Below are 72,089 nucleotides of genomic sequence, written 5' to 3' on the forward strand. Positions count from 1 at the left end.
ACAATATTGTTTTTCCTTTTGCCATATTATACTATATACAATTATGTTCAATGTCAGCTCCTAAAATTGTTTTACGCCCATTCCTTATTTGGTACGTTGTTATGACAAAACAGAAAAAGGGTAGTCCGAGATATACTATAGATTTGCGCAGTTTTCTTATAACCCATTGTTTGGGTTTTCACGGCTTCAATAGCATTTTTCAGATTGGCATTGTCCCATGCTTCTCGGTTTTGTAACTGGTGGGGCAATGTTGATTACAAATATAATATCTGCAAAAGAGAGAAATAGTAATCAATCACCAATATAAAAACATGCTTATGATATAATATCAATATAATATTATATATATATATTACCATATTACTTTGTTTCCATATTACGAACAATATGATGGCAGGAGGAAAATGAATGTAACTTTTTTTATTATTAAATATTCGTGAAATAACAATACCAATTAAATACTACATACCTTGCTTATATACTCAACAACTGATTCTGCGATATTCATTAAAGAATAATACGAGAAAAATTATCGTACAACTTATCTAAATATCCAATCGAATTTGCGTCAACAGTGTAGCGTACTCTCATTCGCAACTAGTTCGCTGAACGCCGCATGCCGTCAAACGAGGATACCAGGAGGGGTAACAAGACACTCATATGGTCTATTGGCTACCCCCCTGTGCTATCCCAACCCTGCGGAACCCCATGGTTATGGAGATATTCATGGTTAAAGTTTTAAGGTTAGAATAGCGCTATTTGGTTAATAGAGTGATTTTAATCTGATATTTTCTTTCCTTACTATTACCTATAATCTTCAACCTCATCTAGATTCTGTTATCTGAAGTATTACAATAAATACTGGTTATAGCTCGGCCTGCGGCTGGGCTCATATGTATTTATGTTCTAACTTAACCTAACCTACCTTTAGTTTCTGGCAAAAGATTTTATATGCTCAACTTTAATTATACAGGGATCGGGCTTCCAGACATCGCCTCCCTTAACCATATTTTAGGGAAGGGGCCGTCCCATATCGCCGCCACAAGCAGTGACATTTAAGCGAGCATGACGAAACCTGTTACGAGAACTAAAGCAAACAACAATAAAAGAATCCTAATCCTCACTATTACATAAATTATATATATATCCGATCTCTTCGATAAACTACGTAGCGATCATCAAATAACTCAGAGTAACCGTCTTAGATGTAACCATCTCCTACCATCTGTAGACACATCACAAAGCGGTCAGATTCCCCTGAACCCTCTTTATCGGACCCTAGACTCATAAGATTTAACTTAGATGGAGAACATGGTCAGAAAGGAGAACACAGGAATCCTAAAAGAACGGACTGGTTGAAATATAAGGATAACCTAGCCACAAACTTAAATAGTATCTTTACTGCAACAGGTAGCCCTAAAACCCTGAACTTGCGATAAAGAACCTAAATTGGGCTGTAATAACGTTAACGATGAAGACAGTTGTCTCAGCAAAACCCACCATGGTGCGAAAGCCGTACCCTGGTAGAATAAAGAGCTGACCCGACTAAGAAAGGAAGTACGTACCCAATTTAACCAACCGTCCAAAGCGTACAGGGCAATGGAGGGGTCTATAAGCAGGCTCAATACTCATACAATAAATAAATATGCAGGGATGCAGGGGCATAAGAAAGCAAATTACAATTAGTTCTGTCTAAAGATCCGTTCGGCCCCGGGGGTGACAAAACTCTGCAGAACATGAAAATGCCTTACGGGACTTATACTTGAAGCGAATCTCAGCGTCTTATTCTACTGCTTGAAACCCACTTTCCCGATTCGTTCCCGTAAGACACAGATGCAGAAAACAAGTGCAGAGATGGCAGTTAATTACAGGAGGCCGCTGCGTGAGGACTGGAAGGTTGGCGCGATGGTCTGCTCCTCGCTCGACTAAGCAATTATCTGTTTTGAACCTTTCAAATCTCAGGTCTGGATGGAATTTTAACAGCCCTCGTGTTAAAAGGCAAAGAGATCCTTCTACCCCACATAATTAGCATATGTAGAGCAAGTTTGTCATACGGATACATTCCTGAGCCATGGAGAAGATCTAAAGACATCGTTATCTCCAAAGCCGGAGAGAAGGACACTTCGTCTCCTAAATAATATAGACCCATCTGTCTTACCTCATTTGTACTTAAAACATTGGAGAAGGCAATGGACAACTATATACGGAATGGTTGAAAGCTGGTGCTTCCCGTTTGGTCCCATTGTAATTTGTCCAGATCTGACAATGGCATCCATGGGAAAACCAATAAAGTCTTAAATTTGCTATACATACGTATAGCAAATTTGCAAAGTGAAAAAGTGGATGATAAGTTTACGAATAACTCAATATCGCGCCAACCGATTTCGATGATTCTTTTTTTATTGGAAAGGATATACTTCAAAGATAGTTTGGTGAGAGTTTGGTTATGTTCTGATTACGGAATCCATGACAAAGTAACGGAACTCTTCAATTCTTAGGAGCAAATTAACGTTACTCGGCCGAATCTTTTTTATGCTATCCGGATATTTAAGTCATATCTACCATAACATAGTTATGGTTAAGTAATTGTCGTAGTCGAATATGGTAATCAATGGGACTCCTTAACGACTTACAGTAAGGGTGCGATCTGCGGCAGAATTTCTAACTGTCTGTAATCAAATTGCAAAGCGCTTACGTTCATTGCTGCATTGAAAATTTTTGTATATCTACACATATTAATACAAATTGTTAGTTAGAGTACTTCAAATAATTTACAAATGACTTAACACTATTTATATAAAAAATAATAAAATAAAATTTAAATAATCTTATAAAATTAATTTATTAGAAATAGTAAATATCATAAAGAACGCTGTCGGCAGGTTCAGGCTGCCCATGAAGCTGGTAACGTTACCTCTTTGTATGGCCAAACTTATCCCTTGACAGAGGTACGTACCAGATCTAGGATCACCTATTAAGTCGGATAGACGACTGGATAACTCTTTTATGAATTTTTGTGCCGATGAACCCCAAGGACACATCGTCTCCACCCCAAAGGGAAGAATAATATGTATCCATCACCGAATGATGCATATTTCCTCCGCTTTAGGTTTTCGACAGTTTCCGCCGCTGCACCTCCCGCTCTAGATGTATGTTCAATATGAGAGGAGGCTAGCGTATCCACACAAGTCGCATCCCACACCAGTGGCGTTCCACGACTCCAAGGAATCAACGTCATGCCATCAGGCCTCTTACCTTCATCACATGAAATTCCATTCGGCTCTAGGATTGCCGGCACGTTGACGGTAGGAAAGGCCCGACGCAAGACGTCGTTTAAGGCAACATGGCGGGAGAGACGGCCCGCACTGCGGCGGCATGGTAAACCATGGTGACCAAGGCTGTTTACATTGCTTCCACAGCGGTACATATGGGGAACTGTTCTAGGGATACCCAGGCGTAAACCAACTGCGATTGAGAAGCTGGAATTATCGATAAGTGTCCCTGTGTTAGTCGAAGGAGTGGCCTGAAGCCAGTACCCTGAATCTCGTTGGCTAGCAGCAATTAAACGGCCTGATCCGAAATATTGTGTCTTGATAATAATATCCTTTTCTGATTTTATTTGCACTGTTGCTCATCCCAAAGCTTTTGTGATCGCATGTTTAAATTTTCACTTGGACAGGCAACTTTCCAAGCATTCTTAGCAGTTTCCGCATACACCAGTGGCAAGGACCCTAATGACGGGAAGATTATTTTATCATATAAAGTGCTGACACTGTGAACAGAAGATAAGAATGCTGGTAAGAATATACTAGATATTTTTCTGATGCCAATTCCATGAACAATTTAAATTTTTGATAGTAAATTTCGTAGAGAATCGTGAAAACTTGAAAAAAGTATCTCATGATTCCAAAGAGGACATCGGAGAACATAGGTTAGCAAGCTAACCTATGTTATAACCAAGGGGACAAAAAGACAAAACCGAATTATATGATAGGCCATGTATGCATAGCGGTCTGAATATTGTTCAAATTTTGAATTTTGTTCATTTATAATCTGAGAAAGACTCTTCCAAAATTGGTGCACCTAAAAGGCGAAGAGATTGCTTTTCTATCATTTTTAAATATGGAACAATAATGTTGAATTGTTTAATTATCGCATCTCTTCTATCAAAAGGTACCAAATCTGAGATAAAGAGTTCACACTTAAACTCTAGGTAAACCAATTTCATAAAACTTTTAAATCAAAAAACCGAGATCTTTAAGAACTGTATTTGTTTCACCTCCTAAAGTGCCGTCATCTAAGTACCACATATTTAATTTAGAGTTTAGTGAATTAATTATTGGGTGTATAGCGAGACTGAATATTGCCGGTCCGAGTGGATCACCCTGTTGACAACCAGTAGAAGACTGTATAGCCTATAAAATAATTCTGACTCCGAACCATAATATTGCCAAAGATAGCTACACATTTCTGGAATAGAATTTTGAATTTCTGTTAAAATGCTTGATCTACTTACGGAATTGAAGGCATTTTTTACATCCACTTTCAAGACCACCTCACCTCCATCATTTTTCAAAAAGGAACGCAGCGCCTTTCGAACCAAATCCTAGCTGCAGTGGCGGAAACTTTTCAGCAAGTTTAGTCATAATAGATTTACAACAAACTTTGGAAGCTATTCGTCTATAGGTGCAACCTACAGCAATCGTCCTAATGCCGCCTTCTTTCTTTTTAAAAGCACATAGGTTGGCACCATACAGAACAAAAGCAAAATTTTGGGGTACTTTGCCTGCCATCATGACATTTATTAAAGCGGTGATATCTGACAGGAGGGTTCGCCCGATGTCGCCAGTGGATCCGAAGACTAGATCTTTAATGTGTTGCGGTGTAAGGCCTCCAGCCGAACCAGTCTTGAAAGACATCACCGCTGTCTTAACGTCTTTAACTGTGACCTGCAAAGGCAACTGTGATGAAGCAGGCTGGAAGAGAGGAGGTGCTGCTGAGAAAGGATATTTCTCTTTTAGGGCGTTTAGAGTTTCTTGCGAATCAGGCGCAATGACGTCATTTGAAAATAATAATTTTACTTACGACTTTCAGGAATTCAGCTTTAAATTCACTAAAAATCAACAAATAAAATAAAAATAAACAAAAAAACAACCGACTTCAAAAACACTATTGAAAAACGATACTTAGATATAATATGCACTAAAAAGTATATAAATAATTGCGTATTCGTAGTCGGTGTCATCCAAGATACGTTTGTAACTACATAAATAGTTATAGGTGAGATGTGCTTGAGTCGTGAGGAGGCGAGAGCGGGTCGCGGCGGAAGGACACCGATTCCCAAAATAACAATAATCGTAACTAGAATGAGATTAATTAATTAGATTGTATAAAAATACGCAATTATTTTTATACTTTTTAGTGCATATTATATCAATTGTTTTGGAATAGTGATTTTGAAGTCGGTGTTTTTTTTTAATTTTTCTTATTAATCTACCAGATCGAGTGTGTAGCAGTTTGATTGTTAGTTATTTTAATTGTTTTTTTTTTACCTTTATGATTTTGTTATGCTTGGAGATAATACGTGGAACTGTTAAATAAGAGTCCTAATCATTCATATCAGTTAAGCTGCCTAGCTTTAGCTAGCTAGCACGGATGCCTATCCGTGGGATTGTTTGGAGCCGTTTTCTGGCTCCATACCTATTCAATAGAAGATCATAATAATGGTGTTCACATTAATTAGAGAAAAGAATACATTATTAGCAAAAGACAGCTCTTCGTACTATATATCAGCTTGGTTATAGACAGTCTCTTAAAGAAAAATTTAAAGAAATACATATTAAGACTGTTCATTGTCAGTACATTAATGAAAATTTAATATAGGTACTTACATTCACAAAAATCCCCACCTTTTTGCTCTTAATAGTGATATTCATTATTATAACACTAGAAATAAGGGACTGCTTGTAACTAATTCTAGTAGGCTTCATAAGATACATAATAGCTTTAAGGGTTAATGTATACACTTTTATAATAAAGTCCCAGGCACTGTTCAGGCTTCAAAAATGGCTCTGTCGTAAGTCCTATTACTCCACAGCCTGGGACTAGATTATGATTATTTTATAGCGATAGAAACGACTGTACAAAATTGTATATTTTTATTGAAAAGAGCGCAAAAAAAGAATGCTGGGAGAGTTTCTTATGCCGCTTCTTCTCTCTCAGAGCGCCATTTGTTTCCGAAGCGGAAGTATTTTTTTATTTATTCAATGAACAAAATTATCTAATAAAGATATATTCGCAAAAACCTCTAAGGTTTTTGTGCGAGCGGTAAGTTCACATTACAATAATTATTTTAATTAAGACTTAATATAACAGTACCTGGACGACCGAGCTTTGCTCGGCTTTTTAAGAAAGTACAAAATTTTAACAAAAAACAAACTAATAGAATATCTTGATTCTCGAACCGGGGTCTTCTACTTTCCGGTTCGCCCAGCTATTATAGTCTGGTATATAGTGGCGAAATTTACCATTGTATTCTAATATTATTGTAGCAGTTTCTCATTAAAACACGGATAAAACATTATTTTTTAATTGAAACCTTGCTAGATCGATTTCTCGCCCCCGAAACTTCCGGTATACTAAATTTCATTAAAATTGGAGCCGTTTCCGAGATTCAAATTATATATATATATATACAAGAATTGCTCGTTTAAAGATATAAGATATAGTAGTAATATTAAAATATAGTAATATAATATATTAAAATATAACTTTATTAGCTTCTAGATAGTATTTTTTTAGCTTTACTTTGAAATTTTTCTTTTGTAGATATATATCTATAAGATCATCAGGTAATGTATTTAATATCCTAGGTAATACATAGTATTAGTAGTAGTATCTAGTATATTTATTAACGATATCAGCTCATGCTTTTCGAATTCAGAGTTTTTATTATTTGCTGACGACATGAAAATTTTCAAGACTGTTAACAATCTTAGTGATGCTTTACTTCTCCAAGATGACTTAAACAGGCTGGACTAACTATTGCACCCTCAACAAGTTAGATTTGAATGTCTCTAAATGCTTTTTTATAAAGTTTTCACGTAAACGAAACGTTTTTGAATATAACTATAAGATTAAAAATCATAATTTAGCTGTTATAAAAAATATTAAAGATCTAGGTGTAATTCATGACAATAAATTAATGTACGATGACCATGTTAATGCTGTAGTAAATAGAGCCTATCAGGCTCTTGGATTTATTATTCGTGCTTCACAGAATTTTAAAAGAATGAAAACTATAAAAATTATCTATTGCGCCTACGTACGTAGTCATCTAGAGTACGGGTCTCAAATTTGGAATCCCTGTTATAAAATATACTCAGACAACATCGAGAGAATCCAAAGGAAATTCACACGTTACCTGTCATATAAATTTAATATACCAATGTCTGAATATCCACAGCGAAGCCTGATGTTCCATCTACTTCCATTATAGCAGAGGCGAAACATGTCTGACATCACGTTTTTACTGAAATTAGCCTAAAATAACATAGATAGTCCGGAGCTTCTTAGCAAAATTAATCTTAATGTTCCTACTTGTAGTCTTAGGAAACCGGCTTTGTTTAGCATCGATTCCAGCCACACTAACTACCGGAAAAATAGCTTTTTTCCTTGTTGCATGCGGCAGTTCAACAAGCTTAACCATGATGACCGTTTTGACCTTTTTACTTGTAGTCCTCGTGTGGCTAAGAATGTGCTTACCAAAGACAGTGTCAATGTAAGTCTAACATAAAAAAAAGCACTTAATCTCCTAAATTAGAACCTATTTTGTGTTACAGTATTGTTTGTGTTATATATTAATCTGAGCTTAAGCAATTTAAAAACATATGTGGAAGCTTGTAATTAGCATTTGTTAATCTATTTGTTGTGTAAAATTTGTAAACATGGCTGTAAGTTTCCCAAATAAAATAAAATAAAATAAATAAAATATTGGAAATGACATCAAAAAGAATTCTTAAGGAAACAATTTTGAGAAAATAATTGCCTTTTATGCCTTTATTGGAGGAAGGTACAAACAATGTGGCAGCCTTAATCTTTTTTTTTAAAACACTGTCAAAAGGAATCAAAATATCTGTCTGTCTTCAAATTTTAATATTGACACTAGCAACAAAATATGAATCGTGTTCCAAGTTAAAAGCGATTTAAATATCGAATACTTCATCAAAAATAATAAAGAATAAACTGTATAAATATAAGATCTCATATATTGGACCCATCAACCTTTAAAACTTGAATTCATTGTTTGTGTAAGAATGCTTCGTGAACATGATGGTTGTGATTAGTGTCATAATTAGTTATCAAATATTGTTCATAACCTTATTGTAGATTTACAATAGGCTACAAGAAAAAATGTACAGTAATTATTATGAGTCTCAAAGTCACACAGTCTACAAACCAGTGACAAATGATAATACACAATAATGAATATGTCACAGTTAATCAATTGAAAGAAGAGTGCTTGAGTAAAATGGTACAAATAAATAGTGCTCTGATAATATAATATTTATTTTTTTACAATATATAAACAGACAAAGATTTCTTCATTATAATACAATGTTTTCTCCATACAATATGATGAACATCCATGATCCAATAGTTAATTGGTGCGCATTGGTCTTATACATAAACTGGTCCCATTTATTATAAGAAACACAAAAGAAAAAATATGTTTAAAGTATATAGAAATAATAACTTATGTTGTATTTATATATTAATACTTGTGCCTGACAAAATACTTTTCAGTTCAGATTTTAGTGATGAATGTTTGTTTGAAATTATTGACTAACAGAATAGTATTTTGTTGTGGCTTCCAACATGGATGGTATATACTATAACCATTGTTATATCAATGGTTAACACACAAAGCAATAATATTTTCATCTTTACACCTAAATGACAAAATACTAAAGGTAAAAGAAAATGAAACAATTAATCTCTTACATAAAACATAATAGCATTGTTGATAAGTTATTACAAAACAATTTAATTTATAACAGAAGACAACTTGTAATCCATCAAACATCACAACTATGATGTAACATCCATTTGCCTTAAAACTATAACAAGTAGACTACAGCAATATCAAAATACTTAAATATTGCATACTATAACATTCCATAATATATTTTGTTTTAATATAACAATTTAACACTGGTTGCCTTTTAAGACATGTATATTATATATCAAAATATTTAAAACTTTAGAAATGTATGCTAGTACATTATTTGTGCAGGTTTTGTAGAGTAAGAACCACAAAGAGTAAATTATTATAAAATAGTTGTTTTCTGTCAGTCAAGATATTTTAGAAACATCAGTTAAATTAAATAACTTTAAAGCAAGGTACAAGTGTTGGCCCATTCTTCATCCAGATGCATCAGGTGCTGGTGTGACAGCAGGAGCACTGTTACTGGAGTTTCCACTGCCTCCAGTAGCCCACACTATTATGATTATAAGCAAAATAGCTCCAACCGCGCCTATGATTATCATCATCTTTAAGTTTTGCCACCAGTATTTTCGTTTAAGTTTACCAGCCTGTTGCTCAAATTGAGCTGCCCCGTGTTGTAGAGCGTCAGCACGATTGTCTAATTCCGACAGTTTCTGATCTCTCTCTAATACTTTCTCAACATTCACTCGCATTATACCAACCACTTCATCAACTTTAGCTTGGGTTTGAGCAAGCTTCTTGTCGCTTACCCTAGGTCCAGATGTGCCACCCTGATTTTCCATTGTTGATAATAATTGTTATTTCTACGATGTCTTGTTAATGGACGAGTAGCTCAAATTTAAACACAATTATTTGTTGAAAATTGTAGGATTTGAACTCTAGTGTCTTCCTAAAGCAATATTTAAAACGTAGGCAAAAATGGCGTTTTAACTTCTTCAAAATAGAAATTTAGAATCTTAAAAACTTTATAGACGATTAGAAATATGACGTAAACCCACACTCACAGAACCCAAGAGAATTTAAGCACTACGTTCAAGAGACGGGAGTGCCATACAAAATAATGAGAAATGTCGTTTGTATTGTATTGTACGAAATATTGATACCAACATAATCAACTAATGCCGTAATATTAGAGCTGCCAATATAATAAATATATAGGGTTGGAATCAATCCAAAATTTAATTGATAATTAACTAATAATATATATATATATATATATATAATAATGTCTAAATTAATATAATAATGTCTAATTTTAAGGTTCTCTTTTATAAATTTTAATATGGACCTAAGCAAAGTCTTACTAGTTTAAACTAAGGGATACGTTTTAGTTATTCAAGATACTAAAATGTAGAAAAAAAACAATTAATATTTTATTAATGGTTTTGTTTTGCGATGTAGTTTCTATTTAGACAGTCTTTCTTCAGATGTTGCAGTAAAGTCGTAGGCGTGGGTCCTGAATCTGAAATTATAACAGAATACATATTAACAGAAGTTAGTTGACCCTAATTTTTAGGCTTTAAATATTTTTTTCACATTATAATGGATACTGCTATGGACAGATTCATAATAGAATTGAATGCTGAGTCTGATACAGAATCTGAAAACAGTTACGATGATTCATCTGATTGTGATTATTCATCATCGGCAATCCGCATGGATCATGCTAATTCAAAATAAATATTTTAATTATTATTGAAAAAATATTTATATTTCATAATAAATATATCAAACTGATGTAATTATAATTGAAAATTAACACTTATATATCAAATATTATGTATTATAATTATTAACAAAAGATCTTATTACAAACTATACGTTCATACCATATCATTCATTCTAAATCATTATTTTTTATAAAAAAATATTATCAGCATTACCGTAAAATTTAACAAGTTGTATAAGAGACATAGAAGCTAAATATGGCAACATCACGCTCAGGTTAGCTACCCTAACAGCTAGAGGAAAAATAACTGTGAACGCACTGTAACTCATGATGATGCGTAAGCATCATATTAGGCTGTGTCTGTCTTGAAATGCAAAACAATAAAAGTAACAGTAACATCAGTCTGGTGACCTTTACGTATGTGATTTAAAGTACTGTTGCAGCAATAAAAGTGTCTTTTTGTTTGTATTGTTCGTTTCAAAAAAGGCATTTAATCGAAAATACATGGCTTGCGTCGCTGGCTGTAAAAGTCGTAGCAGTGAGAAATCCGATGAAGACGGGAATTTGTCACTTCACAGGTTATTGTTTTGAACAGTTTTTTTATTAATGTGTTATAAAATACTGTTTTTTTATATACTTTATGAAACGCTCATGGTTATGCTTTCCATATTTGAAAAAGTAGTCATAGAGTATGGAAACAGCTTATATGCAATAAATGAAAATACAAGTCATACTGGTCCACAGAAGTATAGTAAAATTAATAATTAAATCAAAATCCCTAAATTATAAAAAAGAAATTTTCAAAGAAACTAATTATCAAAATTGAATTAGAAAAAAGAAAAGTCTGTTTAGACTACGTACTTTACCCGTACGTACCCCGAGGAGCGACAACATAGCTCACGGCGGCGAATTGGCTGCTACTTCTCTTCTCGTAAACAAGCTCTTAACAATAACATAATTATTAGCGAAGAAATGAAAATTGATTGCAAAAATTTCACTTGAACTTTAAGAAAGTTAAATTAATAAATACAACTTTAACTTTTTCAACAAGAACTTGAAACAATCGCGGGCTGCGTAAAGCACTCGCTTGGACACTCCTGACATCGGACACACATTCCACTCGCGTTAAACTGAATAACAAATTAAAAAACACTTGAATAATGTGGTGAAAATAATAAAGGCGAAAATACCTCATGGTATACCTCACAATTCTAGTTTATCGATACTTTATTTACAATTAGTAACCAAAATCTAAACAAGGCATTAAAAACTAGTAGTTTTGTGTTATTCGAATGTTTTAATATTTTTAACAATTTCTAAATTAATTAATGGATAAGCTTTGTATAAAAATAGTTTATTCTTATACGTTCAATACTTACGAAACCACTGTTTTCTAAGTGATTTCCTGAGCAGCGAACAAGTGGGAGGCTCCTTTGCACAGGATGCCGGCTAGATTATGGATACCACAACGGTGCCTATTTCTGCCGTGAAGCAGTAATGTGTTAGCATTACTGTGTTTCGATCTGAAGGGCACTGTAGCTTGTGAAATTACTGGGCAAATGAGACCTAACATCTTATGTCTCAAGGTGACGAGCGCAGTTGTAGTGCCGCTCAGAATCTTTGGGGTTTTTCAATCGCGTATCGTAATCGGGGCGTATCCATTACCATCAGCTGTGCGTCCTGCTCGTTTCGTACCTTATTTTAAAAGCATATAATACCAAATAAGCAACATATAAATAACTCTTGTAACCGTGTTGAAAATAAGCGCCACCTATCATTACTGTCTATTTCTAATTTTTTGTATTTTTGCGTTATTACAGTTTAGTTATTTTTTCACCGGTCTCATCAAAATTGGCTCATTGTTCCTCAGATTACCCAGAATAAATGAACAGATATTTATATTTTATTTGTAATCTTCTGGTTCAACTGTCATAAATAAAAATCTTTAGTATTACATAAATTTATACACTCAAAATATTATCGTACATATTATCTGTTGTTTAATTGCAGGAATCTTCAACCTTAGCTAGAAATAAAATAATAGACTCACAAAGAAAGCTGCAGATCAACCATCAGCGTCAAAAGATTTGTGTGCTCCGCCTGCTAATGACTCAAATCACTACTCGAAAAAAAATATTTATTTTAATAATAATAAACGTTTTATGAATACGAAAGCAATTTTTTTTGTCATATATCTTCAGTATTATCCGGCGGCGAGTAGTCAAAATCTTCTCTTTAGCAATATTCCTTCTTGGATATGTTTAGTTTAAAGTAATTGTTAAGCAGTTTTTTAGATTATAGTTTAAATGTAAAATGTGTAATATTATGTACTGGGCTCAATAATACATATACCCAATACCCAAGTCTTTAATATTAAATCTTATATACATACATTCAATCTTAAATATCAAGATCAAGAGCTACGTTAATTTTACCCAACAGCATGTTTCTTCACTCTTTCTTATAATATTAACACTTTTTATGTATCGATATTATAGTGGCAAGCACTACCTTACTGGAATAAAAAACGGCTATATAATATGGATTTGAATTTAAGTTGATTGCCGCATGTCATCTCTTTCTTTCGCACTCCTATGTGTATTTGATCAAAGACAACTTCATATGAAATGTTCAATTAAATGCGCGCTTTTAATTTTATTGCTGCGGCTTTATATTGTTGCTCTAAGACACAGAGCGACACGTTTGGAATCTGGCGGTACGCGAACACATACAGTCTGTGGAGGGCCAACTTTTTACAAGATTTTGAACGAGATGTGAGAATAGACAATATTATTGAAAATGAATTAATAATATCTCTGAGTGCTGACAGCAGTGATGAAGATATCGATACTAATAACAGTTATGAAAGTTCATCTGAATAAATGCATTTTTTTTAAATTATGTACTTGTCTTATTTTGCTGCTTAAATTTAAAAAAGAAATAATAATAATGGCACAGGGATTCGCCTGATGATTTTTTAAATGCACATATGTTTCAAGTCCGTATCGATTCATGTACTTTAATCGATGTTGAGCAGATAGTGAGGACTATGAAGATAAAACTGACAGACGTCAAATGTTACCTATTAAAATGACTCCACTGTAGGCCAAATCTTTTTCTGCTATCCGGATATTTAGATCACCTATAAGTAGTGTTTAAATTCTCTTTGATCGTAACGTCGTTATGGTCAAGTAATTGTCGTAGTCAAATATGATACTTACGTTCATTGTTGCACTGCAAATGATTGGTTAGTGTAGTTCAAATTCACAAAAAATCTAAATAAAAAACAACCGACTTCAAAAATACTATTCCAAAACAATAGATATAATATGCACTAAAACATATGAAAATAATTGCTATATTTTTATACATTCTAATTAATTAATCTAATTCTAGTAACGATTATTGTTATTTTTGGAATCATCGCGGTAATGACAATAACGAATTTCAAAAAAAAAATATCGCTACTTCGTAAATGGTTGAGTTAATAAGAATAAGAGATGTTTTTTAGACGCTTATCTCAACAGAAATCTACCTCGAGGACAATTTGTTTGTGGACTTGGTCAAAGTGCTTACGTTCGGTGCTGCATTGCAACATGACGCAAGTGTTCTATTTATTTTTCCGCTCTTCGCAAGTCTCTTTTGAAATTGTAGAAATAACAATAATAGGGTATATGCATAATTCTTAAAACAACTTTAATTACATTATTTACTAAAAGTTATCATACAAACTAATTATTGATAAAAACATAATTATTCAATTAAAAAATAAATATTATGTTCGTGCAATATATTTCGGCTATTCAAACGCGCCATTTTGCGCGGGGTTTCTGTGACGTCAGAGCATATATCAACAATCTATGTTGTACTCATAAATGTATGGCTAACCATTACCTACAAAATGTATGGAAAACTACTGAACCGATTGGAATAATACTTGTACCTTATGATGCAGCATGTTTCGGAGAAGGTTTAAGAATATGTAATTATGTTGATAATTACTTATTCGCAACCTATATTCTTTTGACTTACAAATACCTATAAACTCGCAAAACAATTAATTCAGTCAATGATATTTCATTACAATATGATAATTCATATAATGAGCGGGATATTTTCCGGGTCAGCAGTTGTCTTGTGTAGAGAAATTTGTAATAATTCTGAAACATATTAAAAATAATCACATTTTGTGATTTATAATTACCTACTTCGAAAAGTGCACTAGATAAAGTATTTTTTCTAGTTGCAAGAGTCTCAACTATAGCAAAGTGGTGCAAACAGTAACCATTTGACCTCGTGCAACGCAGAGCTGCTTGAATTGTCGGGGACCCAGTGCTCTGTAAACGGCTAGATATCTTGGCGTTGCATAGGGACGTGTGTTCATTCTTCTTTGTTGTGACTCTTCTACCACATTTATCACGGGGAGTAGTTCGAAGAGCTGTTTGACTTGATTACTGCCGCCGAATTCCTCCTTATTCGCTACAAATTAGAATATCATACCCACCACTTATCCAGAACGCCCCACATCTCTGTGGCGTTCCTCCACAGAGCGGTTTTCAAGGAACGCTCTTCCACGTACGGCTAAGCTGTGGAATGAGCTTCCTTGTGATGCGCGATGCGACATGGCTACCTTTGTGGTACCATGGTACACTTTTTTAAATGGTTGGCAACACTCTTGTGATTCCTCTGGTACTGCAGGAGAATGTGGGTGACGGTGATCACTTAACAGTAGTACATTCATTTGTCATCTTTTCCATAAAAAAAAATAAAATCAATAAGAAGAGATAAAGTATTTGCATCAACTTGCTTATATTGATGTGGTATATTATACAAGGTAACAATTTTGAAGTGAGTTTAATGAATATGTTATTTTTTATTTAATGTAACCATAAAACATAACCTTAACATTGATATGATTATCATGATTCTCATTGAGATATTTAATAACAGAAAAAACATTTGATACTTATGGTAATTCCAATGAAATTCTATTTTCTGCATTTATAGATTATGTTTAGTTTTACAAATTAATCTGAGAAAATATGAATTGAACAAATTTTAAAATTAAATTCATTATCCCACTTTTATCTTTTAAGTTCAGCAGAAATAAAATGTGAGATTGAAACACAAAAAACGCGATATCATATAGCATCATAAACGTGTCTATTTCTTGTTCTTTTATTCAAATCATTGAATAATAAAAAACCAACTTAAAATTTAGTAAATCGCTAACTACCGAAATTAATGGGTACCATACCATTGCATTCTTGATGATATTGTGATAAGAGAAGATGAAGAATAAAAAAATATAATAGTAACAAGATGTTTTTTTTACCCCACTATAGGTAGTAAACTTTATACATAAGAGAGAATTAAAGGAAGAGTAGCTTGTTTTTTGCCGATTCTTGTTAAAACATCTTCCGCTTAGGGTTTGCGAATCAACGCTTCATTGGCTCGAATAATCTTAGAACCTTCATTGACTATCACAAGTGCTGGTACCATTCTTGTTTTTATTAAAGACTTAAAAATCTGTGCCCGTTGTGCGTCTCACAACACTTATTTTTACACATGCACACACTGATCTCTTCTACTAGTGTATAAAATGGCTTTATAATCGTAGTCAACTGTCAAGCTTCCGTTCAATATCTGAGCCCCCATTTAATTATAATACCCTCATGATTTCCTAAAAGTAAGCTTTAAAAGATTTAATGGAAATGGCAACAGGTAAGTATTAACTCACCTCAAGTACAAATCGCCTGGTGGCTTCCAAAACTCTATAGATTATTATACATGTAAAATACTGTGTATACTTTGTTTTATTTCATATGATGCTATTTGGTCAGGCATAACCTTGTAGCTGTACCTACAACCAATAATATCAATTAATACAAATGTCTAATATCTAACTTGTAACGTAATACCTTCGTAGCATTATAGATCGTAGAATTATAAATCGTGCATATTAACTGTAATAAGCGTATGCCGAAAGATTCGTTCTGAAAAGAACATTTTATATACCGTAATATTTGCTCTTATAAGAACCATTTCATAATGCTGTACATCAAGACATAGAATCTTGCAGATCACCAGTAGTCACCTCATCGAAGTACAAGCATCGTCACGTTCTCTCGAAGACCGCAGATATACTCACGTGATCAGTCATATGCTCCGCGTTACACAACCTCACAGCACAGCCGAGCGTACTCGACTGAAGCGTCGCGGCGTCGATCACTATTCATTCAATTTTAATCAATGAGCGACAGAGTGGGTGCTAAATGCTCATTGATATCGGATGATCGAGGTTCGACGCAAGTTTACACAGCGCGCGCTCGCTGGCCGGTTTACTGCGATAGCATTAGTTTTAGAGCGAGATAGAACACATAATATTATTCTCAATTCTTATTGAATGAAACATTTAACTATTGGTCAAAATGTAAGCTTTTGTATTGGTGTGTATTTTCTAAACTTGTAAATATTTTTTAAGTAACAATTGTAATTGGTTAACTAGTTTTAAGGATTTTGTATATATATCATGTAACTGAAGTAAAATATATCATCATCTTCCACATATTCCTCACAGTCTTCATACTACTCAAGCAGTTGTTTTATTTAATCTCCAAAATCTCAGTATCTAAAACCTCAAAAACTTCAAACTGGAATATATTTATTTCTAGACTTGCTACAGTCTTATTCTTAGCGTCAATCAACTCAGCAATACAAGCTCTATGTCATATTATATATATATATCTCATATTATATATATTCCCTATATATTATTATACTCTTTGCTCTATATTAATACATATTTTTCATACTAATACGCTTAAAATGAAATTAACAAAAATTTGTATGGAGGTTCGCCATTGTTCGTGCACTAATATTATAATCTGTATTCTTGTCTATGGTATCACCCCTGTTACATCTGACAATTCTACTGTCAAAAAAAATATAAAATACTATCCCGTGCAAACCGTGCTTACTTACTGCATAAAATCCACTATCCGGCCCGAGTCTCGACAGTCGTATACTATTTTCAGCATTAGCTTATGCATTTTTAATATTTGCTTGAAGTTTAATTACTTAAAAAACTAAAAAAATGGTAAGTTGTCGTAAAAGAAGTATATTTAGTAAGAATTAATATTATGTATCAGATTTGGTTTTTTGAAGTATGGTTGCTTCAAAAATGTTCGTATGTGAAGCGCACATGTTTATGAAACTCTCGTTTTATGGCATAAACTGTTCTAGGTTTCATTAAACCCTATCAGAATATTAAAAAATGATGCTGAAGAAGAAAAAGCTGAAGTTGCCCGAATGTCTAGTTTCATCGGTGCTATTGCAATTGGAGACTTAGTTAAGAGCACACTTGGTCCTAAAGGAATGGATAAAATATTAGTCTCATGTGGCCGAAATTCTGGACAGGTGTGTCTGATTAATGAAATCGGTCAGTTTGTTTTAATACAAGTCTTATTTAACATAATATGATTTGTTATATTGTATTACAGGTTGAGGTTACAAATGATGGTGCTACTATTTTAAAATCCATAGGTGTTGATAACCCAGCTGCCAAAATATTGGTGGATATGTCTAAAGTACAGGATGAGGAAGTGGGTGATGGAACTACATCAGTTACAGTGTTGGGTTTGTGTATTATGTATTACATATTTAGAATTTAATTGCTTGATATATATTAGGTATATATCTTATGCTATTCATAATTATGCTATATCCTTATAAAATCTCTTAGGAATTAAACTGTTATGTCCCTTTCTTTCAAGTTAAAATGATGTATGACAGACGGCACGGGGAGAACGCTGCGCGAGAGCCGAAGGCATGCCGAACTTAGGCGAACATTTTGGGGCGGAGAGTGCTGATGTGGGAATGTATATGTTACACTTTGTTATGTGAACTAATAGAAAATATCTCCAAAAAACTAAATCACTAATAATAGACATCCTTTAGCACTAATACTAGGCAACTTGATAATGTAATGTATGTTCATAGGCACATAAGTGAATTTGCTAGAAACTGTTATAACCATAATGTTAACACCAGAAACAGACATAAGCATACAATACCTACTACTTAGCTAAGTTGAGTAGGTAAGTCTTTTGTGGGGTGATGTATATGCTTTTATAACAAGATCCCAGAAAATGCTCAAAACTAAAAAATTACACTATTCAAAAGAATTGTTAAAAAATGTTTGTGTGGTAAAGGTTAAAGATAAAGATAGCCTTTATTTCTAGACATTAGTTATGTAGTAACATGTATTTTTTATTTCCTCTATTTTTTAACAATGTGTCTAGCTTGTCCACTGACATAGGCCTCCTCTAGGACTTTCCAGTGCTCTCTCTCCCGTGCTTCTCTACTCCAAACTGGTCCAGCAACCTTCTTTATGTCATCTTCCCACCTTAGTATCTGTCTGCCTCTCTTTCTTTTAGCATCTCTTGGGTACCAATGGGTGAGTTTCTGTGACCACTTGTTTGGGCCTCTGATCATATGACCCGTCCATTTCCACTTAAGTTTTTTCACAGTTTTTGTTATGGGGATCACCTTTGTTTTTTCTCTTATGTCCATTATTCTTTCTCCGTCCTTTAATTTTATGTCCAAAAGGCTCCTCTGCATGGTGTTTTGGCATACTTCCAGTTTTCTCATATTTTTGCTTGTAAGGGCCCAGGTTTGGCATCCATAGGACATACATGGTGTTATGCAGGTGTTTAAAATCTTGCCTTTTTCTAATGCTGGAATCTCCTTACTTTTCATGATCTCCTTCAATGACCAGTTGCGTTTCCAAGAGTTACCAATCCTTTTATTGATCTCTTTATCCATTTGGTCCGTTGGGGATATTGTCTGGCCTAGATATTCATATTCATCCACATACTCTACGCTTGTACCTCTTAATTCAATTTTTGTCTTTGGTCCATTTGTCATGACTTTTGTTTTAGATGTATTCATTGTCAACCTAACTTTTGTGCTTTCCTCATCTAATTGATTAATCATTTCATGTATCTCTGTGGGATTCTCACTCAATAGTACTATGTCGTCTGCAAATCTTAAATGATGTAGATATTCTCCATTTATGATAAGACCTTTTCTTTCCCAGTTAAGATTTCTGAAGATCTGCTCTAATTCTGCTGTAAATAGCTTTGGTGAAAAAGGGTCCCCCTGCCTTTCTGTATCTCAAATTCTTCACCAATGGATTCCAATTTTATTCTTGCTTTGCTGTTTTTGTATATTTGCTGTATTATATTAATATATTTTTGTTCTATACCTTGGGTTTTTAGGGCTTCCCAGATGCTGTGGTGTTTTAAGGAATCAAACGCTTTATTAAAGTCAATAAATGCTACATAATATATCTTTCTAAATTCATTATACTTCTCTCAATAATCTGCTTTAGTGTATGTATATGGTCCACGGTTGAATAGTTGCTTTGGAATCCCGCTTGCTCAATAGGCTTGTTTTTCTTCAAATATTCTGGTCATGCATGCTAAGATTATTTTTGAAAATCTTTTATATAAGTTAGGCATAAGGCTTATAGGTCTGTAGTTGTTCATCTGCTCCTTGTCTCTTTTTTTATGTAGTAGGGTAATTGTAGTTGTTTTCCATTGCTTTGGTATCTCCTCAGATATTAATATATTATTGAAAATATCCACTACAGATTCTAATGTGGCCTCTAGAGATGATTTTAATAATTCGTTCGTGATTCTATCCTGGCCTGGAGCCTTCTCATTTTTTTGGGATAACACGGCGGAACATTTTGTACTGTTTTATTTCCATCATCTTTGGTGAATTTTATTGGATTGTCATCTTTATAGAGCTGTTGATAAAACTCTGTTGCAATATTAATTATATTTTTTCTTATTGTTATAACTTTATTGTTGTTATTTTTTAGTTTTGGAATCCAGGTCAATGAGTCTCATATTTCTCGAAGGGCTTTTTTCACTCCACCTGTTTTTTCTATATGAAATCTGATTCTGTCAGTTCTTATCATGTTTCTGTGTTTTCTTATGTTTTTGTTTATTTCTTTGCTGATGGACGCAATTTCTTTCTTATAAGTTTTCCTATCTTCCAGTAGCTTTTTTCTGTATGTCATAAGTTTCCTTGCTTGTTCTCCAATTTTGTCTTTTTTCTGTGTATTTGCTCTAAGTATTTTGCCCAGACTGATGAGCTCATCTTGTAAGGCCTCATATTTGTCCTGTACACATTTCTATTTAGTTTTTGTAGATTTTGTTTTGTTAACTCCATTATTTCTGCTGGTATCTCTTGTTTCAGGAAGTTAGTATGTGTTATAGTTGGTCTACTTTTCTTTGTCCCAATTGCTCCACATACCATTCTATGATTGGTATTGAAATTCATGTGGTTGATTGTTTCAACATCTTAAAAGGTTTTCTGGTCCTTGGTTAATATAAAGTCTATTTCGTTCTTTACTTTCCCACAGGGTGAAATCCATGCCCATTTTCTATTATTTTTTTTCTTATAGTAAGTATTCATTATTTTTAGGTTATTTTGGAGTGCAAAGTTCACTAGCCTTTCCCCATTATCATTTCTCTTTCCATTGCAGTACAGGCCCAGACTATTTTCTTCGCCTCTAAATCTTGAACCAATCTGGCCATTGAAATCTCCCATTATTATTACATTTTTATATGTTTTATTAAGGCATGTTGTTAAGTCCTCATAGAATTTATTCAATTATATAATATAATTTCCTTGTTCTTAGAGGGTTTTGGTCTACCTCCCCACGGGGACCAGCCGGGTTGGGGAGTTGAAAAAGTAGTTGTTTGTTTTTACTAAGGTTTGAGTTACTTATTGTCTTGTCAAAATGTGTATTTATTTTTGTTGTTTTTAATTCTAAAGTTGTTGTTTTATTCTTATTTATCCGGTTTCTTGTGGTTGTTAGTTTTTTGGAGAACTACTCCTTGTTGTGCTTGTTGAAGGTATTACGTCGAATCTGTTAGCTTTAAGTTGTTTGGCGGTCTGTGAGATCAGAGTTATGTTTTTGATTATATTGAGGTTGTTGTTTGGTGGCGTTCTCAGTAGTGAAGATGGCTGTCTTTTCCTGTTTTGTTGTCTGTTATCCACATTGTTTTTAACGATAAGTTTGTTATATTTTATAATAGCAAATTTTCCTGCTTCTCTCGCTTCTAACATTTTGAGCAAAAGAAGTTTTCTCTCTTCTATGACTTCTTTGGTAAAATAAATGACTTTCTTAATGATACCACAGATTAGTAATTGTATAATTTTACTTTGTAAACATATTTTTTTGATGAAGAAAAGGCCACTGAGTTTGTTGCGCCCATTCTTCTCAGGTCTGAGGCATTCGTTTTGAATGGGTGGTAGGTTTTTTGATTTTCAATAAGTGATGTCACATCCTATCCTACTAATATTATAAATGTGAAAGTTTGTATGTCTGGATGTATGTTTGAACTTCTTTAACACAAAATCTACTGAATAGATTTTGATGAAACTACAATAATATAGCTTACACACCAGAATAACATAAAGGCTATAATTTATGAAACTATAGTGTATAGTGTAATTATACAAAATATAAAAGTGTGATTGTTACTAATGAATACAACTAGCGCCATCTCTTATCAAATAGCAAGCAAAAGATCAATACAATTTATATATGGCAAAACAATGTTTGCCAGGTCAGCTAGTTTTGAATAAAAATATTTGAATTTGAATATTTGAACTGTACAATTATCAAAATATAGCAACAATAATAATAAACTATCATATCAATTTATTCATGAGCTTGTAACAGAAAATAAAAATAGGCCTTAATCATTTCATTTGTGATACATATATATTTAATATTGATCTTGTGATGGAAAATCAAAGATGTACCTAATCCTATCTACCTACCTACCTTTCCATTCCGTGAAACTAATCAGGCAGTATGCATCAGATTGGCGTGATTTTGGTGCTCTAGCAGTATTCTGTCTATGCATATTATTTCACTTGTATGAATAGATTGCTTATAATAAGTTTGATTTGATTGACTGTATTTGAAAGCTATTGAAACAAGCTATAAGACCATTAAAAATAAACGTTCAGCAGGACTTGGTGATTGAATAGTGTGCTGCACTCTTGGTTTTGGTTCATCTGAAAAATATAGTGCCCTGGGGCACTGCTGATTTTTGAAGGTTAATAATTATCATTGTATATCATGGTAATTTTCTTCATCATTTCTGATACTCTTCAGATATATCAACCATGCTGTCTTCGGAATCCTCACATTCTTCTTCTGTACTTATATTTTAATTAACAAAAATTTTTTATTTAAAAAACTACTTAATAATTCTTATTAAGTAGTTTTTTCTTTCACAATATTTTGTTCTTTCTTACCTTCTTATATTCCTTTTTCTCTATAAAGACAAATAAACTTAATTGAAATTGGCTTACACTATGCTCTTTTGAATCAGTGTTATACATATTTATTTAAATTATTATCATATATTCAGAAAACTAGAGAGAAGAACACACAAAGATCTCTACAACCATTCTTTTAAATAAACAAGAACATATTTTACAATGGTTATATAAATATTTTTACATAACAAATTAGTTTGTAACGTGTTGTATCCAAGATATTAATGATGTTCAAAGTTAAAAAGCATTTTAAATATCTCATTAATAAAATAAACTGTTTAAATATAAATAAGTATAGTGGATGCAATTCATTGTTTGTGTAAGGATACTTTGTGAACATGATGGTAGTGATTACTGTTAAAATATGTAATCACATAAAGCAAATGCAATTATTTATCAAGTAACAGGTGGACCCCAAGTTGATGCATAGGCCAGCTTTTTTCTTCCTCTAATTCGTCATTCATTTTATTTTTTCAGTCCTGTTAATATTGGTATGATGAATTTCTGCTGCGGGGATTTCTCTCCTGCAATTATTGTATAGCTACTTCCATATCAGCTTCAGAAAATCTTGCTCAAACATAAATCTGGAATTAAAAGCTAATAGATGACACATAGTATACCCCAATAGCTGACACCTGTCTACTGTTGGATAGGGTAAACTAAAACTAACAGAAATTAAATAGGTCTTTACTCACAGGACATAGAGGCAATAATTGTTTGAATATGTGCTTAGAAATTCAGTTAGATGTGACCCCAGTAAATGACACATGTCTCAGTTATAGTTTTCACTAATTTCTGGTACTAATTATAGTAGACACACTTTAAATTGTATAGAAATCTAACTAAAATAAAAAGATGTTCTTATTATAATAATAATGTTATACATTAAATATAATAATATATCAAAACAAAACATAACAAAATCGTAAAAATGTAGAACAAAATCTTACCTTAAGCAAAAATTTGGAATACCAACACATGTGTTCACTTCTTCACATTGTTTCTTCCAACTGACACCATTTAGAAAATTGCTTTAGAAAGTGTATGCAAGTTTTTGACCACATATCGCAGATATCACTTGGTGTCTCTAGCATCAATAGTAAAGTAATTTCAATGATTACTCTTATCAGAAAACGTTTTTTAGAAAGTGTGTGTAGTTCACTATCGAGCATTAATGCTTTTACCTTAAGTATGTACTTATACTACTTACTAACTAACGTAATGTTATATAAGGCTTCTTGTCCAAAGCACATACCTAACTTATCATTCCATGATTCTGTCATTGAAAACTGCTTCATGTTGTTAAAATTATTTAGAGTTATTTATAAATGTTCATAATTGCTAAAATAATTCTTGGACTGTTATAATCTATACTTATAATAAATCTGCAGAGATCAAATTTCTGTACAAAGAAAAAAATGATCAAAACCTAGTCAGGGGGATGTAAGAAGAGAAGTAGAGCAGGTCCCGATTTATTTAGAATTTCTTATTTCTCTGTCTGTTTGTACGAGCTAATCTCTGAAACTATTGGACCGATTTAATTGAAATGTTGCAGGATGATACCTTACGTCTCCCGGTCAACATCTTACATACTTTTCATCCGGAAATTTAAATGTTCCCGTGGGAAAGTTAAAAACCAATACTTACTTAAACAGCGTAGTACACAACAATGTACGCACATAATTTAATAAAATTTGATATGTTGATACCTTATATTACCGGTCAACATCTTAGACACGTTTCATCTCGGAAAATTCAGAAGTTCCCATGGGACAGTTAAAAACCTCTACTTACTTATATAGTGTAGTACATAACAACTTATGCACCTAATTTAGTAAAATTTGTCAAGTTGATACCTTATATTGCCGGTAAAGCAATGTGTAAGTATTATAAATTTTAAAAATCCCATAAAAGTGACGGGTACGGTACGGTGACGGCGAGAAAGTAAAAGATTACAAAAACATAATCCAGCATAGCATCATTCATATTAAATCAATTGTATGTGACGGACATAATTTCCACCTGAGGCAAAAAGTGACAACGACAGGTCATTTAGGTCAGACATAGGCGTTCCGTGCCAGTGCTCTAACCAACTGAGCTAACCGTTCGACTGACGTATCGTCATAAAATCTTGTATGCTTTGTTCAACTCTCAGGTTGTGGCTTCATCTACACGATCTAGTTTACAGTTGATAACCTTATTTGTGTATTAATCCTAGAAGTGAGGGTTATCACTTTAAAAACATAACAAATTGTTCATAATACATAGGTAAATCGATACATACTTAACTTAATCTTACAACCATGTGAAAAATCTCAGCCCTACCTTGTGGCTTTCTAAAGAAGTATCTACTAATATTATAAATGCGAAAGTTTGTAAGTATGTATGGATGTCTGGATGTATGGACCTGTGAAAATTTTAGCCCTACCTTCTGGTTTTCTGAAAAAGAATCTGCTAATATTATAAATACGAATGTCTGTAGGAATGTATGGATGTCCGGATGTATGGACCTGTAAAAATCTCTGCCCTACCTTCTGGCTTTCCAAAGATGTATCTTCTAATATTAGCAATACGAAAATTTGTAAGAATGTATGGAAGTCTAACTCTAAAAATAATTTAAATGGCAAAACAACGATTGCCGGGTCAGCTAGTATATAATATAATACTGTTGTGTCAAGACTACATGGTTCAGAAAACTCCAGTATAGTTCTGTAAATTATCTAAAACGAATGTTGCTGCAGTCAGTAATATACTCCTTAGTAATTTAAGTAAATGTAATAGTTATGAGTACCTCACTAATAACGATTAGTGATCACTAATAATACATAAATATCACAGATTATAAGTTGTTGTTCCCCCCAAATTTTCACTTTACTGCTCCGTCATTAATTTAGTAGGTATTTACTAGAAAAACAATTGTTTTGTTTAACAGCTCTGTTTATAAAATCAGTGGGTATGTCAATGCTTCTTAATTAAGTCATCCATTATGACAAGATTATATGAGAACATTATATATAACACTGACCCCTCTCAATAATGCTCATCCCAAGCATAATTTGACCTGTCAAGGTGCTGCTAACCTGTTGATGTGTACAATCTTTGGTTTCCTTCCATGTACCAGTTTAATGAGATAGATCACCCCATTAATTTTCATCATCAGCATCATTTCAGCTGGAAGACATCTACTGCTGCACAAATACCTCCCCCAAAGATCGCCATGACAATCGGTCCTGCACTGCCCTCATCCAACCTATTCCAGTGATCTTGATCAGTCCGTCGAGCTATGTGCCCTGCCCACTGACACCTCAGTTTCGCAACTAGCTGGGCTATGTCGGTAACTTTGTTTGGCCTATGGATCTCCTTATTTCTGATTCGATCTCACAGGGTAACAAACTCAAAGCTTCCTCATAAGGCCTATAGTAAGCAACCATGTTAGCATTCCTTATGTCAGGTAACACACATCGGATTAAAACCTTTGCGTTTAGACACTGGTAATTTGGATGAGAAGATTTTACGGATGCGTTCGGGAAGATCTGATGAAGAAGATAAGATCTTCGTCTTGTCCATGTTCGTTTTTAGACGTGCTCTTCTATAGGTGATTTTCCAGGTTTGGCCACAATGTTAATATTGGCTATGTAGAGTAGATTGTCAGCAGTACTCTGCCTTTTTTTGGAAGTTGTTTATGTAGTTCTGAGATCGAATCCGGGTGCCTTTTTTTGCCTCAGACATATACCTAATAGTTTTTTTTCTTGCTGTTGTAATTGGTCTCAGTGGTGGACACATTTGTTGGTCACTGATCTGGATTTCATCAGGCTATTATGATGACAGTATGGAAAATAATTACTTATTTATTAACATCCGCGTAGATAATTGACTTTAAAAGTGAGTTGCAATAATAAACATGAAAAATATTGAGTATTTCTGGCAAAAACCACACAATAAACTTATTTTTTTTTGAGTTGAAAAACGACATGATCGTAAACCGTTCTGATTGGCTAATTTTAAATTACCACAGTGCTATGTCGCTGGAGCAAGCGTTTTGACAACATAAATATTTGCTGTACTTTGAAACGATTTTTATTTAATTAAAAACTTAAAATAAATAAAATTAAATATACTTAATCAAAAATGAATAAAATATAGTTTTTTGAGGGTTCACACCGTTTAATAGTATGAGATGGTTTCTTCTATTTCCTTTTTCCCTCTACCTATTTCTTCTTCTGTGTGCATATTGGCAGTTTCTTCTGGTTTAAATATATCCCTCAGAAAGTTGGCAAAAAGTTCTGCTTTATCTTGGGGTTTTTGTGACCAGTTACCATTAGCTTGTCTTATGTATTTGATTTAAAATTATTCCCTTTATTTTATATAAACTAAACAACACATTATCTGTCATTATTATAATTGAATCACTGTTAACACGGTGTCCGTCCAATGAACTACTTACCGTATTGTCTACTAATTTGGTTAATTATTTTAGCTGCTGAACTGCTGCGAGAGGCTGAGAAACTCATTGAGCAGAAGCTTCACCCTCAGACAATTATAGCTGGATGGCGTATTGCTGCAGAAGCAGCCAAGCAAGCTCTTGCTGATGCAAGTTTTGACCACGATATTAAGATGAACGAAGCCGCGCTCCGGGCGGACTTGGAGAATATTGCCAGAACTACACTCAGCTCTAAGATACTTTCTAATCACAAGGAGTAAGATCATTGTTTGTGTATTTGGTAGTTTACTTTATAATTCACTCGGATCCATAATCACTTATTTGTGTATTGGAAGTGTTACGTGTACGTGACGTTCAATTAAAAGTGAGAATGTCGGGTGAATGCTCAGGTGGAGGATGATCAAGTATTACAAATTGCGGTAATAACACCGGCGGGCCTGTGAGCCAGACCATTATATTGATTATTCTCACGAATCTCGTTATGCAATATGTTTATTTGTTCTGCATATACAGGTGTCCCAAAGTTATGAGACATGAAGGGAAAGTACCTTAAATATCGTAGATAGGGTATTTTACTGAAAGAAGACTTTGTTATTTTTAAAAGTTAGTAATTCTGCATTCCAAGATTTTCTAAAAATTACTTGCCTCGAGTTATGTATCGGGTGTCGGGAATTAAGTTTTTAAGAAGCACTTTATTTAACAATATTTAATGTTACTCACAGGTAAATTGGAACAAGACTGAATAAACAATATTATAATTAAACTAAAGAAATTTAAAAGAAAATGGGTACTCGATCAGCACTACGTCGAGGTACGGGGTGGCAACGTATGCAGGTTTAGCCGTGTTGGGCCTGCGTAACTCTAAAAAAAACCCCTACTTTTATGATGTCAATCGAAAGATGACCAAAAAATAATAACTCAACATACTATTTTAAAAGAATGGAGCAACTTAAAATGTTTGGTTCAATTTCAAGAAAGTTATTTATTGCCGACGACGACATTCGAAAAGTAGTGATATTATGATTCCATAGATAGCAGTGATTATTCGTAAATAAGTACCCACTTCATAATTAAAATACTTTATAGCATAGTTTTGTTTAGTTTAAAAGCGATACGAGAACGTAAGCGAGTTACAAACACAATTGTGCCATATCGACTATTCACCATAAAATGATAAGAAAATCAAAAGGCAGCGGACTTATTAAAAGATTGGCAATTTGCGTAAGACAGGAGGGATCATATTTTGAGCATTTAATTAATTAATTTACAAAAAAATACCCACTTAATTGACTACTTTCTCATATCTACATACCATAAAAGTAGGGGTGTTTTTTTTACATTTAAGTCAGTTCGATTCCCAGACGAGGCATGTAATTTTTAGAAAATCTTTGAATGCAGAATTCCTAACTTTTAAAAATAACAAAGTCTTCTTTCAGTAAAATACCCTATCTACGATATTTAAGGTACTTTCCCTTCATGCCCCATAACTTTGGGACACCCTGTGTAGAGCCAGTAACAGTAGCGTCATGATCGGCATATTGAATCATGATCACACCTTCACTATCCCACAAAAGAGAGCCGCTGATCTATTGTAAGAAGTTGGAGATGATGGTGAGGATGAAGAAACCTTTGTTTCTGGATCAGAATGGTGAAACCACATGTCATTAAATATTCACTCGAATTTGTTTTTATACATCTGTCAGGATCATCTTTCATTCTAGGAACCAAATTTTATGCATTAAACGTTTGTATAAGCACATCACCAATCTAAATCTTTGTTTGTTTGGCTATAAAATATGTCACAGTACTGTAGTACGTCGATATACGTTCTAGTGTTCAACTATTGTAACCTATTGTAGGTATATAATATGTTGCGTCATTCGTCATCATGTTTGATGGATGTTCTTCCACATTTATATTCGGCTCGCAAACGTACAACAGTAACAAGCTAGAACATTATATCTGTACACAAGTTTCCTGTACATTGTTAATCACACAAACTAAATAAAAAACAACAACCACATAATTAAATTATATCCATATCCACAATACGCTCCGAAAATAAAAGACTTTCATTTCTAAAAATCAAAAGGTATTCCTATTTTATTAAGTTATACTTCTTTAGGCGCGTTGTGAAAAAATGATGAGAGTGAAATTTTAAGAAGAAGCGCGCGCATCTCTGTAACACAAAAGTAACAGGGTGAAATTGGTTCCTATAATTTTCTGACGTTTGTGCTTGGCGTTGTATTTGGCGTATCGGTTAACAAGATAGTGACCTAGCTTTATATCAAACTAGCAGCGGTTGCGATTTTTCGTAAACGGCACAAGCAACAAAATTACCGTTTTAGGTACTAATTAACAACAAAATAGCTTCTAATTCTGCTATTTTTTATTAGTTTCGTTACTTTGCCATTGCTACCTCGACAGAGGTGGCACTAGAGGATCTAAATATTTAAATGAAATTTGTTAAACTTAATAATTTAATTTCAGACACTTTACAAAATTGGCCGTTGATGCGGTGCTTAGGCTGAAAGGTTCAGGAAATTTGAAGGCTATACAAATTATCAAAATATCAGGTGGAATACTTGAAGAGTCATTCCTTGATGAAGGTTTCTTACTGAACAAAAAAGTGAGTTTTGTTTGTAAAAACTGTTGAATTTTTTTTTATTGCTTATAGATAGATATGTTACTAAGTCTACTAAGTTAGACGGTCATAGTAAAATTCGTTTATATGCTATTTTACACCGATGTATTCGTCGACATACAAATAAGGCCTTTTATTCCGATGTATCTACCTCAAAAAACATTTTTAAGAACAAATAAAATAACAACAATTACTTCTGATTTCCATCAACAGTCAAAATAAAAAAAATTTGTACGGACAAGATGGACCGACGATCTGGTCAAGATCGCCGGTCGTGGAGATCTTTGGGGAGGCCTTTATCCAGCAGTGGACGTCTTCCGGCTGATGATAACTTTTGATTACTTGTTGTCAAAAATTAATTTTTAATATAAAAATTAGTAATTCATGTGTACAATTTTTTTCTAACTAGGTAGGTGTACACCAACCAAAACGTATTGAAAATGCTAACATCCTTATTGCGAACACACCTATGGATACAGATAAAATTAAAGTGTTTGGATCGACGATCAAAGTTGATTCAATGGCCAAGATTGCTGAACTAGAGGTCGCGGAAAAAGAAAAGATGAAAGAGAAAGTGAACAAGATTCTAGCTCACAAGTGCAATGTATTTATTAACAGGTTTGTTGTGTTTTATAATGTGTAATATAGTAACGGAATGTATATAAAACATGGAAGCATTTCTGACGCTTTAAACTAGTAACAACTAAAAGTATGCCGTAGTGTGGTGCTCTTACTATGTGTACCGGCACGAGGATCACTTCGGTAAGGTAAAGTAAACGTGTAGAAACTCTTCACGTTTAAGTATTTTTTATTTAAGATTCCCACAAGATAGCAGTCGTAAAGATAATGGATAAAAGCTGTTCAAACAGAGACAGGAAAATGATTATATACCTCTAACAAGACATCTAAAATGTGTTTACTTCAATTTAAAAATAAAGATTTCTATTTATCCAATAAGAAATTCACGATGCTTTTTAAGGAGCTTCACTACATTATCAAGAATGGTATCTTGATACACTTGTGCCGAATATTTTATACCTTTTTCACGAAAGTATCGCTCAGTCACTTCTTCGTAGCTCCCCAACCATCCCCACCAAACCATCACTGAAGTGGGATAGTGCCCACGTTGCACTCTGTCGACTAATTGGGAAGCTTCCTTAGAGCTTCGAGCATAAATATGGTCATTTTATTTATTAAATGTTGCTCAATTGTACAAATTTTCTCATCCGTTAACAAAAATTTGTTGACCTCCCCTTGCGTACCGCTTCAGTAGTTGTTTCGATTTTACCACAATATACTTTTTTAAATTATCAGTTAATAAATGACCAGTACGTTTCTTATAGGCTGCAAGTCCTAAGTCGTCTTTTAAAATACGCGACATGGGTCTAGTTGCTATCTTCATCTCCCGAGATAAAATCTTTTACTTTCGGACAGGATTTCTTCTAATTCTTTCCCTTACTGCTTTGACCACCTTTTTCTTACGAACACTACGTGGACGGCCAGACCTTTTTCTGTCACAAACAGTGGAGAACTCATTTTACCTATTATTATACCCCGGTACACAAAAATTTTACTAATACCAAGCATATGGAGAGTTTTAGAAATTGCATTTGGCTCCATACCTACTTCGTGTAATGCAATCACAGCGATTCTGTTCTCTTTTTTACCCTACTCCATTTTAATATCGCAAAATATTGTACAATGTATTGGCGCCAAAATGAGAAAACTTAATGCACAATCATATAAAAATGACAGATTCCAAATTCAAATGTCATATTTTGTTCATTTTTAATTGTAATAGTGTTTATGGCCACATTAAGTATAGCATATATGTATTTTTAATTTACAGACAGTTGATTTACAACTACCCGGAGCAATTGTTTGCCGATGCCGGTGTAATGGCCATAGAGCATGCTGACTTTGATGGTATTGAGCGACTGGCCCTGGTGACCGGTGGGGAAATTGTGTCCACATTTGACTCACCCGACAAAGTTAAGCTGGGACATTGCAAAGTTATTGAGCAAGTAAGGCTGACATTGTTATAATACATAAATGTCTGGACGACCGAGCCTTGCTCGGATTTTTAAGAATGTACAAAACTTGAAAAAAAAAAATACTATAGGACATCTGGATTCGAACCAGGGTCTTCTGCTTTCCAGATCACCCAATGTCCCATCTATATATATATATATATATATATATATATATATATATATATATATATATATACACACACACAAGAATTGCTCATTTAAAGATATTAGATATGTACCCATTCCTTTATAATCTGAATATTAATATTAGAAGTAATTGTGTCTTCAAATTTAATAATCAGGTAATTATAGTTAATGACTTTGTTGTAATATAATATTTTGTGAATCAAGTACATTGTGACTACATGTGAAGCCAATCACAGCCTGTTTGATACATGTACAAATGTTGTGGTTCACTTTAATATTATATAAATCAAACATCATGAGGTGTACCAGCCAGTGCTTGTGTGCTCAACATGTTTGTTTATTATGACAATTTGTGACCAGACGAGCAATGAGTTAATTAATGTTATTCTAGTTATGATTATTGTAATTTTTGAAATAGGTGTCCTTTTGGCGCAATCCGCTCTCCATGCATAACAAAATCATAAAGGTAAAAAAACAATTAAAATAACTAACAATCAAACTGCTACACACTCGATCTGGTAGATTAATAAGAATATTTTAATTTTAATACTTTTTAGTGCACACTATATCTATTGTTTTGGAATAGTGTTTTTGAAGGCGGTCCTTTTTTTGTTATTTTATTTTTATTTTATGATTCTTAGTGCATTTGAAGTACACTAACTAACAATTTGTCTAAATATGTGTAAATATACTAAATTTTTCAATGCAGCAATGAACGTAAGTACTTTGCAATTTGATTACATACAGTGTTCCGTTACTTTGTCATGGATTCCGTAATCAGAACCTAACCAAACTATCTTTGAAGTATCTCCTTTCCAATAAAAAAAGAATTATTGAAATCGGTTGGCGCGATATTGAGTTATTCGTAAATTTATCATCCACTTTGCTATACGTATGTATAGCAAAATTTAAGACTTTTATGGTTTTCTCATGGACTGTATTGTGAGATTGGACCAAATTACAATGAGACCACTCGGGAAGCATCAGCTTTCAAATAAAAAAATAATTATCAAAATCGATTCACCCAGTCGAAAATTTTTGAGGTAACAAACATAAAAAAAAATACCGACGAATTGAGAACCTCCTTTTTTGAAGTCGGTTAATAAGTGTAATTTGCAAACAGTATAATTTCTTGAATATTGCTATTATTTGATTTAATATAGAAAAGAAATCGTCGTAATTACTAGTAAGCATCTATCATCTAGATAATCCTACTAATATTATAAATGTGAAAGTTTGTATGTCTGGATGTATGTTTCTTTAACGCAAAATCTACTAAATAGATTTTGATGAAACTTTACAATAATATAGCTTACACACCATAATAACAAATAGGCTATAATTTATAAAACTTTAGTGTGAATTATACAAAATATAAAAGAAGTGTGATTGTTACTAATGAATACAACTAGCGCAATCTCTTATCAACTAGCAAGGAAAAGATCAATACAATTTATATGTCAAAACAACGTTTGCCGGGTCAGCTAGTATACAAATAAAGTTCTAGTTAACAGATACCAGTGCTACTCGTAGATCTGCCGCGAGTGAATCCAATTGAATTTAATTTATAGTTCTGATTAAATTCGGTAGAATTTCATGCATCATCGTCATGCTCACTGAACGCCACTGCTTGTGGCGGCGACGTGGGGCGGGCCGTTCCCTTCCCTAAAATATGGTCGAGCGATGGCTGGTCCGTGCGTTATGCTCGTACACGGGCACTACTTGTGGTGGCTGGATGATCCTCTGAAATGTAATTAATAGTATCGATACATACACACATACATATGAAACAATATGATTTATGTACACGCCCCACTACTATGTAATACCAAGTTCATTACATATTCAATATCAGCTATATTTTTAGGATGTCGTTACCCATCGGCTCAAAACGGAACCCTATTACTAAGACTCGGCAGTCCGTCCGTCTGTTTGATAGTTGAAACAGTTGAAGAACAAAATACAATAAATATTTAAGGAATGTAATACAACAGAGATGATATTTATAGAGAATGATAGGGAACGACTTGCACTTGGTGTTTATGTTTTAAGTGTTAGCATTAATGTGGTTATTAAGTAATGTACAATGAATCATAATGTTCAAGGTTCTCATCGGTGACGAATGCCTCATCCGCTTCTCCGGAGTGCAGCTGGGCTCGGCCTGCACCATCGTGATCCGCGGCGCCACGCAGCAGGTCATCGACGAGGCCGAGCGCTCGCTGCACGACGCGCTGTGTGTGTTGGCCGCCACCGTCAAGGAACCCAAAGTGATCTATGGTGGAGGTGAGAATATAGACCTGTAATCACCGCAACAATGGAAATTGTACGGTATGTAACCCAATATAAAAGATATTAAATAATACTTTATTGATTTTTTTAATATATGAGAGGGGGCAAACGGGCAAGAGGCTCACGGGGAGAGGTGAGGCAACCGCCCATGGACATCCGCAACAACAGGTGTGTCAAGAAATGCGTTGCCGGCCTTTAAGGTGGGAGTATGCTTTTTTCTTGAAGGTCCCTAAGTCGTATCTGTTCGGGAAGACCGCTGCCGGTAGTTGATTCCACAAAGTGGCTGTGCGAGGCAAGAAATTTCGAAGAAAACGCGCGGTTGTGGAATGCCAGACGTCAACGTGATGCGGATGGTACTTTGCACGTAATGTCCGATGGTGGAATTCGGCCGCTGGAATCAACCCGAACAGCTCCTCTGAGCACTCTCCGTGATAAATGCGGTAGAAGATGCAGAGAGAACCCACATCTCTACGCAATGCTAGAGAATCAAGCCGATCGGAGATGACTTGATCGTCGATGATTCGAGCCGCTCTTCGTTGTATACGGTCATATGGAAGAAGCTGGTACTGGGGAGCACCCGCCCAGAGGTGAGAACAGTACTCCATGTGAGGCCGAATTTGCGCCTTATAAAGTTGCAGGCGGTGGCTTTTAGTGAAGTACTGTCTCGCCTTACTGAGTACACCAAGCTTTTTTGAGGCCAGTTTGGCCTTCTCTTCCAAGTGACCACGGAACTGAACGTCGCTCGATATATCGACGCCAAGTATGCCAATACAGGCTGTGGCAATTAGAGGAGTGATCTCGAATCGAGGGGATACGACAAAGGGAGACTTTTTAGTGGTGAACGCACAAACTTGTGTCTTCTTGGGGTTGAATTGGACTATATTATGTCGGCCCCATTCGGAGACTTTGCAAAGCATAGTCTCGATTTCAGACACAAGTTTGATCCGGTTCTCGTCGACGCTATCCCGGGACATGTTGGCACGGCCGGTGTAGGAAGCATACCCCGTGCTGTCGTCTGCATAGCAATGAATATTGCTGATTTGCAGCATATCATTGATATGCAGAAGAAACAGCGTAGGGGATAGCACACAGACTTGCGGGACACCAGAGTTTATGGGTTTTAAGTCGGAGCATGCACCGTTGATAACAACCTTGATGCTCCGATCAGCCAAAAGGCTAGTGACCCATTTGCACAACTTCTCGGGAAGCCCATAGGATGGCAGTTTCGCTGTAAGCGCTTTATGCCACACCCGATCAAAGGCCTTCGCTATGTCCAAACTCACCGCCAACGCCTCTCCCTTCGACTCAACCGCTTGCGCCCATTTATGGGTGAGGTACGCAAGAAGATCACCAGCTGAGCGACCCTGACGGAAACCGTACTGGCAGTCGCTGATCAGCTGGTGCCCTTCTAGAGGTATCCCAAGAGCTGGCGGTTGATGATCGACTCCATTACTTTGGAGAAAATGGAGGTAATGGCAATGAGACGGTAGTTGGACGGATCTGAGCGTACACCTTTCTTAGGGATCGGGTGCACTAAAGCCGCCTTCCATAATTTCGGGACTACGCCTGATGAGTAGGAGAGCCGGAAAAGACGGGTAAGGACCGGCGCCAGTTCCGGAGCACATGTCCGCAGCACTATCAGGGGAATGCCATCGGGCCCGCTCGATTTGTGAATGTCCAAGGTGAGAAGCGCCTTAACCACGGCACCATGCCGGATTTTTACCTCCGGCATATATGAATCGCACCGCGGAATATGCGGTGGTGGTGCACCTTGGTCATCCAGAGTCGAGTTGGACGCGAAGAGGGGGCCCAGGAGATCAGCTTTCTCTTTCGCGTCATGGGCCAGCGAGTCATCATCCCTGTGCAGTGGCGGAATGGCTGGCTGGCAGAAGTTTCCTTGGACAGCCTTGGCGAGCGACCAGAACGCACGAGTTCCCGAGGGAAGGCGTGCAAGTCTTTCGCCAATTCTGCTAATGTGCTTCGACTTCGCGTCAGCAATAACTCTTTTGAAGGACCTGGAGGCATGATTGAAGTGTTTTTTAAGTTCGCTGGAATTCACATCCTTAGATACCACCGCATTGACCCAAGCCTGATAGCACTCCTGCTTTCGGCGAGAGGCCATTTTGCAGGAGCTGTCAAACCATAGTTGGGACCTGCCACCGATAGGCACAGGGGAGGATGGAATGAAGAGTTCCATACCTTGCAGTACGACATCAGCAACAGCATCAGCAGCGGCATCTGGATCTCCCAGCGAAAAACAGATCTGCCTCCACGGGTAGGATGCAAAAAAGCACCGCATCTCGTCCCACTCTGCTGACCTATAGTGCCACACGCGGTGACAGCCTAAGAAGCGGGCCCGTGTTGGGCGCGTGATCGGCACGGTGCTCCGGATCAGGCAGTGGTCCGACGATCCCAGAGGAGGGTCAAACTAGGTAGCCGTCCGGATGTGAGGTCAACAGTGAAGGTGTATGATCTTGCACATCTGGGATTCGCGTTGGCGCAATAACCAGTTGCGTCAGACCATATGCTAAGGCGAAGTCGTGAACAGATTTCCCTGCATGATCGGTGGTACGTGAGCCTAGCCATTCGGCGTGGTGGACGTTAAAATCGCCAAGAAACACGATCTCTGCAGTGGGGATCTGCTCCAACACGGAATCTGTAGCCATTTGGATGTGTTCGAGGAGCCGGTCAGTCTCTGCGTTACCGCTATGGGACCTATACAGGCATGCGTAGATTCGCGGATGGTCATCGCAGTCTACACGCAGCCAGATGATGGATAGGTCCTGTCCTTCAAGAAAACTCAGGCGTCGAGAACAGACATCCTCCCTGACGTAAACGCACACGCCAGCCCGTGGTATAAAGGAGTGTTCCAAATTATACCCCGGGTAGGAAAGGTAAGATGAATCAGCCAGGGAGGATATCTGTGTCTCGGTTAAAAAGAGCAGGGCCGGCTTCGCCGTTTCCAGGTGAAAGTGGACGGCATTTAAATTTGAGCGAAGCCCCCTGATGTTGCAAAAGTCCACAGCGAGTGTGGAGGAGGGTGGTTTGAGCCTCCTGCTCTGTTTGCCCCGAGTCAGCGCAGATTTGCCCCCTCCAGAATACGCGGGGCAGCCTGGGCAACCACTGTTAGGTACAGGCCCTAATTGTGGACGCCCAGGGACGGATTCTCCAGGGCTGCATAGCCTGGTACCGTCATGGAGTAGTCTCGTTTTAGTCTGTGCTGCTATTTGTATTTGGGAGGGGGGGTGTAGGCCTCCGGATACCCCACTCACCGGACGAAACACAGCGGCATAGCCGCTATTTCACGCCGGTTTCGAGTGGGGGAGTGGTATTTCTCCGGGCGTGCCGGCCCAATTCGGTTGTGTCCGTGAGGCCCAACATGGCACTACCACTCCTAAATATATGATAGTTCTAGCTCTAAAAACATGAAGGCACCATGTTCTCCGGAGTGAGATGAACGACCAATGCCAGCGAGCAGCTCAGGACAGCCGACCGAACACCTCGCTATATTTATTATGTAGACGATATCGGCGTCTCTTCTCTTACAATGGCAGATGGAATATTTGACGGTGCTTATTGTAGTTCGGAAGATATGCTTTTATTTTAAATTGAAGATAACGCAGGAACTGTTTTTGTGAAGTTTCAATACCATAAGTGTCTTCTAACATAGACACTTATATAAATGGATATTATAACGTATTTTAATAGAGTTCAATTCTGAAGACATACGCAAGATGAAACGAAAATAAGGATATCAATGCCTTAATTGTGATGCAGTTAATATGATCGTAAAATGTTTGTTTAGTATAATACAATTCCTAGGTTGCGAATTGAATGGACTCGTTTTAGAAATTACATCCGGAGGCCTTTCTCCGAGACACAGATATGTATGAAGTTATTAATTAGTAGTAGTAATTATTTAGTAGATAAGTTTAATGGGTGCTTATTATCAATTTTTGACAGTCTTATACCCAAAAAACGAATCTAAGTTTATAAACCTAGTCATCCCTGGATTACACTCACCATTAGGCATACGGTGAAACTTCGAAACGACGCATATCACAGGTATCGTTTGTCTGGCTTAGAAGCACACAAAGTTAAAAACTAAACAGTATATAGTAAATACACCAATAAATTCCGAAAACTTGCTTTCTCCAGCCAGCACTTTAATAGGCACTCGAGCAGCTCTAAGAATTTATGGAATAACCTGAAGAAGTGCGTTGATATTTCATCAAAGACCCGTCACGCCGTAATCCCAAACCATTTTCGAGACCCAGACGCAATAAACTTACATTTTTCGAAATTCTCCGGCGAGAATGAAATTTAATTGTCACAGCTGACATATTATGAGTTCCAGTTTAAAACAGTAGACGAAGCTACCATTTTTAGGTGATAAATCAAATTAAGTCTAACGTCGGAATAGATGACATATCTCTTGATATGCTACTTCTAACTCTTCCTCACTCTTTAAGTACTATCACTCATATTGTTAACACATCCATTCTGCCAAACACTTTCCCAAACGCCTGGAAGTCAGCCATTGTAACTCCGTTACCAAAAACAGCAGATGTCACGGAGTTGAAAGACTTGCGATAAGTATTCTTCCCTGCATTTCGAAAGTCTTTGAACGTGTTGTGTATATGCAGTTCGCGACTCACTTTGAAAGTAATAAATTCGTACCGGTTTATCAGTTAGGCTTTAGGAAAGATCGCAGCACTTCTACTACTCTCAATCTCAAAAGACATTGTCGATAATATCTTGTGTGCTCGTGATCATGGTCAAGGGTCTATCATGATGCTCTTAGACTTTTCACACGCCTTGGAAGCTATTAACATGTCCTTGCCTCTTTCAAAAATGAGCTCTAATGGTGTCAAACCTTACATAAACTCACGCCTTGTTCCCGTCGGGGTAGGCAGAGACAATAGAATGCCATTTGCTTCTATCTTTACAAACCTCACGCGCTTCCTCTACATTCATTACTTTTTTTATACATGCTCGCCGGTTGCGGGTGCTTCGGACCTCTCCTTTTCTCAAAACTATCTCAGTGGCCGTAATCAGCGTGTGCTCAGCTTTGAGATGATAATGGATACCCATTGCTGTCAGAGCAAATACAATTAAGTAGAGGAATTCCACAGGGCTCAATTTTGGGGCTTTTGCTTTTCATTCTATATACTGCCGACGTATCGAACATAATAAAGCATTGTACTTTTCACATGTATATCGTCTACATACAACTATACATCTCGTTCCGATCAGAAAACATTACCGACGCATTTAATAAATTGAATAGCGATCTGAAGCGCATTCACGTGTGGTTCAAGCCTAATACTTTAGTTTAGAACCCATGTAAAATCAAAATATATGATTTTGGGGTCTAAATTTCAAATAGATAAAATCGTTTCTTCGCAGCCTAATGTAAGTGTTATAGGTACACAATTAGAACGGGTAACCGAAGCACGTAATCTAGGGGTGTTAATGGACGATGGTTTAAATTTTGAGAAACATGCGAACGAACCGTGTCCGACTCGGGGACCTTCAAGAAAAGAGCATACTCTCATCTTAAAGGCCGGCAACACATCTCTTGACACCTGATGTTGTGGATATCCATGAGCGGTTGCCTCACTTCTTCCCACCCCGTGAGCCTCTCGCCCGTTTGCCCCCTCTTATGTATAAAATGCCACAAACGTTATTTCTACCGAAGTCAGGAGATGTATATAATATACCGTCCCCGCAGGCGCCAGCGAGATGCTGATGGCGCAGGCGGCGTCGCTGGCGGCCGGCCGCACGCCGGGCAAGGAGGCGGCCGCGGCCGAGGCCTTCGCCGTGGCGCTGCGGCGCCTGCCGGCCGCCGTGGCCGACAACGCGGGCCTGGACAGTGCCGACCTCGTGGCCCAGCTGCGGGCCGAGCACGCGCAGGGCCGCGCCACCGCCGGGCTCGGTAACAACATTGTATTATAACACTTGTAGCGCCGCTGCCGGCCGCCGTGGCCGACAACGCGGGCCTGGACAGTGCCGACCTCGTGGCCCAGCTGCGGGCCGAGCACGCGCAGGGCCGCGCCACCGCCGGGCTCGGTAACAACATTGTATTATAACACTTGTAGCGCCGCTGCCGGCCGCCGTGGCCGACAACGCGGGCCTGGACAGTGCCGACCTCGTGGCCCAGCTGCGGGCCGAGCACGCGCAGGGCCGCGCCACCGCCGGGCTCGGTAACAACATTGTATTATAACACTTGTAGCGCCGCTGCCGACAACGCGGGCCTGGACAGTGCCGACCTCGTGGCACAGCTGCGGGCCGAGCACGCGCAGGGCCGCGCCACCGCCGGGCTCGGTAACAACATTGTATTATAACACTTGTAGCGCCGCTGCCGACAACGCGGGCCTGGACAGTGCCGACCTCGTGGCCCAGCTGCGGGCCGAGCACGCGCAGGGCCGCGCCACCGCCGGGCTCGGTAACAACATTGTATTATAACACTTGTAGCGCCGCTGCCGACAACGCGGGCCTGGACAGTGCCGACCTCGTGGCCCAGCTGCGGGCCGAGCACGCGCAGGGCCGCGCCACCGCCGGGCTCGGTAACAACATTGTATTATAACACTTGTAGCGCCGCTGCCGACAACGCGGGCCTGGACAGTGCCGACCTCGTGGCCCAGCTGCGGGCCGAGCACGCGCAGGGCCGCGCCACCGCCGGGCTCGGTAACAACATTGTATTATAACACTTGTAGCGCCGCTGCCGGCCGCCGTGGCCGACAACGCGGGCCTGGACAGTGCCGACCTCGTGGCCCAGCTGCGGGCCGAGCACGCGCAGGGCCGCGCCACCGCCGGGCTCGGTAACAACATTGTATTATAACACTTGTAGCGCCGCTGCCGACAACGCGGGCCTGGACAGTGCCGACCTCGTGGCACAGCTGCGGGCCGAGCACGCGCAGGGCCGCGCCACCGCCGGGCTCGGTAACAACATTGTATTATAACACTTGTAGCGCCGCTGCCGACAACGCGGGCCTGGACAGTGCCGACCTCGTGGCCCAGCTGCGGGCCGAGCACGCGCAGGGCCGCGCCACCGCCGGGCTCGGTAACAACATTGTATTATAACACTTGTAGCGCCGCTGCCGACAACGCGGGCCTGGACAGTGCCGACCTCGTGGCCCAGCTGCGGGCCGAGCACGCGCAGGGCCGCGCCACCGCCGGGCTCGGTAACAACATTGTATTATAACACTTGTAGCGCCGCTGCCGACAACGCGGGCCTGGACAGTGCCGACCTCGTGGCCCAGCTGCGGGCCGAGCACGCGCAGGGCCGCGCCACCGCCGGGCTCGGTAACAACATTGTATTATAACACTTGTAGCGCCGCTGCCGGCCGCCGTGGCCGACAACGCGGGCCTGGACAGTGCCGACCTCGTGGCCCAGCTGCGGGCCGAGCACGCGCAGGGCCGCGCCACCGCCGGGCTCGGTAACAACATTGTATTATAACACTTGTAGCGCCGCTGCCGACAACGCGGGCCTGGACAGTGCCGACCTCGTGGCCCAGCTGCGGGCCGAGCACGCGCAGGGCCGCGCCACCGCCGGGCTCGGTAACAACATTGTATTATAACACTTGTAGCGCCGCTGCCGGCCGCCGTGGCCGACAACGCGGGCCTGGACAGTGCCGACCTCGTGGCCCAGCTGCGGGCCGAGCACGCGCAGGGCCGCGCCACCGCCGGGCTCGGTAACAACATTGTATTATAACACTTGTAGCGCCGCTGCCGGCCGCCGTGGCCGACAACGCGGGCCTGGACAGTGCCGACCTCGTGGCCCAGCTGCGGGCCGAGCACGCGCAGGGCCGCGCCACCGCCGGGCTCGGTAACAACATTGTATTATAACACTTGTAGCGCCGCTGCCGACAACGCGGGCCTGGACAGTGCCGACCTCGTGGCCCAGCTGCGGGCCGAGCACGCGCAGGGCCGCGCCACCGCCGGGCTCGGTAACAACATTGTATTATAACACTTGTAGCGCCGCTGCCGACAACGCGGGCCTGGACAGTGCCGACCTCGTGGCCCAGCTGCGGGCCGAGCACGCGCAGGGCCGCGCCACCGCCGGGCTCGGTAACAACATTGTATTATAACACTTGTAGCGCCGCTGCCGACAACGCGGGCCTGGACAGTGCCGACCTCGTGGCCCAGCTGCGGGCCGAGCACGCGCAGGGCCGCGCCACCGCCGGGCTCGGTAACAACATTGTATTATAACACTTGTAGCGCCGCTGCCGACAACGCGGGCCTGGACAGTGCCGACCTCGTGGCCCAGCTGCGGGCCGAGCACGCGCAGGGCCGCGCCACCGCCGGGCTCGGTAACAACATTGTATTATAACACTTGTAGCGCCGCTGCCGACAACGCGGGCCTGGACAGTGCCGACCTCGTGGCCCAGCTGCGGGCCGAGCACGCGCAGGGCCGCGCCACCGCCGGGCTCGGTAACAACATTGTATTATAACACTTGTAGCGCCGCTGCCGACAACGCGGGCCTGGACAGTGCCGACCTCGTGGCCCAGCTGCGGGCCGAGCACGCGCAGGGCCGCGCCACCGCCGGGCTCGGTAACAACATTGTATTATAACACTTGTAGCGCCGCTGCCGGCCGCCGTGGCCGACAACGCGGGCCTGGACAGTGCCGACCTCGTGGCCCAGCTGCGGGCCGAGCACGCGCAGGGCCGCGCCACCGCCGGGCTCGGTAACAACATTGTATTATAACACTTGTAGCGCCGCTGCCGGCCGCCGTGGCCGACAACGCGGGCCTGGACAGTGCCGACCTCGTGGCCCAGCTGCGGGCCGAGCACGCGCAGGGCCGCGCCACCGCCGGGCTCGGTAACAACATTGTATTATAACACTTGTAGCGCCGCTGCCGGCCGCCGTGGCCGACAACGCGGGCCTGGACAGTGCCGACCTCGTGGCCCAGCTGCGGGCCGAGCACGCGCAGGGCCGCGCCACCGCCGGGCTCGGTAACAACATTGTATTATAACACTTGTAGCGCCGCTGCCGGCCGCCGTGGCCGACAACGCGGGCCTGGACAGTGCCGACCTCGTGGCCCAGCTGCGGGCCGAGCACGCGCAGGGCCGCGCCACCGCCGGGCTCGGTAACAACATTGTATTATAACACTTGTAGCGCCGCTGCCGACAACGCGGGCCTGGACAGTGCCGACCTCGTGGCCCAGCTGCGGGCCGAGCACGCGCAGGGCCGCGCCACCGCCGGGCTCGGTAACAACATTGTATTATAACACTTGTAGCGCCGCTGCCGGCCGCCGTGGCCGACAACGCGGGCCTGGACAGTGCCGACCTCGTGGCCCAGCTGCGGGCCGAGCACGCGCAGGGCCGCGCCACCGCCGGGCTCGGTAACAACATTGTATTATAACACTTGTAGCGCCGCTGCCGGCCGCCGTGGCCGACAACGCGGGCCTGGACAGTGCCGACCTCGTGGCCCAGCTGCGGGCCGAGCACGCGCAGGGCCGCGCCACCGCCGGGCTCGGTAACAACATTGTATTATAACACTTGTAGCGCCGCTGCCGACAACGCGGGCCTGGACAGTGCCGACCTCGTGGCCCAGCTGCGGGCCGAGCACGCGCAGGGCCGCGCCACCGCCGGGCTCGGTAACAACATTGTATTATAACACTTGTAGCGCCGCTGCCGGCCGCCGTGGCCGACAACGCGGGCCTGGACAGTGCCGACCTCGTGGCCCAGCTGCGGGCCGAGCACGCGCAGGGCCGCGCCACCGCCGGGCTCGGTAACAACATTGTATTATAACACTTGTAGCGCCGCTGCCGGCCGCCGTGGCCGACAACGCGGGCCTGGACAGTGCCGACCTCGTGGCCCAGCTGCGGGCCGAGCACGCGCAGGGCCGCGCCACCGCCGGGCTCGGTAACAACATTGTATTATAACACTTGTAGCGCCGCTGCCGGCCGCCGTGGCCGACAACGCGGGCCTGGACAGTGCCGACCTCGTGGCCCAGCTGCGGGCCGAGCACGCGCAGGGCCGCGCCACCGCCGGGCTCGGTAACAACATTGTATTATAACACTTGTAGCGCCGCTGCCGACAACGCGGGCCTGGACAGTGCCGACCTCGTGGCCCAGCTGCGGGCCGAGCACGCGCAGGGCCGCGCCACCGCCGGGCTCGGTAACAACATTGTATTATAACACTTGTAGCGCCGCTGCCGGCCGCCGTGGCCGACAACGCGGGCCTGGACAGTGCCGACCTCGTGGCCCAGCTGCGGGCCGAGCACGCGCAGGGCCGCGCCACCGCCGGGCTCGGTAACAACATTGTATTATAACACTTGTAGCGCCGCGGCCGACAACGCGGGCCTGGACAGTGCCGACCTCGTGGCCCAGCTGCGGGCCGAGCACGCGCAGGGCCGCGCCACCGCCGGGCTCGGTAACAACATTGTATTATAACACTTGTAGCGCCGCTGCCGACAACGCGGGCCTGGACAGTGCCGACCTCGTGGCCCAGCTGCGGGCCGAGCACGCGCAGGGCCGCGCCACCGCCGGGCTCGGTAACAACATTGTATTATAACACTTGTAGCGCCGCTGCCGACAACGCGGGCCTGGACAGTGCCGACCTCGTGGCCCAGCTGCGGGCCGAGCACGCGCAGGGCCGCGCCACCGCCGGGCTCGGTAACAACATTGTATTATAACACTTGTAGCGCCGCTGCCGACAACGCGGGCCTGGACAGTGCCGACCTCGTGGCCCCGCTGCGGGCCGAGCACGCGCAGGGCCGCGCCACCGCCGGGCTCGGTAACAACATTGTATTATAACACTTGTAGCGCCGCTGCCGGCCGCCGTGGCCGACAACGCGGGCCTGGACAGTGCCGACCTCGTGGCCCAGCTGCGGGCCGAGCACGCGCAGGGCCGCGCCACCGCCGGGCTCGGTAACAACATTGTATTATAACACTTGTAGCGCCGCTGCCGACAACGCGGGCCTGGACAGTGCCGACCTCGTGGCACAGCTGCGGGCCGAGCACGCGCAGGGCCGCGCCACCGCCGGGCTCGGTAACAACATTGTATTATAACACTTGTAGCGCCGCTGCCGGCCGCCGTGGCCGACAACGCGGGCCTGGACAGTGCCGACCTCGTGGCCCAGCTGCGGGCCGAGCACGCGCAGGGCCGCGCCACCGCCGGGCTCGGTAACAACATTGTATTATAACACTTGTAGCGCCGCTGCCGACAACGCGGGCCTGGACAGTGCCGACCTCGTGGCCCAGCTGCGGGCCGAGCACGCGCAGGGCCGCGCCACCGCCGGGCTCGGTAACAACATTGTATTATAACACTTGTAGCGCCGCTGCCGGCCGCCGTGGCCGACAACGCGGGCCTGGACAGTGCCGACCTCGTGGCCCAGCTGCGGGCCGAGCACGCGCAGGGCCGCGCCACTGCCGGGCTCGGTAACAACATTGTATTATAACACTTGTAGCGCCGCTGCCGACAACGCGGGCCTGGACAGTGCCGACCTCGTGGCCCAGCTGCGGGCCGACAATCCAATATGGCTGATATCGCCAACATATATATCAGTCATGTGTACCACCATAACAGAAAAAAAAATGTGAAAATCGAGCATACGTAACTCACGAAATTTGAAAATAACGGTTATTTTTTGATCAGACGTCTGAGACCAATCACACTAAGTCCTAACCTATCCAAGTTATATGATAAATTAATGCAAAGTAAATTGGTTCAGTTTCTTACAAAATTTAATGTTTTATGTGAGGCTCAATACGCATTCTAAAAATGCATTACAAGTGCTATATTTTGTGTCGTGAATCATATTTTAAAATATATTGATAATAAAAAAAGCATTTGACTATGTTGACCATGATATATTATTAAATAAATGTTATCAATATGGTTTAAGGGGAATTACTTGAAACTGGCTACAAACTTATAGCATAAGTTGTGGAGTTGTGACGTATTATTAAGTTGTATTAGCATTAGTTGTTAACCTTTGTGGTTTTTTTAGATGCTAATTTGACCTAGTTTTATATCGGTATTTGTAATATGATAAATAAAATAAAAAATAGTTTATGAATCCAAGTTGACTTATTCAAATTCAGGTGTACCACAGGGCAGCATTCTAGGGCCCTTGCTGTTTCTTATATACATAAATGATTCACCAAACTCTACATCACGAAGATGCATACGTTTTGCGGACGACGTTTCTCTTCTAATACCTAACTTTAACCCATCAATAAAAAATGACAAAATTGTTAAATATGAAATCTTAACAATTATAAATTGGATGGAAAGATACAAACTAAATGAAAATATTGAAAAAACCAAAATAATTCAATTTAATAATAAAAACACAAATCATAATATGTTTAACATTATAAGTTATAAAGGTAAATCAATTGAATAAGTTCCAACTGTAAAATTCCTTGGTATCAATATAGATAAAAATTTAGACTGGAAGTCTCACATAGAATCACTGGTTGAAAGGATACATGAATTTGTCTTTGCTCTTAGGCGAACTAGAAAGACTATATCAAAAGCAGCTGCAATCATTGCCTATCACGGCTATATAGCATCTATTACTAGATATGGTATCTTGTTATGAGGTAACTCCACAAACATAATCAAAATATTACTGGCTCAAAAAAGATGCATAAGAGCTGTGGCTGGTATAGGGCCCTTCGATTGCTGCAGACCACTATTTTTATTTTAAACATACTGATTGTTACCGAAATTTATATACTAGAGGCTAATTTATTTGTCAAGAAAAATTTAAATTTATTCACAACAATTCAAAAATGTTCTTTGTTTCCATCGCGTGATCCTACTAGACTTCGAGTTCCCCACATTAGAACCACTTTGTACCAAAAAAACTGTCATGTTATGTGTGTAAAAATATTTAATAAATTACCAAAAGAAATAAGATAGGAGACAGTGTTAAATAGAATTAAATTTAAATTATTAACACTTAAAGAAATATTGTTTTTACTCAATAAACGAATATTATCAAACGAAGTGGTAACTGGCACGAATACTATTTTGACCAATAATATTATATTTTTGTGATTATTTTTACTACATTATCTCTTAGAATTTCAATAATTATTATAATTGTGTATTGTAGGGTCATTTAGCTATGGCTTTACGTTGGTCAAATTAAATGTAGCCGTAATTAATGTTTGGTAGGTTTATAATATTCTGAAGCAAAATCACAAAAATATTTGCATGTCTGTCAAGACCAAATATGTGCCTGCTCTTGAATTTGTAACAACTTTACTTGTGAATGTTTCTGGCAAATAAAGAACTTTGACTTTGAAAGGCCGATATCGCATGTCTTGCCACCTGTTGTTACGGATGTCCATGGGCGGCTGCCGCACTACTCCTCATCCCGTGAGCCTTTTGCCGGTTTAAAAAAAATCCCTTTTTTTTCGCTTTCATGTCATCCGTTAACCTGACGCAGGTTCTCAGCGTTGTCCAAAGCGGCCCTCGGTACTGTCAGCCGTGTCCTTGTACAGAAGTTCGGAATGTTATCAAACACACCCTCTCTTACTTGTAATGTAGTTTGTAACTGTTTCTCTGATTGAAGATTCATAAAATGATCACAATTTATTGGCATGTATGGACAGAACGAAGCCGGGTCAGCCGGTCGGCTACAAGATAACTGTTTCCAGACATGGAGAGCGGACGCGTGGGCGACATGAAGGCCCTGGGCATCACCGAGTCGTACGTGGTGAAGCGGCAGGTGCTGCTGTCGGCGGCCGAGGCTGCGGAGATGATCCTCCGCGTGGACAACATCCTGAAGGCGGCGCCGCGCAGGCGTGGGCCCGACCGGCGCCCGTGCTAGACACGACACACGTACATAATGTAATGAACAGTTCATGAATTGTGTTTGTATTAGGATCAACAAATACTTAACTAATTATTCAACTAAATATTCACATAGTATTATATTAATTTGTTCTCTGACTCGCTATAACTTAATTAAACTATGGCTTTGCTTTTTGAGATATTTTTATTTTCAATTCGTTAATAACACAAAATACTTGCTTTGGATGTGCCGTCTAGAACATGTTTGTATACGAAAGCAGTATCAAGTTGAGTTGAGAATTAATATTATTTAATTATTAACATAGCTATATGTTGTGTGGCCGAGGCCAGGCCACCTCATGTCCTTACGTATTAAATGATGTCACACTTTACTCAGTGTTTTATTATTTTATTTATCTAATAATGAATACGAAAAAGCATGAAATTTAAATATGCTTCAATAATTTTTTTTTCGGATCAATACCTTTAAATTACAGGTTGTGTAAATACTGAAAAGTAAGGGAGGGTAATTGAAACTTACATAACGCGCTACCATTGGTCGAAACGAAGCGACGTCAAAGGAGATGTATCGGTGTCGAGCACGGAACAAAAAAGTAGTGGAAGTGGCATGTGGGCGTTAGCCTGTCGCCATTATTGTGTACAAATGTACCTACTCGAGGCTCAAGTAAGACCAGTCGTTTTGATGTCAAGTGAAGCATAATTATCTTTTAAAAAAATACAAATATGCCTTGTTCAAATTTTGGACTGTAGAAATCACAATAAAAATATGTCCAACGGAAGGATTTCCTCAATTTTCCGATACAATTGATATTTTTTATGTGTTGTGCAAAATATACCTATTTATGGCAAATAAATACTGAAACAGAAACAAAAAATTTCTATTGAAAATAACATTTATTACTTGTATAGTGTGTTAGTTTGATACATAAATATAAAACAATTTAAGGACGCGTTCTCAAAACAGAGAGGCATCGAATCGCACTACTACACTGACACCGCTCAAACACATACACATACTTAAAGTTAATTGCGGGAATCAAATGAATTTGATACTTTAGCAAGTTTGAATTTTATTTTTTTAATACCTATGTATTTTTGATAATTGGTTGATGTATTCGTTTAGTAGTTAAATATTAGAATTTTAGATGGCAATTCTGTCGCATAACGTCGTGTGCAGTAAACGCAGTTTTTTTAAATCCAAGATGGCTGCCGCGAAAAATTATGATTTCAACAATATGGGTATCGTTTCCGAGGTTATCGAGGGTGCAGAGAAAAATTTGATAGGTCTTTCAAAATCAAATTTTGAGATTTTTTAATTAGGTTGGTAACGGAATGTGTTTTGAGTGAAAAGTCGAAACGTAAATAAAAGATATAAATATAGAAAATATTTAGGGAATGAAGAATTAATTTAGCATGTGGGATATTGTTAGACAGGCCTTTTATAAGATAATTTAAGTTTATGAATGAATTCTAATTTTGACGATGTAAATGACACCCATGAAGAAAATTTTGTAGATTTCATAGGCGCCATCATGGATTTCGATTTAGGCCCGCTATTCGTTATTGTTGACCCTAAAATCCATGAAAATGACACCCATGTAAAGAAGTTGGTAAGTTTCATAGGCTTTTATGTAAAAGGCATTAATTATTTTCTCAAAATTGATTCCTTTAGAATTCTTTTTGATATCATTTCTAATAACTACTAGATACTACTACCGCTTCGGAAACAAATGGCGCTCTGAGAGAGAAGAAGCGGCGCAAGAAACTCTCCCAGCATTCTTTTTTGCGCTCTTTTCAATAAAAATATAGAATATTGTACAGTCATTTGTATCGCTATAAAATAATCACAATCTAGTCCCAGGCTGTCCGATCATTTAGATATTCAGCAGTGGAGTAATAGGATTTACGACAGAGCCATTTTTTTATAAAACATTTAAATTTATTTATTTATATGTGTAAAGAACATCATTGGGTTTTATAGCTGATTTATTGATGTCTTATGGATATATTTTATTTTGTTTAAAAGGTCAAAGTTATGACTTATCTAGTATTTATTCAAACCTATGTTACTTTACTTAATTCATTAAAATTATTAAAAAAACATGAAAATGACACCCATGAAGAGAAGTTGGTAAATTTCACAGGCGCCATCTTGGATTTCGATTTTGCCCCGATATTCGTTATTGTTGACCCCGAAAACCCTGAAAATGACACCCATGAAGAAATGTTAGTAAATTTCATCGGCGCCATCTTGGATTTCGATTTTGATCCGATATTCGTTATTGTTGACCCCGAAAACCATGAAAATGACACCCATGAAGAGAAGTTGGTAAATTTCATCGGCGCCATCTTGGATTTCGATTTAGACTCGATATTCGTTATTGTTGACCCCGAAAACCATGAAAATGACACCCATGTAGAAAAGTTGCCAATTTTATAAGCGCCATCTTGGATTTCGATTAGACTATATATTTAGAGATGAACTTATAAATCACTAATTCTTCAAAAAAATACAGAAACATAATTTATTGAAAATCTGACTGCGTACAAAATATGTAAAGTATCAAAGACAGTATTGTATAGCTTATAAAAAATATTCATGTTCGTACAGCGATCTTTCCGAGTACGAGCTGCTGCTTACAACCGACACAGGGTCTACCCACGACGGCGGCCGAGCGCGGACTGAGGTTATTTCGATAGATCTTTCTGTGCAATGCGTACGGAGTGACAAAATAAAATAACCCTTAATACCACACTTTAAAGCTCATGCTTATCAGAAATATATATGAATTTTAGACTATTCATTTTTATTTTTTTCTGAGATTATTTATTAGATATTCATTAATTCATTTCCCGTGTTTTTGAAAATATTATATCTGCTTTCCTTACATAATTTTTAAAAGCCAAAATTGTGTAAGTGGTAGCAGAAAACTGATCCTGAATGAAGCCCCATTTCGTCAATTTTGTGTGAAGAGGTAACGGATAATCGTTTTTACGACATAAAATATCAAAATCTCAAAGCAAACATTTCCCGCTAATTGGAGATAAAGAAGTAATCCATTTGTGGCAATTTTTAGTTTTGTTAGACTTAGTTTAATTTCATCGCAAACTCTACCGAAAAATATCTTATTTTTGTCGGATTCGTAAACGCGTCCTTAAAATATAAAAAGCTTATTCGAAGAGGTCTCGATTGGCAACAATACAGTCCTTTAAACGTTGACGCAAGTTAGCAATACGAGGTCGGCATTGAAAATTTCGGGAATCAAGGAAGTGACACAACATTACTATTTAAAAATGTATTTATTACTTTTCGAAGTATTCTCCACTAAATTTGACACATTTTTCCATACGATGGAAATAATCATTGAGGCAACCATTACATGCGGAAGTTGGTGTCTCCAAAATGACCGTTTAGTAGGCGTCCACAGCTTCTTCAGGTCATGAAAATCTCTGACCACGCATTTTATTCTTTATTTTAGGGTAGTAGTAGAAGTATAGAAATCATTAGGGCTTAGGTCGGGGCTGTACGGCGGTTGGTCTAATAAATGTTTTCTTGCTCTAAAAACTCTTTTGTTCTGTGCGCGGTGTAAGAACTAGCATTGTCGTGATGGAGGATGATGCGGCGGTTGCAGTTCTCTTTACGGAGTTCAGAAACGACCGGCAAACAAATGCTAGCATACCATTCTGCATTAACCGTTCTTTGTCCCTAAAGAGGAATAGTCGCAACATGGCCGGTATTGGAGACAAACGTGGCCACCATTTTTTTTGCAACACTCCGTGAACGAACAATTTTTGTTGGCTTTAACTCATTTTCGAACACCCAAACTCGTGACTGGTTTTTTGTTTCGGGCTCGTACGCGTATATCCAGGATTCGTCACCTGATAATACTATAAATGGTATTAATATAGTTGGGGTTCCTTGAGGAATTATATGAATAAATATACGATGTTGTATACAGCATTTGAGGATCCTGCGTAGAATCTTTCGAGAGTTCTGACGCACCAAGTAACGCGAGCCGCATTTTGCTCTTCACAGAGCAAATGCGGTATCCATCGGGAAAACAACTTTTTTACACCTAGTTGTTCATGCAAGATTATTTGTATTTGACTCATGCCAATGTCTAAAGTTGCCTGAATTTCGCGGTATGTCACATGCCGATCTTCCTCAATCAGCTTACGCACAGCATCAACGTTTTCTGTGGTGACTGCAGTTTTTGGACGACCTTGACAGGGATCATCACTGAGCTTGACACGTCCACGTTGAAATTCAGGAAACCAGCGATAAATTATGGTTTTGGATCATCACCAAATGCAGAAATCATCCGGTTTTTGTTTTTGAAGCCGTACTCTCTAAAACTGACGATAAATCATAATCCAGCGGATTAAGATAGGGACTAGACGACCACCAGTCTTCAGCTCTGATGAAGTCCGAAACGTTGGTTTCCAACCAAGACCGCATAGACCGAGCTTTATGACCCGACCCCGAGTCTTATTGGTATTTACTTTACACTTTGGTCAATTAGCCTCTTTTAATATTGAAGGGAACAAATGTACTTCAACTAAAAAGTTTATGTTTGTTCCGGTAAACAATAGGCGAATGGAGAAATATAGAGGCAATGTTTCAGAAAAACTCTCAAACTTGTATTTGAATTATAACAGTACTCCAAATGAGATGTATGGTAAGTTATTTAAAATAATTAAAACAGAGTTTGCTTCTATATTTACTTCAAAGACAGTCAACTCGGGTGGTCTCTTGTCATTTAACAACTGGGCAACAGCTGGTATTCATAGGAGCCGACAACGGTTATATGAACTATATAGTGAGAGATCATCATGTAATCATGATGCATCTTTCCTTGTATATGTGAAAAATTATTAAAAATTATTTAAGAAAGTATGTACTATTGCTAAGTCAATGCATATTAGAGAAATAATTAAAAATGCTTCAAATAAAATAAAAATGACTTGGAAAGTTATTAACTGGGAAACTGGAAGAGCGAAAGACTGCAAGTTTGAATATAAGCTAATAATAAACAATACAAAAATCCACTCTGAGCAGGAAGTAGCTTCTTCTTTTGAGAATTTTTTTTCTGACATTCCAGTTTCCATCTCAAGCACCCTTGTCTCCTCCACCAGTGTTGCCGAGTCACTTCTTTTGGAAAATGTTAAGGAATGTAAACAAAATTTCAAATTCAGTGTTGTCAGCCCAGCAGAAATAATTAAAACTTTCAGATCCTTAGAAATGAAAAAAACTGCTGATATATGGGGCATATCTGTAAAAATAATAAGTTCTGTTATTGACGTCATAGCACCATATCTAGCACTAGTTTTTAATAGCTGTATTGAACATGGAGTGTTTCCTGACCTTCTGAAGTGTAGTAAAATAACACCAATATTTAAATCGGGACTCACTTCTGACCCGAATAACTATCGCCCTGTTTCGGTGTTGCCGACCCTTAGTAAAATTTTTGAAAAAAATATTTTAAGCCAAATGCTTACTCACTTTAACACTTATAAGTTACTTCATATAAAACAATTTGGCTTTACTAGGGGACGCTCGACTACGGATGCAGGTGTTGAACTCATCAGGAATATTTTTGAGGCCTGGGAGGAATCACAGAATGCACTTGGTATCTTCTGTGATTTATCTAAGGCTTTTGATTGTGTTCAACATTCAACGCTGGTCAGAAGGCTATGCCACTATGGTATAAGAGGATCTGCACTCGATCTTCAGATCTCATATTTAAATAATAGGATTCAGAGGGTCGAGGTGAATGGCAGGAGATCTCCTGGGACTCCTCTCGGTATGGGGGTACCACAAGGGTCTATTCTTGGACCCTTCCTCTTCCTAATTTATATAAATGATCTACCTAACCTTGTAGAAAAGAAACACAAGGTGGTATTGTTTGCGGATGACACTTCACTTATATTCAAAGTGAAACGAAGCCAAGTTTTATATGACGAAGTAAACAATGCTCTATCTGACATCGTGTACTGGTTTAGCGCCAATAACTTATTGTTAAATAATCATAAAACCAAATATATTAAATTCACCGCGCCAAATGTCAAAAATGTAGATGCGAATATTTTATTAAATGGAGAGGTGGTAAAAGCAGTGGAATCTGCTATATTTCTTGGCATTACTCTTGATTCCAAATTGCAGTTGAACGATTGAAGGATTGGCGAATAGGCTTAGTTCTGCAGCATATGCGGTTAAGAAAATCAGACGGTTAACTGACATAGATACGGCGAGATTAGTATACTTTAGTTATTTTCATAGTATTATGTCCTATGGTATATTGTTATGGGGCAGTGCGGCCGATATTAATACTATCTTTGTGCTGCAGAAGAGGGCTATTCGCGCGATTTATAACCTAGGTCCTAAAGAATCATTAAGAGAAAAATTTAAAGAAATAAATATTTTGACTGTTGCTTCTCAATACATTTTTGATAATGTTTTGTATGTTCATAAGCACATTGAGGAATTTTCTAGAAACTGTGACATTCATAATGTTAACACGAGGAACAAACATAAACTTGTTATGCCTACTACTCGGTTGGGTCGAGTTAGTAAGTCTTTTGTTGGGCGATGTATATGCTTCTACAATATGATCCCAGAAAATGTACAAATCAAATGTGTTACGAAATTTAAAAGAATTGTTAAAAACGTTTGTGTGGGAAAGGTTATTATAGCATAAACGATTTTCTTAATGACACCACGGACTGGGATTAAAGCGAACACCCTCAGGCTCTTTAATTATAAATGTTTATTGTACGATATTAGATCGTAATACATATTTTATATAAAAAAAAGCCCGCTGAGTTTCTTGCGCCCATTCTTCTCAGGTCTGAGGCAGTCTCTTTTGAATGGGTGGTAGATTTTGACGTTCAATAAGTGATTATAAATCCTATTTTGAATAAAAATATTTGAATTTGAATTTATTGGTAAGGGGCTCCTGTTTTCGCAATTAGACCGCTCAGTTGGGTCCGTTTTACGTGCAGTGTTGGCCAGTCATTCCAACCAGCCCAGCTCCATCCAGAAGTTCGGAACACTCCTGGGGTGTTCGCAGACTTCCTGGAGCGATTTTGTATTCACTTACTCACCACCCCAGAACATTTCTGGATTACATGAGTGACCGTTTCATACTCGGCTAGACAGCCGTGCACCTAGGACTGTCCGTTACGCCGATTGTAATTTAGGTGCTTGTTCAGTGATATGTGATCCGTTAGGGTGCCGACCATGATTCGGATGTCATGTCTATTAAGGCTAATAAGTCGACATGTCAGTTTAGGTGATAGTGTAGGAATCGCATCTTTCGACTGTCTACAGCCTGAGAAATTTGTCCATTGGGTTTTGTGTAGTTTGTTTGTGAGAGAGCGTATCCATGACCACATTTGGCTGAAGGGCAGCGGCAGGAGTGGCCCTGGACCAGTCACTTGGGTCTCTGACCCCCGCCTTGCAAGTTCATCCGCTGCATCGTTCTCCAACGCACCGCTGTGTCCCTTGAACCATAGCAGAGTTACCCAGTTGTTAGAGGCAGCTCGTTCTAAGGATTGGTGACGTATATCTGCGCTGAGTTATAGGTATTACTCCTCAGCGCAGTCAATACCGCCATACTATCGGATAGAATTCGGATATTATATGAAAAAAAAATATTTCAGTAATAAAAATGTTCCAAACATAATAGTGGATGTGACATTCTTTTAAGCGATGAACACTTGTGCCAGAAGGCCACGCTCTTCCATTTCAATTAAAATTAACAGTACCAAAAACTAGGGATCACAAATTAAGTCAATAAAAATATAATATAACAAAAGAAAAATATTAAACGAACAGGATGTGTGATTATATGTTTGTGTATGTGTGTGTGTGTGTGTGTGAGCATGTGTGCGTGTGTGCGTTGTGTGTGCGTGTGTGCGTTGTGTGAGCATGTGTGCGTTGTGTGTCATTGTTACTTTTCGTATAACACTACTTATTGTACTATCAAGAAGGTATAGCTAAAACTTACTCCGTGTAGAGAAAATAGCTCTTCCATTTCCACATAATTCATAGATTTCAACCAAGTGGTTTAAATTCATCTACATTCCACTTTGTTAAATGAAAAAAAAAAATGAAAATGAATTTATTTCGGAAGAAAAACTGACACATTCACACAAAAAAGTTAAAGAGAACAAAATATATGCTTAATCTAATACTTAACTTACTTAACTTAATACAAAAGAAACAAAAGCAAAACTTGATGTGGCAGTGGTCTTCCAAAACTGGAGTCCACTCAGTTATAGTTGTGTACACTATGAGCACAACACTGATTTTCAGTGACCCCATTGTGTGAAGTTTGGAGCTGAACTGACATATTTTTAAAAGTAAAATATAATTAATTGTGGCACTAAAATAATTATTATGAGAATAAAAAATATGATTAACAAAAAAAAAATGGAACTAAAAATAAATAATGACAATAACAAAAATAATAAAAAACGTATGTGTGAAAATATATAAGGAAGAAAAAATAATAATAAATACGAGAAGCTATTTTATATAATACAATGAAATTTAAACAGTGTTCACCAAGGTGTTAAGCGTATAGATCTCGAGCTTTTCATTTATAAGTTTATAAACATGTTTTGTAAACTGTCGCTTTGCAAAGGTGGTCTTAATAATAACATGTTTTCTCCTTTTCAAAAGGTAAGCAGGATCAGGTATTAAAGTTTTGTGTCTTTTAAGAGTAACATGAAGGACATAAAGTTTTCTAACAGATAGTAAGTCGCAGTCTTTATATAATTGTTCAGTACGATAGTCTTGGCTTTAGAAATGTCACTTTTAAAAGGGCTCTTTGTGATCTCTCCGCAGTTAAGAATTTAGTTTTTGTGACACCACCCCAGACAAGAATGCATTAAATAAAAATTGACTGTGCCATATAAGTATATAGTAAACTAAGTAAAGGGTTGGAAGCAACATTTATTAGCCTTAGTTTTTAAAATATCCAGATTAAATTCTACCAATAGTGGGGCAGGAGCAATATTCGTCAAGGGTACAATAGTACTTGTGTTTAGTTTCTTGTTAGTTATGTTTAGTTACATTAGAAGAAGCAAGAAACTAATTCTTGCGCCACTTCTTCTCTCTCATAGCGCCATTTGTTTCCGAAGCGTTAGTAGTATCTAGTATATTAGAAATGTCATCAAAAAGAATTCTAAAGGAATCAATTTTGAAAAAATAAATGCAAAAGGCATTTATTGGTATTTTTCAAAAGGCATTTTTATGTATGTATATTTTCGAACTTCGAAACTAATGTTAGAGTATTGACTTGTATACTGATCTACTTTAGTACGCTCGTTTTCTGTTTGATAGGTAGTCTTTAAAAAGTGCAAGAGGTGAACTTCTTGTACCTGTATGTTCCAGTTTTTGTTGAAGGATAGCGACAGAGACTGTGTCGAAAGCCTTTTATAGATCAAGGAATACGGTGAGACATTTTTATCTAGCTTACCCTTTATCTAGCTGCTCAACTATTAATGTACTCAAAGCTGTTATATCATCTTCAGTAGATTTATTTTGTCTAAAACCGAACTGATAATCTGATATAATATTGTATTTATTAAGATAAAGGAAAAGTCTTTTATTAATGATTTTCTCTAAGATTTTTGTAAATGGTGTTAGAACTAATATTGGTCTATAATTAGCAATATCATCTCTATCCCCACTTTTGTGCACCGGAGTAACAATAGCTTCTTTCAAGGCATTGGGAAAAACCTTTGCGAAGCAGAGGCTTATAAGATGAGTAATTATAGGCACTAGTTAGTTTTTCGCCAGTTTGATAAAATTGGTGGGAACTCCGTCACAGCCACAAGCACCTATCCGACGCCAACGTCGCAGAAAACCAACGATCCGCCGCGTTTGGCACTACAAGTCAGCAGATTGGGATAGGATGCGTTCCTTTTTTGCAACCTACCCAAGGGTTGCAAAAAAGCAAGGTTTGTTTCCCTTCGGATGGTCCTAGTGCCTGCGCCGTTCCAGTATCCGATGTGATACTGCAGGGTATGGATATTTATATACCAAGCTCTGTAGTACCGATCGGTGGCAGATCACAGCCCTGGTTCGATGCGTCAGTTAAAGCAGCATCTGACTGCAAAAAAGAGGCGTATCGAACTTGGGTTCTGGAACTGTGCCAGATAAGTATATAGTAAACTAAGCAAAGGTTTGGAAGCAACATTTATTAGCCTTAGTTTTTTAAATATTCAGGTTAAATTCTTAAGTCTATTACTAAATGACTTAAAATTAAGGGGCCAAGATAGATGTTGGTCTACATATATGCATATTTTATGGAAAAAGTTTTACCAATAGTTGGGCAGGAGCAATATTCGTCAAGGGTACAATAGTACTTGTGTTTAGTTTCTTGTTAGTTATGTTTATTTACATAAGAAGAAGCGGCGCAAGAAACTAATTCTTGCGCCGCTTCTTCTCTCTCAAAGCGCCATTTGTTTCCGAAGCGGTAGTAGTATCTAGTATATTAGAAATGACATCAAAAAGAATTCTAAAGGAATCAATTTTGAAAAAATAAATGCAAAAGGCATTTATAGGTATTTTTCAAAAGGCATTTTTATGTATGTATATTTTCGAACTTCGAAACTAATGTTAGAGTATTGACTTGTATACTGATCTACTTTAGTATGCTCGTTTTCTGTTTGATAGGTAGTCTTTAAAAAGTGCAAGAGGTGAACTTCTTCCAGCGATGGATTAACGTATAGGCCCGTGAGGCCCGGGCCTATACGTTAATAGGGCGGCACGATTTGGGGGGGGGGGGGGGGGGGGGGGGGAAATTTTCATAACGTTAAAATGAAATAGCCGAAGAAATATACCAAACTTTATTTTTAAATTTATTAAAAAAAATCTATGGGCTTCATTCATTTTTTTATTGACTTTTCAATTTGAGGTAGCATAATTAATGTTTGATGGAATCAATTATAGTCTAATTATCGAATAAGGTTACTAAAAAGAAACCATCAAATTGATAAGCTGCTTTTCGAAATACTAAAAAACTTTTCACTTTTGTATTTTTGATGAGATTACTCTTATATATTTATAAAGCATTAGAAATTACTTATTGGTTTTTAATTTGCCGCTTTTTCTTTGTAAATCAAAGAATTAAACAACAAAAAAGGAAAGTTATAGTTTTCACCTCGATTTTCAAAAATTCTCATTTTCAGAAATTCTCATTAGATCTTCACGTTTTGAGGTCCTAGGAAGCTATTCTAAGTAGTTTCGGCATGACATCCCGCCGTGTGTAAACAATATTTTTGTCGTACGATAATTACATATGTTTTTTGTGCATTTAAAATTGCACCAAATGCCGCTAAGCCGATCAAAATCAAACAAATCAAAATAAAACAAACGCATTCAAAACATATCGCAATTTAAAATTATATAAAATAACGTTTTCTTCGAATAAGTCTCAAGTTTTTGAGCTCAAATAGCTCAAAATTTACAATTAACGAGCTCAAAGAGTTCAGAAAATAAATATTTTGAGAAGAGCTCAAAATATTTATTTAGAGGACATTCAGAACAAATTGGAGATCCTCATAATGGAAATTTTTTATATTTTTTTCTTTTGGTCATGCGCGGTTCTGTGCCCTCCCCAGAATACGAAGGGCAGCCCGGGCTAGAGTGCCCGGGGAGGGATTCTCCAACTCTGGTAGAGCCGGTACCCTCCTGGGGTAAAATCTTTTTTAGTTCCGCTGTCATATTTGGGTGGAGGGGGGGGGGGGGGAATGGCCACCGGTCCTCGACACTAACCTATGCGAAACATAGCGGCACTAGGCCGCTACTTCACGCCGGTATTCTGTGCGAGTGTGGTAATTAACCCGGACGAGTCTGGCCCGATTGTGCTGACGTCAAAAGACGGCAGCGTGACTCTCCCACTTCTAAAAAGCCCTTAGTTGCCTCTTACGACACCCATGGGCCTGGGACTCCCATATTCTTTTTACGCCCCGGGAAAAGTACAGGGCAATCTGTGATGCCCACGGACAGTCGGACGACCACGGGCCTCGGGCGCGGCTTATCATTATCACCGCCTGTTGTCGTTACGTGACGACGCGGGCCCGCGCGTTCGGCGCTCACAATGTCTTGTACATCGAGCATGGTCCCTATTTTCTTCGCGACGAGTTGGCACAAATGAATAATACTTTCTCCTTGATGTTCAGGCAATCCAGAAATTTGAATATCATTCATCATGCTCAGGAGAGCATGATGACTTGAACGTTAGAGAGCAGGAGCTCTCTAACGTTCAAGTCAGCTTTTAATTGTGTGATAATATCTTTCATTTGTGTACACTCATTTTCTAGTGTACGTTCCGACACTCGCTGCTCGAGTGTTGTCATACGCACCTCGATTCGATCGATTCTGTTATTGAACTCACCCATCGTTGTATTTAATTTCGACATTTCTTGGTGATGAGAGGACATCTCAAGTCTAAGGAGTCTGATTTCGTCGGCCAGAGTATCGCAGGGGCTGGTTGCAACAACATTCTCTTTATTTATCACTTGCCGACCGTCGTTTCTTAGCGATTCAGTAGCGATGGAGAGTTTATTGCCATCAGTATAACCACTTGCTTTGCATTCATTGCAAAACCACTTTGGGATACTGGAGTTAGGGCTAATATTTGTATAAGCCGGGTGGTATACTGAAGGTACATTTGCAACATTTAATAGAATCCGATGAGGACAGAAATTTGCCACACGAATAACATTTGTTGGTTTTACTTGCCATCTTTGTTTACAATACTTGGTGCAAGTACCCGCAAAAATTTTTTGATATTCCTTTCTTTTATCCGAATATTGTAAAAAACACTGGTATATTTGAAGATAATACTTAAATATCACTCAAGCAATGTATCTATAAACTAACACATATATTTTTCATAAACTATAATCAACTATTTCCAATTCAATAAGGTATAAAAACATAGCAAAATTCACTAGCACTTGTCACTGCCGTCGCGTCGCGCGCGTTGTGTTAATTACCACACTCGCACAGAATACTGGCGTGAAGTAGCAGCCTAGTGCTGCTATGTTTTGCATAGGTTAATGTCGAGGACCGAAAGGCCATCCCTCCCCCCCCCTCCCCCCAGCAAAATATGAGAGCGGTCTTGAAAAAGAAATTACCCCAGGAGGGTACCGGCTCTGGTAGAGCCCCCCTCCCCGAGCACTCTCGCTCGGGTTGCCCTTCCTCGGGAGGGCACAGAACCGCGCATGACCGAGGACAAACGAGGCTGTAACACCACGGCACCCCGCTCCACGCTCAACGTGGACTTTTGCAATATCAGGGGAATTCACTCCAATTTAAACGCCGTCCACCACCACCTTGAGATGGCGCAGCCGGCTTTGTGTTTCCTTACGGAGACGCAGATATCTCGTCCTAGCGATACGTCATATTTAACGTACCCCGGGTACAAAATTGAGCACAATTTTTTGCCTCATGCCGGGGTAATTGTGTGTGCGTTAGGGAGGATATCTGCTGTCGCCGTCTCGGCAATTTTGAGGGTACCTGTCTACTCTCTGGCTCCGCGTAGATTTAGAGGACCGCGTCCGCATCTATGCGTGTGTCTAAAGGTCCCATAGTGGTAATGCAGAAACCGATAATCTCATGGGCTGCGTTCAAGCGGCATTCTACGACGTGCTTGCACAGATTCCCTCCGCTGAAATAATTTCTAACCGAGGCTCGAGAAATACGTGTGTACGACAGCAGGGGGCGTCGATAGTGGACCTTTCGTTCGCTACCCCTGCTGTTGCCGCACGAGTAAGGAACTGGCGTGTCCTGGAAGAGCTCGGACCATCTTTATATCCGATTTGAGCTCTCCCGAACCCAGGTCGCCAGAAGGAGTCACGTGGCATTCTTACTACTTTCCGCGGTGGGCTGTTTCTAAACTTGATAGCGACCTACTGGAGGAGCAGCCATACTTTACTCTTGGCTGTCTCCTCGGCCTCCTCATGAGGAGGTAGACATGGGGGTATCGTGCGGCGCAACAAAAGCTGCGTGCACAGGCCCCCCCCCCTTACGGAGACTCTCCAGCCCAGCTTCTTTCAGGAAGTGGTTGAGGGGCTTTTTCCGCAGCGGGTGGAACACGCGCCCCCGTCGATGGCCCTTTTGGCTGGAGATGACGAGGAGGCCGAACAAGAAGACGTTCCGCCCGCTACAGAGGCGGAGATTGGGGCGGCTGTTCTATTCGTTCGAAGAACACCGCCCCCGCGCCGGACGGGGTTCATGCCCGAGTGCTAGCCTTAGCCCTCAACCACACGACGGACCGCCTCAGGGAACTGTTCGACGCGAGCCTGGTGTCCGGGCGGTTCATCTGCTATGCAGATGACACCTTGGTCACGGCTCGGGGGAAAAACTTTCAGGAGGCGGCATGCCTGGCTGGCACCAGAGGTGTCTCTCAGGTGGTCGGGCGCATTGAGGCGTTGGGCTTACGGCTGGCCTTGGATAAGACTGAGGCCCTTTTATTCCACAGGCCTCGTCGTGGTCCGCCACCTGGGGCCTCAATAGAGGTGAACTCGGTCCTCGTACCGGTTCAGGCCCACATAAAATATCTGGGCCTGATCCTTGACGGTATATGGCTCTTCGACGAGCACTCCCGCCAGCTTTCACCAAGGCTGGTTTTCGCTGCGTCCGCCCTTGGGCGACTTCTGTCCATTTTTTTTTTTAATATGAGACGGGGCAAACGGGCAAGAGGTTCACGGGATGGGGAGAGACGAGGCAACCGCCCATGGACATCCGCAACAACAGGTGTGTCAAGAAATGCGTTGCCGGCCTTTAAGGTGGGAGTATGCTTTTTTCTTGAAGGTCCCTAAGTCGTATCTGTTCGGGAAGACCGCTGCCGGTAGTTGATTCCACAAAGTGCCTGTGCGAGGCAAGAAATTTCGAACAAAACGCGCGGTTGTGGAATGCCAGACGTCAACGTGATGCGGATGGTACTTTGCACGTAATGTCCGATGGTGGAATTCGGCCGCTGGAAACAACCCGAACAGCTCCTCTGAGCGCTCCCCGTGATAAATGCGGTAGAAGATGCAGAGAGAACCCACATCTCTACGCAATGCTAGAGAATCAAGCCGATCGGAGATGACTTGATCGTCGATGATTCGAGCCGCATACAATGCGGTCAAATGGAAGAAGCTGGTACTGGGGAGCACCCGCCCAGAGGTGAGAACAGTACTCCATGTGAGGCCGAATTTACGCCTTATAAAGTTGCAGACGGTAGCTTTTAGTGAAGTACTGTCTCGCCTTACTGAGTACACCAAGCTTTTTAGAGGCCAGTTTGGCATTCTCTTCCAAGTGACCACGGAACTGAACATCGCTCGATATATCGACGCCAAGTATGCCAATACAGGCTGTGGCAGTTAGAGGAGTGATCTCGAATCGAGGGGATACGACAAAGGGAGACTTTTTAGTGGTAAACGCGCAAACTTGTGTCTTCTTGGGGTTGAATTGGACTAAATTATGTCGGCCCCATTCCGAGACTTTGCAAAGCATAGTCTCGATTTCAGACACAAGTTTGTTCCGGTTCTCGTCGACGCTATCCCGGAACATGTTGGCAAGGCTGGTGTAGGAAGCATACTCTGTGCTGTCGTCTGCATAGCAATGAATTTTGCTGATTTGCAGCATATCATTGATCAGAAGAAACAGCGTAGGGGATAGCACGCAGCCTTGCGGGACACCAGCGTTTATGGGTTTTAAGTCGGAGCATGCACCGTTGATAACAACCTTGATGCTCCTTTCAGCCAAAAAGCTAGTGACCCATTTGCACAACTTCTCGGGAAGCCCATAGGATTGCAGTTTCGCTATAAGCGCTTTATGCAACACCCGATCGAAGGCCTTCGCTATGTCCAAACTCACCGCCAACGCCTCTCCCTTCGACTCAACCGCTTGCGCCCATTTATGGGTGAGGTATGCAAGAAGATCACCAGCTGAGTGACCCTGACGGAAACCGGACTGGCAGTCGCTGATCAGCTGGTGCCCTTCTAGGTATCCCAAGAGCTGGCGGTTGATGATCGACTCCATTACTTTGGAGAATATGGAGGTAATTGCAATGGGGCGGTAGTTGGACGGATCTGAGCGTACACCTTTCTTAGGGATCGGGCTAAAGCCGCCTTCCATAATTTCGGGACTACGCCTAATGAGTAGGAGAGCCGGAAAAGAAGGGTAAGGACCGGCGCCAGTTCCGGAGCACATGTCCGCAGCACTATCGGGGGAATGCCATCGGGCCCGCTCGATTTGTGAATGTCCAAGGTGAGAAGCGCCTTTAGCACGGCACTATGCCGGATTTTTACCTCCGGCATATATGAATCGCACCGCGGAATATGCGGTGGTGGTGCACCTTGGTCATCCAGAGTCGAGTTAGATGCGAAGAGGGAGCCCAGGAGATCAGCTTTCTCTTTCGCGTCATGGGCCAGCGAGTCATCATCCCTATGCAGTGGCGGAATGGCTGGCTGGCAGAAGTTTCCTTGGACAGCCTTGGCGAGCGACCAGAACGCTCGAGTTCCCGAGGGAAGGCGTGCAAGTCTCTCGCCAATTCTGCCAATGTGCTTCGCCTTCGCGTCAGCAATAACTCTTTTGAAGGACCTGGAGGCATGATTGAAGTGTTTTTTAAGTTCACTGGAATTCACATCCTTAGATACCACCGCATTGACCCAAGCCTGATAGCACTTCTGCTTTCGGCGAGAGGCCGTTTTGCAGGAGCGGTCAAACCATGGTTGGGACCTGCCACCGATAGGCACAGAGGAGGATGGAATGAAGAGTTCCATACCTTGCAGTACCACATCAGCAACAGCGTCAGCAGCGGCATCTGGATCTCCCAGCGAAAAACAGATCTGCCTCCACGGGTAGGATGCAAAAAAGCACCGCATCTCGTCCCACTCTGCTGACCTATAGTGCCACACGCGGCGACAGCCTAAGAAGCGGGTCCGTGTTGGGCGCGTGATCGGCACGGTGCTCCGGATCAGGCTGTGGTCCGACGATCCCAGAGGAGGGTCAAACTAGGTAGCCGTCCGGCTGTGAGGTCAACAGAAGGTCCAACAGTGAAGGTGTATGATCTTGCACATCTGGGATTCGCGTTGGCGCAATAACCAGTTGCGTCAGACCATACGCTAAGGCGAAGTCGTGAACAGATTTCCCTGCATGATTGGTGGTACGTGAGCCTAGCCATTCGGCGTGGTGGACGTTAAAATCGCCAAGAAACACGAACACTGCAGTGGGGATCTGCTCCAACACGGAATCTGTAGCCATTTGGATGTGTTCGAGGAGCCGGTCAGTCTCTGCGTTACCGCTATGGGACCTATACAGGCATGCGTAGATTCGCGGATGGTCATCGCAGTCTACACGCAGCCAGATGATGGATAGGTCCTGTCCTTCAAGAAAACTCAGGCGTCGAGAACAGACATCCTCCCTGACGTAAACGCACACGCCAGCCCGTGGTATAAAGGAGTGTTCCAAATTATACCCCGGGTAGGAAAGGTAAGATGAATCAGCCAGGGAGGATATCTGTGTCTCGGTTAAAAAGAGCAGGGCCGGCTTCGCCGTCTCCAGGTGAAAGTGGACAGGCTTTGGAACGGATTTTCACCACTATGATGTTATGCGTGGTGAGTTCTGGACACTGTATAACGTCTAGGTCATGACTGAACACAACCACAGCCGCCTTGACAGTCTCGTTCCCGATGTAAGGCTCTTGGATCAAAGCAAAAGCTAGCTTTCGCTTGGCGGCCTCTATCATTAATTCCGTTGTAGCCAGTTCTTTTATTTGGAGATTGGCCTGGGCCACAGCATATCTTCTGGTGGGTATGTTTGTCCTTGTATTAGTGCTGTCTACAACTTTAGTAATAGGCTACATTTGATCTAGCCATTGCCTCCCACCTTTTCAACACCACGCATTCGCTATTAAAAGCATTATGTTCCGTGTTAGGGTGCTTAGCTAGTCTACAGTTCACGCATCATGGGGCTGCTCCTGCAATCCAATCAAGGCACTGCGCCTTCGTGTGAGGGCCACCGCAATGGCTGCACTTGTCAACAGTTTCTTTGCAGAAGCGCTTACTGTGTCCATAAGCTAAACAGCATGTGCATTGGACTAGTGGAGACTGATCTGCTACTTTTATTCGTTGGATGTCTATATGTACACCACCTTTACAAATTGTGCGATTCCAAATCAGCGAAGAGACTCTTAGTACGATATGTTGCGTGTGTGGGTTTCTCGTTTTCTTCTTGTATGGAATTTCTACTCTATCGTCCTCTTTACTTAATCCTGCGAAAAGGTCACTGTTCTGCTTTCTAAGAGCACTGATGATGTTTTCATCAGTATTATATTTTAGGACGTTTATTAATAAAAGCAGAGGATCCTTATTTTTAACTTCCTCAACTACGAGATTTCCTTCCACACTCAGCTTTTCCTTGAACTTTTGTCGTTCTTCTTGCGTTCTGAATCCCACAATTATTTTGCGGTCTTTGGTCTTTCTGACTTTATCGACAATGACTCCCCCTTCTTTAGCATTCACAGTTTGTCTAATTTTTCCTAAAACCTCATCCCCAGTCCCTGTCTTGTCAGTGGAAGCAACCACTATGGAGTGGAGGGATGTATTTTCGGTCATTGATCTTTTAATTTCTTTAGCTGCAATTTTTGCGTAGCTTAGTTTACCCGAATTCTCTCTGTTGACCTCCAATTCTTTCTTTAATTCTTCCATCTGTCTGTTGCTTTCATGAAGCAGCTTAGTGTGCTCCTCTATTTTTGTTACAATTACACTGGGGTCAATTCCACTGGTAAAGGTTGCATCTATACTGGCTTTTTCTTGTCCCAGGTCTTCTGTGATTTTTATCCTACCCGATGCCTTTATCTTGGCTTCATTTTGCGCTTCCTTTACAAGCTGGTAAAGCCGATCCAGCGCGTCAGTGATCCCGTTTTTTATTTCGGTTTTCATATTCCTAGAGTTGCTTATATGAAGTTTTGCTTTATTGAGACAAGCTCTTGCTTCTGCAACTCTGTCCAAGCGTTGTTTAGGCGAGGGTAAGGTCTCCGATGAAGGTCTGCGTATGGTAATTTTGTTATTGTTTTGGCCATTTGCTGGGTTAGCAGGTTCTTTTACTAGACCAGCCGGCCTCGTTAAGTCTGTTGAGGGACTTTCGCCCCTTTTTGCCGAACTAGATGCCTCCCATTCTCCTATACTCCGTCTGACATTCGAGGCTGGTGTTTCGGAACCTGATAGTGTCTTATCACTGTCCATCTTTTGGGGTGAGTCCTTATCCCAAACATGAAGGAGGTACGTGTCAAAAAATATAAAAGTTATGTAAAGTTAAAGTTGTGTAAATATAAATAAATATCTTTGTCAAAATATAGAGTCTAAGTGTACTAGTCAAAAAACACAGTATACGCGGTATAAAGATAAAAGGAAGAAGAGAAAAGAAAGAAAAAAAAATTGGAAACCTTTTTCAGTGGTTCTGATGTGTTCGTTACCCGCATACCTTACCCTGACCCTTCTATCTTCCAAATAGCTGTCGATGACTCTTCTCAAATTCAGTGGACACTTTTCCTCAGCCAGTCGGACTCTTATGGCTGGCCACCAAGCAATATCGAAGGCTCCCTCTGTGTCTAATGAAACGAGCGCTATAATTTTCTTCATGTTAAGTTTTCCATTTATATGTTGCAATAGTGTATAGAGGGTGGGTCTTAGGGTCAATAGGGTCTTCGGTGCTCCTCTGTGGCATAAATCCGTACTGGCGAGTACTCATCCTGGGGATAAGGTGGAATTTGAGTCGAGCCACTAGCATCTTCTCGAAGATCTTGCCCAATATTGGAAGTAGACCAATCGGTCGGTAGGCCTTCTGCGTCGTATAATCACCTCTCCCGGGCTTTCGAAGAACAACGACGACAGCTTCTTTCCACTCTACCGGAAAGTAATGGAGCTCTAAACATTTATTGAAGAGGGACAGTGTGATATTGGGCGCGTTGGTGATTACATGTGAACATATGTCGGCTGGAAGCCATCCGCTCCTAGGGCCTTCTTGGGATTGAATGACCTGACGGCAAGCGTTAGTTCAAGCATAGTAACGGGTCGCAAGGATCATTTTGTTCACCAGCGTTCACTAAGCCAGCCCTCCTCCTTGTTTCGCAATGGTCGGTGTTATCGCTATCCGTGTCATCCTTCGGATGGAAAGTTTCCACGAGGAGTATTGCGGAGTCTTTTGCGTCCATCACCTTTCCATTGCTTATCAGTGGCAGGTCCTCTTTCCTTTCGCTTGTCCGTCCAATGACTCGGTAGATCCCCTCCCAAATCCCCTCGTTGTCCTGCTTTGCGCAGAAGTCTTTCCAACTGTGCACTTGTGCGCTTGCTGCCTCACGTTCATACTCTTCTTTCAGTTTCAGGTACTCTACAACAACCTTTGACCTGACGGACGGACTGGTGCAGCACACCGTATCCTTCGCTTTTTGGTGGCGACTTCCTTTTTTAGGTTTTCGAGCTTCTCGGACCACCACGGCATTCTTATAACCTCAGTGACTTTCCTCAAAGGCATTGATTCGTTGCATGCTTCTTTAATTAATTTTGTGTATTTATTTACTAAGTTATCTATTTGATCTATTGTGGTATATTTTTCTATTGCGTTTGAAGTGATGTCGTTTTCTTGTGTCAATTGGGTGAGTTTTTTACAAAAATCAATCCAATTGGCTTTGCGCGTGTTATTAATTCTTGTTGTTCTATTTATCTTAATGCCTTTGGATCTTTTCAGCATGATGTTGAAAAGGATGCCGTTGTGGTCAGAACTCGTTAGACCTTCGTCTATCCTCCAATCGTCCACCAAGTCCAAGATGTCGGTTGAACATGCGGTGATATCTACGTGACTGCTGAACCGCTGGTTACCTCTAATGGTGTCGAAGGCCCATTTCCTCGAGAGCCCCTGACATTTCCTCACCCCTATGATCTTCTTTTAGGCTTCCCCACCATGGACTTTTGGCATTGGCATCTCCTTCAATTACCAAGAACCCGGGTCCCACTTCTTCCACAATAGCTTTAAGCTTTTCTATATGGGGTTGTATGGGCTGGTCTGGCTCGAAGTAGTAGGAGACCAGAGCGATCTTCCAGGCACTGGTCTGGATTCTCACTACTGTGATGTTTTGCGTAGTGAGCTTGGAGTACTGTACGACGTTTAGGTCATGGTCAAAGACCGCTATGGCCGCTTTAACAATACCCTCACCAGTCCCAGTGCACTGGAAGACACGCACACCTCTGTGACTTTTCATAGCCTTCTCAGCACCAACATAGGGTTCTTGGAGGAGAGCCACAGCAACTCCACGTTTTGCTGCTTCCATAAGAAGCTCATTTGTAGCCAATTTCTTTCTCTGTAGGTTAGCCTGTATGATCCTATAAGGGTTTTTGTCGCTTGGGGTGCTCTCAGCAATACGCAACAGTTGATCTTGCGAGTGTGTCCCATTTGCGGCGAAGGGGGCAGTCTAAGCTAAATGCGTTGTGTTCAGTATGTTCATGCTTTTCTTTTGAACAGTTTTGGCATGTAGGTGGGTCACCCGCGAGGCGATCAGCGCATTCTATACGGAGATGCGGGCCTCCACAGTGACTACACAAGTCTACTGAGTCCTTGCAGAAGCGCTTGCCATGGCCGAAGCCCAAGCAGCGCGTGCACTGCACCAGCGGGGTTTGGTCTTCCACCTTAACCCTTTGCAGGTCTACATGCAAGAAATCAGTCTCGGTAGCCCTTCTCCAGATCGCAGGGGATACTCTGATGACGACGTTACTGATGTGCGGGTTTCTCACTCGTTTTCTGTACCTTACCTCCACACGATCTTCTTCTTTTCCGAGGTTATGGAAAAGGTACTTATTTTGGCTTCTCAGTGCCCTGATTATGTCGTCATCAGTGTTTATTGATAAAACTCCCTTGAGCATCAATAGTGGGTCCTTGTTTTTAACTTCTTCTACAATCAACCCTCCCCCTTCTTCTCCTATATTTTTCCTTACCCTTTTCAGCTCTTCCTTATCTTCACATCCAATTATTATTTTTCTGTCCTTAGCCTTCCTTATTTTATCAATTTGGATTCCATCCGTTTTTGCCCTTACTATTTGCCTGATCTTATTCATTACTTCCTCCCCTGTGTGTTGCTCATTGTTTGAGGTCACTATCACTGAGTGCATGCGCACTGGTGTTTGGAGTTTCTCTTTTTTCCCTCCGGCAACTACACTTGCGTACGTAGTCCTGCTGAGTGCTGCTTGGTGGTCTGCCAGCTCCTCCTTTAGCTCTTCTATTTGCGCCATGCTTTTTGTGAATAGTTCACTATGTGCAGACAGGAGGGTCGTTACTATCTTTTCGGCAATACTTGTTTCCGGGATGGGTGGAGGTACCAGTGGTGACGATGTTCCTGCCGCTCCTGATTTGACTAATGCCGTCTCTTTCAACAGTAGGTATAGGTTGTCTATCGCCGTTATAATCCCTTGTTTTAGGTCGGACTTCAAATTTCTGGATTGGTTTACGCATGTTTTTGCTTTTTAAACCCAGATCCGCGCTTGTGACAATCTGTCTCCCGATTTAGACGGGCCTGGGGAATATAGGTTCCACTGTAGCTTTATAGATGATTTTAAGTACATCTGTATTGAGGCCCCATGATATTTTGGCCGCTCTGGTAAACTGTTTGTAAGCTGCAACTGCTTTCTTACATGATCTGTTTATGTGTTCATTAAATGTCAACTTTTCATCTATAACCACTCCAAGAATTTTTATTTCGCTCACAGTGTTTATGGGTGTTCCTCCCATGCTCAGGCGTGGGATATCGTATTTAAGCTTCCTCGTTATGACCATCGAATTTGTTTTGTGAGGTGCAAATTTTAGCTTATTTCCGATACCCCACGTCCGGACATATTCCAAGGTCTCGTTTGCTTGCTTTTCAATTTCAGCTGCCGTGTCCCCGTGAAAAACCAGCACGACATCATCTGCAAATGCTTGCCCATACTGACCTCTAATATCCAAGCCTTTAAGCAGTGGATCCAGCAGTAGATTCCAAAGTAATGGCCCTCCAATGGAACCTTGTACACAACCCTTATGTGTGCTCTTCCGGTGCTCATGATCTGCATATCTGACTGAGACGTATCTGTCTTTCAGATAGCTATCTATGACGCGTCTTATATTGATAGGGCACTTTTCTTCCGCCAGCCGGACTCTTATCTTTGGCCACCACGCGCTATGAAAGGCTCCCTCTATGTCCAATGATACAATGCTTATGATTTTCTTTCGTTCAAGCTGCTTTCTTATGTATTTCATGAGGTCATAGAGGGCGTCTTCGGTGCTCCTCTGGGGCATGAAGCCGTACTGGTGGGTGCTCATGTTGGGCATTATGTGGTGTCGTATTCTTTTTATGACCATCTTTTCATATATTTTCCCAAGCACCGGTAAGAGACCTATTGGTCTATAAGATTTTGGTATGTTATAGTTCCCTCGGTCTGGTTTCCTCAAATTTATTACCACTGCATCTTTCCAGTTCTTTGTGAAGTAGGCAAGCTCTAAGGATTTATTAAGTATGGTCAAAAATATTTCCGGGTTTGCGTTGATGGCATTTCTACAAATGTCGGCTGTGAGTCCATCTGAGCCAGGAGCTTTCTTCGGGTTAAAGGAATTTGTTGCGACTATCAGCTCTGTAAGCGTGAAGAGTGGATCTTTTGTTTCTTCACTGTTATTTCC

The 72,089-nt window shown here is 40.2% G+C and overlaps 2 protein-coding genes and 1 long non-coding RNA gene across 3 annotated transcripts; 2 read left to right on the top strand and 1 right to left on the bottom strand.

Moving 5' to 3' along the window:
• Nucleotides 1-8,550: 8,550 nt before the first annotated feature.
• LOC126970572 (synaptobrevin-1-like) lies at nt 8,551-10,036 on the bottom strand. Its single transcript, XM_050816550.1, has one exon. The coding sequence runs from the start codon at nt 9,787-9,789 to the stop codon at nt 9,424-9,426; it is 366 nt and encodes a 121-aa protein (XP_050672507.1). The 5' UTR covers nt 9,790-10,036; the 3' UTR covers nt 8,551-9,423.
• A 938-nt stretch (nt 10,037-10,974) lies between these two features.
• LOC126970573 (uncharacterized) lies at nt 10,975-12,850 on the top strand. The gene is made up of 2 exons (XR_007730665.1): nt 10,975-11,254; nt 12,687-12,850. It is a non-coding gene; the product is annotated as an uncharacterized LOC126970573 (long non-coding RNA).
• A 4,758-nt stretch (nt 12,851-17,608) lies between these two features.
• LOC126970559 (T-complex protein 1 subunit beta) lies at nt 17,609-48,753 on the top strand. Its single transcript, XM_050816530.1, has 10 exons — nt 17,609-17,775; nt 17,922-18,095; nt 18,179-18,314; nt 27,526-27,745; nt 29,980-30,118; nt 30,543-30,751; nt 31,983-32,157; nt 34,419-34,596; nt 40,337-40,540; nt 48,226-48,753. Exons 1-10 carry the CDS (start codon nt 17,773-17,775, stop codon nt 48,396-48,398), a joined length of 1,611 nt encoding a protein of 536 aa, XP_050672487.1. The 5' UTR covers nt 17,609-17,772; the 3' UTR covers nt 48,399-48,753.
• The last annotated feature ends 23,336 nt before the right edge of the window (nt 48,754-72,089 follow it).

The sequence above is a fragment of the Leptidea sinapis genome, chromosome 21, assembly GCF_905404315.1.
Source record: "Leptidea sinapis chromosome 21, ilLepSina1.1, whole genome shotgun sequence".
Lineage (NCBI taxonomy): Eukaryota > Metazoa > Arthropoda > Insecta > Lepidoptera > Pieridae > Leptidea > Leptidea sinapis.

Coding starts and splice junctions, on each gene's coding strand:
- LOC126970572 (XM_050816550.1), bottom strand. CDS start 9,789: ATGGAAAATCAGGGTGGCACATCTGGACCTAGGGTAAGCGACAAGAAG.
- LOC126970559 (XM_050816530.1), top strand. Junction 18,315..27,525: donor TACATCAGTTACAGTGTTGG/GTTTGTGTATTA, acceptor TAATTATTTTAG/CTGCTGAACTGCTGCGAGAG. Junction 34,597..40,336: donor CAAAGTGATCTATGGTGGAG/GTGAGAATATAG, acceptor CCGTCCCCGCAG/GCGCCAGCGAGATGCTGATG.